This window comes from Leptopilina heterotoma, unplaced genomic scaffold (assembly GCF_015476425.1).
Source record: "Leptopilina heterotoma isolate Lh14 unplaced genomic scaffold, ASM1547642v1 Lhet_412, whole genome shotgun sequence".
In the NCBI taxonomy this organism is placed as follows: Eukaryota; Metazoa; Arthropoda; class Insecta; order Hymenoptera; family Figitidae; genus Leptopilina; species Leptopilina heterotoma.
The window spans coordinates 55,398-127,486 of record NW_025111073.1 but is presented as its reverse complement, the minus strand read 5'-3'; the positions used below and the strand labels follow the sequence as shown (position 1 = coordinate 127,486).

At 29.9% G+C, this 72,089-nt stretch overlaps 3 protein-coding genes and 1 long non-coding RNA gene across 8 annotated transcripts; 2 read left to right on the top strand and 2 right to left on the bottom strand.

The window, feature by feature from the left end:
- Positions 1-16,339: 16,339 nt before the first annotated feature.
- LOC122506372 lies at positions 16,340-17,138 on the bottom strand. The gene is made up of 2 exons (XR_006301996.1): positions 16,508-17,138; positions 16,340-16,434 (listed from the first exon to the last, which is right to left on the bottom strand). It is a non-coding gene; the product is annotated as an uncharacterized LOC122506372 (long non-coding RNA).
- Positions 17,139-28,062: 10,924 nt separating this feature from the next.
- LOC122506368 lies at positions 28,063-39,263 on the top strand. Of its 4 annotated transcripts, none has more exons than XM_043618498.1 (5): positions 28,063-28,475; positions 28,860-28,971; positions 29,046-29,172; positions 34,784-34,904; positions 36,856-39,263. In XM_043618498.1, the coding sequence occupies exons 3-5, from the start codon at positions 29,055-29,057 to the stop codon at positions 39,185-39,187; spliced, it is 2,571 nt and encodes an 856-aa protein (XP_043474433.1). In that variant the 5' UTR covers positions 28,063-28,475; positions 28,860-28,971; positions 29,046-29,054; the 3' UTR covers positions 39,188-39,263. The 4 variants fall into 4 exon arrangements, with proteins under 4 accessions (XP_043474433.1, XP_043474434.1, XP_043474436.1 ...); XM_043618499.1 differs by having other exon boundaries at positions 28,825-28,971; XM_043618501.1 differs by lacking the exons at positions 28,063-28,475; positions 28,860-28,971 and adding an exon at positions 30,168-30,304 and having other exon boundaries at positions 29,053-29,172.
- A 374-nt stretch (positions 39,264-39,637) lies between these two features.
- LOC122506371 lies at positions 39,638-41,249 on the bottom strand. Its single transcript, XM_043618505.1, has 3 exons — positions 41,041-41,249; positions 40,721-40,938; positions 39,638-39,901 (listed from the first exon to the last, which is right to left on the bottom strand). The coding sequence occupies exons 1-3, from the start codon at positions 41,247-41,249 to the stop codon at positions 39,783-39,785; spliced, it is 546 nt and encodes a 181-aa protein (XP_043474440.1). The 3' UTR covers positions 39,638-39,782.
- Positions 41,250-41,364: 115 nt separating this feature from the next.
- On the top strand, positions 41,365-44,529 carry LOC122506370. 2 transcript variants are annotated; one of them, XR_006301995.1, is made up of 3 exons: positions 41,365-41,438; positions 43,294-43,459; positions 44,263-44,529. XR_006301995.1 is itself a non-coding variant. In XM_043618504.1 (3 exons), exons 1-3 carry the CDS (start codon positions 42,287-42,289, stop codon positions 44,525-44,527), a joined length of 597 nt encoding a protein of 198 aa, XP_043474439.1. In that variant the 3' UTR covers positions 44,528-44,529. The 2 variants fall into 2 exon arrangements, 1 of the variants encoding a protein (XP_043474439.1); XM_043618504.1 differs by lacking the exon at positions 41,365-41,438 and adding an exon at positions 42,287-42,452.
- Positions 44,530-72,089: the final 27,560 nt, after the last annotated feature.

The window sequence follows — 72,089 nt, the reverse complement described above, 5'->3', positions numbered from 1 at the left end:
GATGGGCGTTTTTTGCAAATTTTCATTTCCGATGCCAATAGAGCTGTCAAAAGTCAAAAGGTCCAAAAATCTCAAAATACTTTTATGAATTAAAAGCAAAAAAATCGGACAAGTGCGAGTTGCACTCGCACTAAGATGGAGGGTTCCGTACACCAAAGTTAGAGGGGGGGACAGGGTCATTTTTTACAATTTTTTCGAAAAAATTTAATTTCTTTCCCTTCTAGTTCGCAAATATGTCCGTCAATCAGGTTAGCTATATTTTTCCTGTAATCTGCACCTAAAAATTTAGATCCCTACCGAATTTTAGCTCACCAGGTTAAGATTTGTAGAAGTTAAGGGGGGGTGACAGGGTCATTTATTGCACTTTTCTCGAAAAAATTCAATTTCTTTCCCTCCTAGTTCGCAAATATGTCCGTCAATCGGGTTCGCTATATTTTTCCTGTAATCTGCACTTAAAAGTGTAAATCCCTACTGAATTTCAACTCACCAGGTTGAGATTTGTAAAAGTTAAGGGGGGGACAGCCCATTTTGCGTGGCTAAGACGGACACACGAGTGATTTCATAAGGGTTCTGTCAGTACACCTACGGTGTACGGAACCCTAAAAACGGGGTAAATTATTTTGTAACTCATTCTTTAACAGTTTTTAGGGTCCCCGAATATAAATCTAAAGTTTTTTTTAAATTCAAAATGGCGGATCCAATATGGCGAAAAAAATTCAAATTTGAACAGATTCGATTAAAACTTGTTACTCGGAGGTTTTTAGGGTCGCTGATTAGGAATCTGAAGTCACTTTTTAAAAATTCAAAATAGCGGAAAAAATTTTCAAACTTGATCCGATTCCTTTAAACCGTGTTATTCGGAAGCTTATGGGGCCACAGATTACAAATATGAAATCACTTTTCAGAAATAAAAATGGCGGATCCAATATAGTGGACAAATTTTTAAATTTGATCAGATATAATTAAAACGTGTTACTCAGGGGTTTTTAAAGGTATCTGATTACGAATCTGAAATCACAATTTAAAAATGTGAGTAACACGTGAGTAACACGTTTTAAGGAAATAGGATCAAATTTGAAAATTTTTTTCGCCATACTGGATCCGCCATTTAAAATTTTTAAAAAGTGACTTTACACTACCGGTCAAATTTGAGAGACCACCTATTTTCAGTCGAATGAAAATCGTTTTAAAACATAAAATTTATTGAAACTAAAATTTTTTTCTGCTCATTTTTTTAACCCCTTGACTGTGGATGACGTGTATACACGTCATGACCGCCAAAAATTTTAAAAAATTTCAAAAGTGGATAAATTCTCTTAAAAATTCTTACTCGGGGGTTTTTGGGGTCGCTGATCACGATTCTAAAGTCAGATTTTTAAAATATATGATTTTTTATCCAAAATGTCCGCCAAAAATTTTTCAGAATTTTAAAAGTGGATAAATGTTTCTAAAAATTCTTACTCGGGAGTTTTTGAGGTCGCTGATCACGATTCTGAAATCAGATTTTCAAAATGCATGATTTTTTATCTAAAATGTCCGCCAAAATTTTTTTAAAATATTAATAGTGGATAAATTTTTCTAAAAATTCTTACTCAGGGATTCTTCAGCTCGCTGATCACGATTCTGAAGTCAGATTTTCGAAGTACATCATTTTTAATAATCCTCTGCCTTATTGGATCCTCTTTGTTGAATTTTGAAAACCTAACATTGGATTATAGCAATCAGCGACCTCGAAAATTCCAGATTAACAATTTTCAGACCAATCTAATGAATTTTTAAAAATGAGTTGCTATATTGGATCTGCCATTTAAAATTTTTAAAAATTAATAACTGTTTCGTAATCAGCGACCACAGAAACCCTCGAGTAACAAATTTTAAACGAATCCAATGAATTTTTCAAAACCATGACCGCCGTATTAGATCCGCCATTTTGAATTTTTAAAAACTAACACCGGCATCGTAATCAGCGACCCCAAAAAACCCCTTAGTACCTAGTGTCAGGAAAATTTATTCACAAGAAGGTCTTACACACTTCGGGACCATTTTGTTATATTTTAGCTACACACTGAAGGGGTTAAAGATGATAAAATTTTGAACAGAAGAAGATATTTCAGAAGTCGTTTGGCCAATAATTCATTTAGATATTTTTAAAAAATCGCCATTTTCAATGTTTTACAAAAATTTGAATAACTTCTAAACATTCTTATTTACAGAAAAATAATTTTTAAAATTCAAACGTATTTTTTATTAAATTTTCTTATAAAATCTACACCATATAAAGTTTTATATATTTTCTAAAATAGTTTTTAGTACAGAAAGATTGTTCCAAATTTTTTAAATTTTTTTGGTCCAAGTTTGACGGCCTGTATTTTCTAAGAAAAAAATTACACGTTAATGCCTATAAGTAATTCTTATAGTGTAGCAAATGACCTTTAAAATAAACTTAAGACCATTAAAAAGCGTTCATTATTTTAAAAGTTATTCAAATTTTTGCAAGACATTGAAAATGACGATTTTTTAAAAATATCTAAATAAAATATTGGCTAAATGACTTCTAAAAGATCTTGTTCTTTTCAAAATGTTATCATCTTTCAAAAAATAAAAAGCAAAATATTTTAGTTTCCATACATTTTATGTTTTAAAATGTTTTTCAATCACCTGAAAATGGATGATCTCTCAATTTTGACCGGTAGTGTAGATTCGTAATCAGCGACCCTAAAAACCACCGAGTAACAAGTTTTAATCGAATCTGATAAAATTGGAATTTTGTCCGCCATATTGGATCCGACATTTTAGACTTAAAAAAAAACTTTAGATTTATATTCGGAGACCTTAAAAAACTGTTAAAGAATGAGTTACAGAATAATTTACCTCGTTTTTTGCTTTTAATTCATAAAAGTATTTTGAAATTTTTGGACCTTTTGACTTTTGACGCTCTATTGGCATCGGAAATGAAAATTTGCAAAAAACGCCCATCGGCATCTTAAGGTAGTACGCTCGCGACAGTCACTCTCAAAAGTAAATTTTAATAAAATGCTATAGTATGGTGCAGTTACTGTAGCATATTTTTGCTTGGACTGTACTGAATGCATAGTCAGCCCTATGTACAGACACACTCACACACAAGTATACTAGTCAAGTTAGAATATTATATTATATCTTTTAAATGAAACGGTTAATATTGTTAAATCTTTTTGTTATAAATTTCTCAAACATTCATTTATAATATATTAGTTTTTTAAAACAATCTATAGAAAATTTTAGAAGTTATTAGAAGAAATGTGCCGTTTACATGCACTTTTCATAGGTTAACCATGTTAAATAACAAACTTTGAACTTAAATATCTTGTTTTAGAAACGGTCAATTTTTTTAATATTTTGCAAATACATAGATCTCGTTATTAACTATTCAGATTTCAAATTTCATGAAATTCTATAGAAAATTGGGTTCACGAGCGTACTACCTTAAAGTACATGAATGTAGAAATCTTTTAAGCCCTAGAACGTTTAAATCCATCAAAGCAATTTTTTTAGAGCTCTGTCCGTGTTGACGTGCGGAGTGTCCCATAAATATTTAGTTATTTTAAAAAAATTATTTTATTGATGCAAATAAATATTTATTTGAATTAAAATCCATGCATTACTGAATCAAGTAATTTTCCTAATTGATTTAAAGCAATATTTATTAGATCCAATTATTCCATTCATTTGACTTAAATAATTCTAATTTGCTACAAATAACTATTTATTTAATATACTACAAATTAAAATTTTTATATCAAGGGCAGTTCCATACGAAAAGTAAATGGTGGATCACCGATTTTTCTTAAAGTTTGTAATTTTGTAGTATTTGGGGTAGGGTGATGTGGGGTGATTGGAAACATGGGGGGATGTGCAACACCGCCGATTTCTGATCTACAGTTCGATATTGAACAGAGCCAAGTATTGCCATTTGTTTGTGTCCTCAGTAGCTTGTTTTTGATATAAAACTCACGAGACAGCTCGCAGGTAGGTTTACTGTACGTAAGTTGACTTAAATTTCTCGAGAAGGAAATATTTCTCGCGCTTTACATTTCTAGTCATTTCGTGAAGGGTTTTAATTTATTTTATAGATAAGAATGTGTTTATTGTTGGTTTTTTAAGTGTTTTTAAATATCTGTTTATATGTTGTGTTTCCATTGCATTGTATTGCGTACAAATCATTTTTCGCAAAATATCATATTTGGGGTGATGTGCAACACTTTTCTTGGGGTGGATGTAACTACTTTTTACGTGCCATAACTTCGATTCACATGATGAATAAAAAATTCTTAGTTATTGTCCTTTAATTATATTCCTTATTCAGTTATTAATAAATAAGAAATTGAACAAAAACAATTTTTTTTTCTTTGGTGAAATCTCCACTTTTTAGAGGTCAACTATACTTTAGTAAATTTTTTTTTGGCAGATTTCGATTAGTTTGCATTGAAAAAGTCTAAAATTAATAATTAAAGAGATTTTCATTGATATTTATGCATTACATACATGAATTTTACTGGTGTTGCACATCACCCAAACTTTTTTGGAAAATGCAAAAACAGACGTTTTTGAAAAAGCGAAAAATTTGTAGGAAAAATTTTAAATTCTGAAAATATAATAATGCAGAAATATTCTATTGTAATGCCTCTAAGTTATTCAATTTTGAAATATTAAAAAATTTAATTATTTGACATGTTTTTCGTCCAACGAAAAAAAATGTTGCACATCACCCCACATCACCCTACTAAATAACTGTGCCAAACAGTTTTGAAAAAAAAAATTTTTGCAAGATATTTAGATTTGAAAAATCAGAAACTGAAAATAAATAAATAAATGTCAATTTTTTATAATAATAAAAAAAAGTTAAGAAAAATTAAATTTTCAATAATTTCTTTAAACAATAATTTTTTATATTACGATGTTATTTTGTTTGGATTTGTAATTTTAGTGAGATCTTATTTTGTTTTTTTGAAAAAATCCATTCATATAATTTTATAATTATTTATTAGCTTTCGCCCGTCGACGACAGGCATCCTCAGATAATTTTAAACTGAAATTACATACAATTATTAATGAAAGAAATATATTAAAAAATATCTAGAAGAACATAACCTATAACATAACCTATAACTTACCAAGAAGGTTTCTTCCCGGAAATTTACTAAAAATATAATTCAAAAAAACACATCTTAATTTGTCAACAAGGACAAATTTAAAATAAAACATGTTGTTAATAATAAAAAAAAAAAAATTTACAAACGGAAAAAGAAGAGGAAAGAAAAAACATGTGTTCGCATGCTTGATCCCTCTAGAAATGATAGTAGAAAAACAGCTTGTTGACAAATTAAGATGTGTTTTTTTGAATTATATTTTTAGTAAATTTCCGGGAAGAAACCTTCTTGGTAAGTTATAGGTTATGTTATAGGTTATGTTCTTCTAGATATTTTTTAATATATTTCTTTCATTAATAATTGTATGTAATTTCAGTTTAAAATTATCTGAGGATGCCTGTCGTCGACGGGCGAAAGCTAATAAATAATTATAAAATTATATGAATGGATTTTTTCAAAAAAACAAAATAAGATCTCACTAATAATTTTTTATTTTTAAAAAAAAATATGCTAAGGACATCATGGAGTTTCCTAAAAAAATTATTTTCTCAAAATTTAAACCTTCCTTAATAAGTGTTTAAATTTTTAAAGAAGTGCTTTTTGATGTTTTTGAGAAAAAAATTTTTGAAGTTTGCGCTACGAGTTTTTGTGCGTTGCGCTAACTAAGTAGCATAGCGCCTATATCAGTGTATTTTAAAAGATGATATGACCTTTACTGCTCGCCTCTAATACATTTATTAATTATATACGTATATATTATTATTATTATAAAGAGTTTAACTATATATTTTAAACTTTTTTATAAAAATTATTTTCTTTTTTTATTGTAAAAAATCTTTTCCTCCACACTTTATCCAGGCTTATATTTCTAATTTATTGGCGCAAATAAGGTTATCATGGTGAAAACCATAAAAAACACCATAAAAATGTGGTTTTTGCATTTAACTCCTAAAAAACACGGAATTTGAAAAAATATTCTTAACAAAAGATGTAGGTCTTAACAAAACACATCTTTTTTGTAGAATACATTTTTGTCCAATTGTGATTAGTTCACGAGAAAAACGTTAAAAACCATAAAATACCATAAAATTGTCTATAACTTATTAATGTTTTTTTATGTACCTTTACTCCGTTAGTTTCAGTTTTAAAAAACTTACTTGCACACTTTACCACGAGAAGGTCGGAGTTTGGATTTTAAAGTGCAATTTTTTTTTAGTTTTTTCTATTTTAAAATTTTTTTTGTTTTTATATTTTTACTTTTTTTTTTACTTTTTTTCTACTTTTTTGTAATTCTAAATTTTACAAATAAATCTATTTTTACATTGATGTAATTGTTAATGGCCAGGATAGACAAATTTAATATCATTAACTAGTTGGTTGAACACATCCATATTTAATTTTTTTACTCTGCGGCGCCAGAGGAATTCAGCGAGATGATCGGCTAAATTTTCTTTTTTTACACCCCCACGACACAAAAAACGCCTCATCCACCGCCAGAAGGACTCAATACTTTGAGTATGAGCCCCTGTTTCGCAGTTAACGAATTCAATCGAGTGATTGACTGTATCGTGATCATAACCATGATTCTTGAGTTCAGTATAACCCTTCCAACAGTCAGTATGGATAGTTGTCCCAATAACAACATGCTTTTTTATTAATTGCAGTAATGTTGCACTGTCACGCTTGTTATCGGGACAAATTTCCAATCTGTACTTGGAAGGATTATCACGTTGAATGAACCCAAGAATCCAAGATCCTTCAACAACTCGTCCACGTTGATACTTACGCCGACCAATTTTGCACTCGTCGATTTCGACGACTGTTCCAACTCCACCAATTTTTCCTTCCGTCTCAAAATCGACGTCTAGTGCTATGAAGCACACTTCGCGGCAGAATGAAAACCTGTCAGCAATCGTTTCTGACGAAACCGTTTGATTTTCAATTATACTGCTTTCCCGTATGGTTTGTTCAAAGGACATGTTTACGGCAAAGCAGTATGTTATAAAAATACATGTTGCCGCAGAAACATGGCACCTTTTAAACCATGTATTTTTAGCGACAGTCTCATTATGATTGTATCGATCTTTTTTTTGGCTAACAAATTGTCCACAACACAATCGATATTCGTAAAGTGTCATCTCTTTCTTATGTTTGGAACAAAATTTTGTTGCAGGAATGAGCTCAATATCGCGCAACCATTGCAATGCTTTTTCTCGTGTTGAAAGCAATAAGCTTAGACGAAACAAATTAAAAGTACCATCCATACTGTACTCTAGACAAAAAATATCAATAAAAAGCGTGATAAAGCCAATGTGATCTGATTAACTGTTTCAGTCGATAGTAGCCAACATTAAACAACCTTCAAAGGAGTAATGATTTTTGCCTTGTTGCAGATCAAAGAAAAAGAAACAAAATTTGTGCAGAAGAAAATGATATCAACATGGTTTTGTCATAAAAATAATTGGATAACGATCCTTGGATCTTAACATTACAATAGTTAATCAAAAACTTTTGGAAACGCGTAGGTACCTCCGAGCTGCCAGAAGTGCGATGCAGATGAGACGAAGACGAGCCGCAGGCGAGTTTGCCAATGATATGAAAAAGTGAACCTCTCAATCATTCTATCATTTTATCTTTCAATCTTTTAATCAATCCTTCAATCTTTCAATCTTTTAATCAATCTTTCAATCTTTTAATCAATCGTTCAATCTTTTAATCATTTAATAATTCAATCATTTCATCTTTTAATCACTCAATCATACAACTTTTTTTGGAACACGTTGAAGGGGGGTCGGGTCTGGGTTGGTCACCTTCTAGTACCAACTAGAAAGTCAATTTGACCCCCATTCTATTACAGAACAGCGAGGGAACACGGGGGGAGGCGGGCTTCGCCCGCCTCTGTGGTTTCCGCTCCACAAGGCACTTTAAAAAAAAGCTTTTTTTAAAAATGTTGGAGGGGGCTCGGGTCTGGGTTGGTCACCTTCTAGTACCAACTAGAAAGTCAATTTGACCCCCGTTCTATTACAGAACAGCGAGGGAACACGGGGGGAGGCGGGATCGCCCGCCTCTGTGGTTTCCGCTCCACAAAGCACTTTAAAAAAAGCTTTTTTTAAAAATGTTGGAGGGGGCTCGGGTCTGGGTTGGTCACCTTCTAGTACCAACTAGAAAGTCAATTTGACCCCCGTTCTATTACAGAACAGCGAAAGAACACGGGGGGAGGCGGGCTTCGCCCGCCTCTGTGGTTTCCGCTCCGCAAGGCACTTTAAAAAAAAGCCTTTTTAAAAAAATGTTGGAGGGGGCTCGGGTCTGGGTTGGTCACCTTCTAGTACCAACTAGAAAGTCAATTTGACCCCCGTTCTATTACAGAACAGCGAGGGAACACGGGGGTAGGCGGGCTTCGACCGCCTCTGTGGTTTCCGCTCCGCAAGGCACTTTAAAAAAAAGCTTTTTTAAAAAAAATGTTCGAGGGGGCTCGGGTCTGGGTTGGTCACCTTCTAGTACCAACTAGAAAGTCAATTTGACCCCCGTTCTATTACAGAAAAGCGAGGGAACACGGGGGTAGGCGGGCTTCGACCGCCTCTGTGGTTTCCGCTCCGCAAGCACTTTAAAAAAAAGCTTTTTTAAAAAAAATGTTTAAGGGGGCTCGGGTCTGGGTTGGTCACCTTCTAGTACCAACTAGAAAGTCGAATTGACCCCCGTTCTATTACAGAACAGGTAAAGAACACGGGGGGAGTCGGTCTTCGCCCGCCTCTGTGGTTTCCTCTACACTAGGCACTTTAAAAAAAAGCTTTTTTTTAAAAATGTTGGAGGGGGCTCGGGTCTGGGTTGGTCACCTTCTTGTACCAACTAAAAAGTCAATTTGACCCCCGTTCTATTACAAAACAGCGAGAGTTCTGTATTTTTTAGGAATTAAATGCAAAAAAATCAATTTTATTATGTTTTTTATGGTTTTTACCATAAAATTTTTATTTTCGAAAATTTTCAATGCGATTTTCTGGATCAGCGCCCTGAATTACATAAATGATACTGTTTTTCTTTAAGAATAATTCTGTTTTATCACAATTTGTATTCTAGACAATTTTATGGTATTTTATGGTTTTTAACGTTTTTCTCGTGAACTAATCACAATTGGACAAAAATGTATTCTACAAAAAAGATGTGTTTTGTTGAGACCTACATCTTTTGTTAAGAATATTTTTTGAAATTCCGTGTTTTTTAGGAGTTAAATGCAAAAAACCACATTTTTATGGTGTTTTTTATGGTTTTCACCATGATAACCTTATTTGCGCCAATTTTCACTATGATTTTCGTAATCAGGGCACAAAATTACGTAAGTATACCAACTTTCATTAAAATCCGAGGTATGCGCTTTTCGGAAGTACACCCAAAAATTTTTTTTCCTTTTTTAAAAAAATTCAGAATTTTTTACAAAATTATTATTTAAAAATAGAAATGATGCAAATAATTTTCTTTTTTTGCTGAAATTTGCATAATTTTCTATATTTCTTTAGAAATAAAGAGTAAAAAATATGCATAATTTTCATTTGTCGCAATCATTTTAACTTTTTAACAAAATTTTAGTTTTTTATTGAAAAGAAATGAAACAATTTGTATATTAAAATTAACCTTCTATTTTCACATGAAATAATAGAAATAAATTTTACTGCAGATAAAATAAGCTAATTTATTATAAGTATACTTATAAAATACCAAATCAGGTTGTGATCAGGGTTGTGATCATCAGGGCCTTATAAGGCCCTAATGTGGTTTTTTTTTAAACACCACTTCAGGACCTGATCAGAAAAAGTGTTTCATTTCCAAATCAGGGCCCTATTTAACCTGATCAGGGCCGGATCATTACCACGTTTCAATTTCTACACGGGTAAACGAGAAACGAACAAAACCGAAAAAGATCAAAATTCTAGAGTACGATCTGATAATAGAAATGTAAAAAATGGTCCGCAAACAAAATAATTGTACTCGAACCATCATCGTCAGGTGCGGAAATGCAACACCTCCGCACCGAGGGGGAGAATGTTGCGGACGAATTAACATTAAGGAAGAAGGAGAAAAATTACTATAAATATTTTTTGTGAGATTCATGGTTTAACGTTGTTCGTTAATATTATAATAGAAAATTTTTAAAACTGTTCTGCTGCGTATTTGGAATTATATTATTCGTTTTGTTTACTCTGGTTAATTGTTTGCGTTTCGAAAATAAGGGTCAAACAAGAAGGAGAAAGAATCTATTGTTCACCTTGGAGACAACAGGTCGTAAAAGAAGAAAATTTTGGAAGAGAAAAGGAAGAGAGGGGACAAACGGCAGAAGAAAGGGAAAAGAGAAAAATTGAAGGGCTAGTAGTTAATTGACCACCGGAGAAGTTGGAAAGGGCAATTTTGGAAATTATATTGTGATCACAAAAAAGAAGAATCGAAGGTGAACAAAAGAGTAAAGTGTATGCATCATCAGACCTCCACATTGGCAAGTACACATATATCTGAACTAGCTGTCGTACCCGTCTTCGACGGGTTTTAGTTTCTACTAATATATTTGAAGAGGTGTCTACCAATCGGGAATTTAATTTGATTGGTAAAAACTAATAATTAGTTACATTAACTACTTCATTAGAACAATATTTCTGTTTGAATCAGTAAATGACTTTTCCTATGAAATACTATTTTCAACTAATTCAGATTTACAGACCAGTATTTGTCAGTTTGTAGTACATTATGCGTTTGTAGTATTTCAATTCATGTATTAAAAATTAATCCTAATTTTCCACCAGCTTTTGGAGTTATGTAGAGTCTAATTCGAACTAATTGTATCGCAAGTAGACCTTACGTTACGACTGCTAAAATCGAAAATAAGACCTATATTGTAGTCTGAATGTAGGGCTTAAATTTTGACAAATTAAAATATTACATCAATAAAAATTAAAGCAAAAAGCAATTTTTTAAAAACGAATTAATATAATAAAACATTTTTTAATTAGATAAGAAAATTCCCGATTTGGCAAAAAATTTCCGATTTTTCCTGGTCGAATTAAAATTCCGGCTATTTTTCGGTTTTCTTTCACGGTTGATAGACACTCTGTTAAATGTATTGGTAGAAACTATAACGTTTTCGATTCCTACATGGGATTTACTTTCATAAAGGAAACCATTTGGATTCCCATGTAAAACCGTATGGTAAATTGCGACACGATTTTGAGTGATAACTATATTTAAATAAACCCAAAAAGCCTATATTTATTTAATAAAAAATCCCATGTAAAATCTATTTTTATTTTTCAAGTAGGTATAATTTTTCCATATCCCTATTGAAAATTTCCACATGGGATTTTACAATTTACCCGTTTTTGCTTAGTGCCCAGATAGAATTTTGGAAAGCAACAACATACCCCAAACATTTCTAAAATTGAAGAAATAACATTTTAATTCATGAATAGGAATTTGTTATTTATTTTTATAGTCATTTTTAAAACATTTCTAGAATTCAAAAATAAGAAAATTTTGATTCATAAATCCCAATTTGCCCTAATGGCGTTTTAAGGACTTTATATGTTACCGTACCCGCTGAAGTTAAATTTCAGTTTTATTGATGCTCTTACTGTACCCTTTATATTGAACATATACATATATTTTATTTTCTACGTTAAATGAAATATGAAAATACGTGCTATAAAGTTTTCAAACTTAAAATCTGAAAATATCAATATAGAAATTTTTTGCAAACTCACGTTCATTGATTTTAGAAAATTTGTAATCGACATCAAATTCATGACTCTAAACTTTTTAATAAAATAAATGTAACGAATGTAATTAAAAATTTAAAAACATTAACCGATATCACTACCAACTTAATAAAAAATTAAACAATATTAAAAAAAAATTAATTAAAAATTTTGTCGAAAATCAAAAATATGATTTTGTCTTAAAAACTCGAACATATTATTTATTTTTCATTTTTACAGTGAAAATTAGTTGTATTTATATTAAAAAGTAACTACAGAAAGTGTCACATCAATTTGACAAAAAATTTAAAAATTTGCATTTTTTTGATTTTTTGAATTTTGTGAAAAAAGCTATAACTTTCGTTCAGCTTAATATTTTTCAATCGGATATGGCTATAAATTTAAGTTAGACTAATACCTAAGAGACTATAAAGTTTCGCTTTAATCGGTCAAGTAGTCTTTGTGTTTATCCCGGACAAAATATCGCGACAGACATACATACATACACACAGACATACATACATACATACATACTAGCCTGGCCGCGATTTGTTAAGATATTTTTTAATCTGGTGATATCATTGAGCGCCGGGCAGAAAAAGTTTCCTTTTTACCTCAAGAAACAAATACAAAAATACTTAAGTTGATCTATAAATAATTAATAGACCCAAAAACTTAATAATATTATAGAAAAAGAGATTTTATTGACATTTTGAATTTTAATATTAATTTCATAAAGTTTTGAATATCTCGGACTATTGTTTATGGATTTTTATGAAGTGTACACATTTTTCAGGTAAAAATGTGTACTTTTAAATAAAAATAATGTAAATAAAAAAATTAAAAAAAATTTTTTTTGATTATTTACTCCTCTCTGAGAAAAATGTTATTAACATATTTGGAATCCTTATGAATTCACCTTTAATTTAATAAAACAAAATTGATGAAGACTCATCTGGTTCCGGTGATATTGAAGTTTTTGTAAAAAAAGACTAGCTGCAGCAACAAGGTGAGCTTCGAATAAAAAGCCAAAAGTTCTTGCCCATCCAATTTTTTTAGTATCGTTTCGGTAAAGCCATACAATAATTTTAAGACAAAAAAGAAAAAATCGGTACATGAAATTTTGAATAAAAGTTTTTCGATTTTTTTCATTTCGGATATTTAAAAAATCTTCATTTGTTAGTGAGTTGGGCAAATTTTACAAAAATTGAGGAGAAATAGACAAAACTTCGATAATATAGAAGAATTTAACTACAAGCATCTAAATTTCAATTGGTTATGCAGATTTTCGGTATAACTGGATACAAATTCTATGTCAGATTTCTAAAATTCAAAATAGCGGATCGTATATGGCAGACGATTTGGTAAATCTGATATCGTATTCGCATTTAGTTGTACCGAAAATACGCAGAAGTATTTGAAATTTATATTCTGGTTTGTAGTAATATTCTTCTTCATTATCGAAGTTTTGTATGTTTTTACTCAGTTTTCAAAGAATTTGCCAAACTCAGTAAACAGAATGAACGATTACTCAGAGGAAAATAGAAATATTTTAAATTTTCAAAATGTATTTTAAAGAAGAAAAGTAGCGTCTTCAGACGCCATATTAAACTTTTGTCAAAACAATTATCTTTGGATGTTAAAAAACTGGTCTTTTGCACTTTTAAGTTAAAATACCTCGAAAACCTGACGTGCAGGGTCTATTATGACGCTGGATTTGGAATTATCACGTTGAAAACCTTCGGAAAAATATTGTTTGATTCTTGTTTCGTAAATACTGTCGGCCTGTGGTACAAACGGTTCCTAAATTTTTAAAAATTGATGATAAACGACAATTTCTTCATCAATTTTGGAAATTTTTAATGCTCTACAGAAATTTTCGGTGCTTTTTACCATAGAAAATCTTTGTCGATGCTAAAAAATATTCGAATCCTCCGGCTGCTACTCTTGAAAAAATTGTTTTTTCATAGAATTTCTTTAAATTTTAAGAAAATATCTCTTCGGTTGCCCTTTAAATGTGGTAAAAATTTCAAAACCCTTTTGCGATGCTAAATTTTGAGATATACAAGTTCAAACTTTAACTTTTACATGCGATTATGTTAAAAATAAAAAATGTCAACCACAATATCTCGTTTTTTGACATTGCAAAGAGTTTTGAAATATTTAAATATTTACAAAGAAACATTTTCTCAAAATTTAAAGAAAATCTATTGAAAATCAATTTTATCAAGAGTAGCAGCCGGAGATATACCTAAAATTTTTTATTTAAAAATTAATTTTTTTGTATTAACTTTATTTTTATTTTAAATTACAAAATTTTTACCTGAAAAATGTGTAAATTTCATAAGAATCCACAAACCATATTCCGAGATATTCAAAATTTTATAAAATTAATATTAAAATTTAAAATGGCGTATCTTCAACAATTTCAAAAATTTTAGGGAAAGAAGTCTCTTATATATATATATGTTACGTACCAAGCCGGAAATTGTACAAAGCCCGATCTGTACAACGATTTTTGTACTGATCGCGGTTGGTACAAGCTGCTTTGTACAGAGCTGTAATTTCCGGGCTCTGTACAGAAATATGTGTACTAAGCTAGCTCGGTACAGAGATGTTTGTACAAAGCCAGCTGAGTACGATTTCTCCTGTACAATATTGTCCATAGCAGTCGATTAAGGATTGTCACGGCGGTGGTGATGGTCAAGGGGATTGTTCCCATTGCTCCCATGTAAAATCTTGCATGTTTGCAACCTCAAAAAAAAATTTCAGTTTCATAATTTTAATCAAAAAACCTATATATTTATTTTATTGAAAGAAAAAAAAACATTAAAAAAAGATGTAAAAATTAATGATAAAATTTTTTCAAGATTTAAATATTATAAAAAGTATTTAATTAATTTTTTTAAGAAAAAACTACGTGGTAAAAAATTCTGAAAAAATTCATATGTTTCTAAAATAATATACAAAACAAACTGTCAAATTTTTATAAGTTTCTCTCATTTCCTTATATTGCCGGTGACAATCCTTAAAGAAATGAATGTTTTAGTATGAGCAGATTTTAGTATATTAAAAATTTTATTATTATGAACGAAATATTTCACACTTTCGCTGGCATTATTATGTAAAGAAACTATTAATTTTTTTTCATCTTCAATTATTAATACGTCATATCTTCTCAAACGCCGATAATCACTTGAACTTTTTTAAATTCATTTTTTGAATCGATCACTTTTTGTATTATATAATTATACAATTTATTTTAAAAATAATTTTTCATGTCAAAAGTATTCATGATTATATTTACGTGTACATTGAAAAATACTGCAAAAATTCAATAAAATCTCTTTTTTCCCATTCAATCAGTTTTTGGGTCCATTAATTATTCATACATTCACTTTATTATTTTTGTATTTGTTTTTTTAGATGAAAAGGAAACTTTTTCAGCCCGGCACTCATTGATATTAAATAATTTTACAAAAATGGCCAGGCTAATACATACATACATAATTTTTTTTATTGGCATTTTTGGAATTCTTACTACTTGAATAGAAAAACTAAATAGGAATTTTCAATTTCTATGCAGTGTACAGACAAAAGTCTGATCTTATTTATAAAGATAATCCAAAAGTGGATTGACAATTGTTTTCTTGAAATTATTATTTTGAATAATATTTTTATAGTAAAAAATTTCCAGTAAAGCATTTCTGGTAATTTTTACTACTTTTGGAGTATATTTTCCTACGTTGGAAGTACATATTTGTAAAAATTAGTAAAATTCACTTCGAACGTAGCAAATTTTACTCCAAAAGTAGTAAAAATTACCAGAAATGCTTTAACGGGAATTTTTTACTATAAAAGTAGTAAAAGTGACTTTATATTTTTCTCCGTGTAGTAATTAATTGAATAATCTAGAAGTGGATTGACATTTTTTCTTTTGAAATAATTAATCTGAATAATCCAGAAGTGGATTGACAATTGTTTTCTTGAAATTATTATTTTGAATAATCCAGTAATGGATTAACATATGTTTATAATATTTATTGAATAATCCAGTAGTGGATTGACAATATTTTCAGGGTTTTATTTGTTAATAAATGAATTGACAAATAAATTTATGAATAATCCCGAAACGGATTGACAAATTATATATAAGAGTTCTGTCAAATATGGCGATAGTGGATTGAAGATTTATCTAAAATTCACAAATAATTTAGTGACCCCATTGCTCAAACAGATTGTGTATTTAAAATAAGTAAAACCATTTTGTAATATTGATAAGAAAATAATATAATAAAATAATTGTAAACAATTTATTTCTCCCATCTTATCAGTCCTCTCCAGAAATTAAAAATCCCAATTGTTACGTGAAAAGTAACTCACCTCTTAACATTTGTAATCCTCGTTTTAAATAAGAAATTCCGAAGAAATCTTATTTGGGAATGAGGAAAAAGAATCAATGAAAAAGTCTAAGAGTTAGTTAAATAAAATTTATTATATAAATTTATATAATGATTTCTTGAAGTTCGTTATTTTTATCTTGCCGAGAGAAGACCTTTTCCAATAAACACCTTTAACAAATAGGCGTTTATTAGATATAGAAATTGTATTGAAAAGATATGATGAAAAGATTTAGTTAATTACCTTTATTGCTTCTATTCGAAGCTGGAAACCCGTTCTCCGCTCGTGCGTCCACAGTCAGCTGAGATGCACCGCCTTTCCAACTCACGAGATGGGTATTACTTGAACTGGGATTTTCGTAGGTTACGAGTATAGATTCGCACTGACTACTGGTACAGAGATGATGTCGATCGCTTTGATTTAAATTAGATACTGATTTTTGGATCCAAATTTAGGGCCTTATATACCCAGATCACATCCGTGTATCGACGTAATAGGGTTGTAAAAAGATTGCTCATCGATGGGTGTTTGTCAAGTTTGCTTGTTAACAGGTCTGGTCTAAGGTTACTTAAAGGTCACACACGTGGCATGTGACACCTCCCCTCTTAATTCAATCACACAATTGAAAATTTGCGATTGAAGCTTCGGCAGAAGATTTGTCTAAAATTCTCGATATCGTAATACATAAGGTTAACTTTCTTTTAAATCGTAGAAAAAGAATTACAAGAAAACATTATTCTAGTGTTTATTGTGAAGAACAAAATATTTTAGTAAATCGTAGTACAATATGTTTGTTTAACATTATTGAGTAAAATCGTTTTAACATTATTTGTTAATTGAAAAAGTTTTGAGTAAGTCATAGAAAAATTTTGCATAAATCGTAGAACATTGTAATTGTTTAATATTTGTTAACTTGAATTGAAAAAGTAATTGTTTAATAATATATGTAAAATTTTTAATCGTAGAAAAAGAAAAATTTTGTTTAAATCGTAGAAAATTTTTTTTTTTTGGAAAAAAAATTTTTTGTATAAATTGTAGAATAAGAAAAATTTAGTTTAAATCGTAGAACAATTTTTGAAAAAAAATTTTTTTTTATAAAATATAGTTGTTTAGTAATTGTTAATTAAAAATAATTTGTTTAATAATATTTTTTAATATTTTTAAATTATTCGTAGAACATTATTTGTTGTACATTATTCATTTTTTTTAATTATTCAAAGTACATGATTATTTGTTAATATTTTGCAAAAAGTTTTAAAATAATTCGCAGTCTATTATTTGTCATTGAGTCGTACAATAATATAATTGTTCAATGTAGATAGTTTACATTAAATGATTGAACATAATTTTTTTTTATATTTTATACATTATTTTTATTATTAGTCGTAGGGAACTAAGTATTGAAATCAAATCGTTAAATATTATCTGTTAATAACTCATAGAGCATAATTGCTTCACAATGATTGAGTAAGATTTATTTAATATTAATTGTTCATATTACTTGTAAAAATACTTATAAAATTGTAGAAAAGATTTAAAAAAATAGAAGGTTTATATATAATTTTTCCTTTTTTTATTTCATAAAGTCAGTATTATAAGATTATTCGTAAAGAATAGTGAGTTAATTTAATTAATTATCCTTTATGTATATATATATATATTTTGTTTTGTTATTTATTTAATATGTACTTATTATTATTTTTGTCTATCTAATGTTAAATTAAGAATAAATTGTTTTCTTCCCAAACTATATCTTGTAGTATTGCCCTTAATTCGATGTAACATTGTCTACAAAATAATGATCTTCTTACTACTTTGTATAATACTTCTTTGCATCTAAAGAAATCTAGGCTTATATTTGCACATGCTATTAAATGACCATCTTGTCTCATCTCTAATTTATTGTCGAATAGCGGATAACAATCTTCGCAATATATTAACCCTTGTTGTTTAATAAATCTGTTTTTGGTTGTGATTTTTCTACAACATATATGTCGTATTAGTTTGTTATATAGTCTGTCTTGAAAAGCTGATCTAATAGGAGCTAATGTTTCGCTTTCATCGAAAGTTTGGTTTTCTAGAACCATTTTTTTTATAATCAATGCTTTTCGAAGAATAGTGTAAAAGGAAAAAAAATATTTATATATAAGCAAAAGAAATTTTTTTTTGTTTTTATGATTTGATAACTTTCTTTAAAATATATATACATATATTATTGATAGTTTTATTAAATTTTGAATAGCGCTATAATTCTTACTGTTAAAAATGTTATTAACATTATATATGTTATTTCTTATTTTTTTATATTATGGAAAAATTTTTTTTTTATATTGTTTAATTATTGTATTTGAAATTTTTGGAAATTCTGGTATATAATTAATTATTAAAGATTTTGTTAGGTTATTTGGAAAGTTAAAAGAATTTAATAAAAGTGGCTTTTTTTCTAATTTATTACTTTGAATATTTCATTGTCTTTTATATGTTATTTTATATATAAGGGATTTATTTTTAAGAATCTTCTTCTTGTAAGATATAAAGAATAATTTGACATAATAAATGGACTTGTTTTTACTAAAGAAATTTACTAAATCCATGTATTATGTTTTTCTTTATAAAATCGTTTTATCAAGTTCAAAATTTATTTAATAATTGCATCTCTTGCTACTTGTAGATAGGAACATCAACAAATTAAAAACATTTATTCTTGTTATTAAATTTTAGTTTTGCAGCATTATTTTTAAAAAAATTTTGTAATTATTTTTATTTATTTTTTTTACTTTGTTTTACTATAGAAATTGTAAATTTAAAAAAAAAATTAGTTTGATTAAAATTTTTAATCATTTATTTATAGAATGTCCGTGGAAATCTGGAGGAAGGTATTTTAATACAGAAAATGACTTTGTAAATAATTTTTAAAGAATATTGGATCCCATAATCATTTGGAAATATGAATTAGTTTTAGATATGAGTTTGTATTTCATGTGAATCTCAGAAAAGATAAATTTATCGGTAATTATCACTTTCAAAATACATTTCTCCGAGGCGAGGAAAATGGGTGTTGCTAAATAAGGATTGGGAAAAATAAAAAAAATATATGATGAGTACTCCTGTTGAAAATATATGTTCTGCTTCTCAGATCTGAAACGAGAAAAAATTATATTAGATAATTGTTTTATATTTGTTAAGTTAAGAATTAATTTTTGATTTCTTTAATATATTAATATGGACTATTAATGGTTTTCCCTTAAAGTTAATTTTTACATTACCTTTTCCTAATATTTCTAAAATTTTATAAGGGGCCATCCATAAACCACGTAGCCTCTTGAGGGGGAGGGGGGGGTCAAGCAATTGACTACGACAAGAGGAAAAAATGGCGCTAATACATGTAATAGCGTACTACATGAGGGGAGAGGGGGGGTCAAAATTCCCAAAAAATGGGGCTACGTGGTTTATGGACGGCCCCTAAGGACCTGAGTATTGGTTTTCTAGTTTTTTAATTTTTCCTCCGTTTAATAAAAATACAAAGTCGCCATGTTTATTTCTAGGGGATTAATTTTTCTATCATGATAAAATTTCGATTTTTCCATAGCCGAAATTAAATTTTCCCTTGCTTGTGCTCTCATTTCGTGTAATTGTGTAACAAAGGTAGTTAAATATTCATCGTATGTTTGTAATTTTTCGTTTTGAGAAGGAGGTTCGCTAGAGGGTTCACGAGCTAATTTTCCAAAGAGAAGTTCGTATGGTGTACATTTTGTTCCTTCGTGTATGCTAGTATTGTAGGAAAACATTGCTAATACTTACCAATCGTTCCATTTTGAATTTTTCTCAATAAATTGTTTTAAATATTCTGCTAAAACATGATGCGAACGTTCGAGTGACCCGTTAGATTGGGAGTGAAAAGCTGTTGTACGAAATTGTTTAATTCTAAAACGTTTTGCTAATCTTTTTAATAAATTGCTCAAAAAGTCTCTTCCCTGGTCTGTTAGTACGCCTTTAGGTGAACCGAATATGCAAATGAATTTTTTCACAAATGCGTCTGCTATTGTAGCAGCTTGATGATTAGGTAAAGGGATTGCTAAAGAGTATTTTGTGAAGTTATCTTGAATTGTTAAAATGTACGTATTACCAGATTTAGTTGGAGGGTTAAAAGGTCCTACAATATCCATAGACATTTTTTCAAAAGCAGTTGTAGGTGTGTCTGTGATAATCATTGGATTTTTAGTTTTCACGCGAACTAATTTCTTTAATTGACATTGTAAACATCCGTTTATATATTTTTGAATATCTAATTTTAAATTTTCCCAATAATATTTTTGACGAATTCTAGCTAAAGTTTTTGAACTTTTTTCTAGTTTTAAAGTTTTTTTTTCGGAGGCCTTATGGCCTCCGATTGCCGATGAATGATTTTCTTCTAATATCTGTTGTCTAATTTCTTTATTAGGGTATTGCGTAATCCCATTACAAATTATAAATTTTGTTTTAGAGTTTGAAAAAATATCTTGAATTAAAATTTTAATATCATCCCAAAGAATGTGATTAATTTGAGATGTTTTTGCTATACTAATACTCCGAATGTTTAGTTTATCACTAATTGAAAGTAAAGAGTTGAAATATGATTTGATTGTATTTAGAGTATCAGTTAAGTTTTCTTTGACATTTTCTTGAATTGGAAGTGCAAAATGATAATATTTTTCCTTTTTCAATTATTTTACTAAACCCTTTTGTAAATTATTAAATTTAGGTAGAATTTATTTTTTTGTTAAACTTTTAGATCCATTGTCGAGAGGGGTACCGTTAGTACTAACAAAATATAAATAATTTTCTTCTCGCATTGTTAATTGGTCACGACATTCTATCAAAATTTTTTTTACTCGTAGATTGTTTTTCTTGAACAGGAGGTGCTTGAGTAATTTCTTCTTTTCTTCTTAGATTACGCCCGTTATTTTCGTTATTTTTTTCAATTTCACTTTCTTGTATTTTATCTTCTTCAAAAATTTCTTCGTTATCCATGGCGTCTTGAAAGATTATATTTTCTTCTTCATAAAATTCTTCATCGAGGGATTCTTCGAATATGTCGTCATTTTCTTCTGAACTATCATCTTCTGTGGATGAAAAGTAATTTTCATTGTCTTCATTTTCTTTTTCTTGAATTACGATTTTGTTTTTCTTCTTCCTTTTTGTATTTTTAAGTCGTTTATTTCTTCTTAATTCATCGAAGTATTCTGGATCAGTTTCTTCTTCAGCTTCTGATATTGGCTTCTTGTCTTTCCTCGGCCTTCCTCTTCTTTTGGTACCAACCTTGTCTTCTTGTATGGGAAATTTATTTTTTAATTTTTTAGGACGACCTCTTGACCTCTTGATAATGGGCTGCAATGTTTCTTCTACGTTTTCCGTAAGTTTTTCTTGAATTCCCGTTTCTTCTAATTTTCGTTGTGCCTTAGTGAGAATGGTTTTCCATTGTGTGTTTGTAATGTAATCACTAAGTATTGGGTTAAGAAGAGTAGTTAATAAGAGTAATAATTTAGATGTATTATTACTATCGCGAATATTTTCACTTGATTTTTTATTATCCCCAAATTTTAAAAATGTGTCATCGTCAAGCACCTTTTGATTCCTAAATAATTCTTCTTCGTTAGGAATTGGATTTCTTGAAAGAGCGTCTGCATTCACGTTCATTTTACCTGCCTTGTACACTACATCATAGTTATATTCTGCTAATTTTAATCTCCAACGCGAAACACGTGAACAAGGATCCTTCGAATTTTGAAACCATACTAATGGTTTATGATCAGTTACTAAAGTAAATTTTCTACGGTATAAATATGGTCGAAAATGAGATACGCAAAAAATAGTAGCTAATGCTTCCTTTTCGTATGTGTCGTATTTTTTTTCCGTATCGCTTAAGCTTCGAGAAGCATATGCAATAGGCTTGTCTTTCCCTATTTTCCCTTGCGAAAGTATTCCTCCAATCGCGTAACCTGATGCGTCTGTTGTAAGCACAAAGGGTTGGGAAAAATCTGGTCTTTGTAAAAGAGGTTCTTCGCATAAATGTTGTTTTAATATGTCGAAAGCTAATTGCTGTTTGTCTGACCAAATAAAAGGTGTATACTTTTTTAAAAGTTGGTTTAGTGGATGTGCAATTTTAGAAAAATTTTCAATAAATCTTCTATAATATCCTGACTAAACCTAAGAATTGTTTAATGTTCTTTGTTGTTTTCGGTATAGGAAAATTTTTAACCGCAATAATTTTCCTTGGATCGGGTCGAACACCGTTTTTATCGATAATTTGTCCTAAATATCCTACTTCCGGTCGTAAAAATTCGCATTTGTCTGGTTGTAAATGAAGATTTGCGTTTCTAAGTCGTTCAGCTAAATTATTAAATTTTCTTTCATGTTCTTCGAGTGTGTCTGCGTAAATAACAATGACATCAAGGTAAACAAAAAGTTATGTTCCAATTAGTCCAGTTAATGTTAAGTCCATAAGTCTTTGGAATGTCGCGGGTGCTGTTTTTAAACCAAATGGCATTCTATCAAATTCATAATGACCATGAGGTGTTGAAAAAGCTGTCTTGTGTGAGTCATCGGGATTCATTCTTATGTGATGAAATCCGATTGCTAGGTCGAAGACAGAAAAGTATTTTGCGGAAGAAATTAAGTCAAGTTTATCATTTATATGAGGTAATGGATATGAGTCAAGAAAAACTGTAGCTGTTATCGTTCAGGCTGGTATTGTTAAAATTTCTGTAGAAACAAAAGGATAAAGATTATTATCTATCTCTAAACATTTTGAAGTGTAATTAATATTTACGTTATTGTCTCGAAAAAATTCTATCCCTAAAACACCGTCTTCGTCTACTGGGACTGCATCTGGGATAATATTAAATATTGTTTAATGACCAAAAAAATTTAATTTTATTTGCCCTAAAGTGTAAAGAGGTAAATCATTTATTCCGATTAATTTTAAAATATTTTCTGTGTCAATTGGAATTTTTAAACCAATTGCTTTTAATTTTAATAAATTTCTTCCGGCTCCTGTATCTATCATCATTCGAGCTGGAAATTTTAAACCGTCAGCAGAAATAATAATTTAAGGAATTGTATTTGTTTGTGAATTGTTTGAAGTAATTTGTTCTTTTGAAACGGGTGTTTTTAAATTTATTCTACCCTCAGTCCACCCTTGCTGGGGGTTGAATTCAAGTTTCCCGAAAATTGAGGTTGTTGTTCTTGTGATTTTTGAATATGTTGTGGTTGAGATTGTTGTTTAAAATATTGTTGTTTATTGGATGATTCTTCTCTTCTAGGATGTCTAATTCTACATTCATAAATATAGTGACCTGACTTCTTACAATAAGTACAAGTAATATCTTTTTTAGGAAATCTCTGATTATTGTTATTGTAAGAATAATTATTCTATCGTTGATTTGGAAAATTTCTTGAACGATTGTTCATAAAATTATTAGAGTTATTATTATTTCTATAAAAATTGTTACCATTAGGGATTTCTATTTTCTGAAAAATTTTGATTATTAAAATAGGGTTTTGAAAATCCTTGTGTTTGTCTTGGTGGGCTGTATGTTTTATTTTGTGGTAAATAAAAACAATTTTCTGTTTTATGATTTCGTCTCTTACAAATCGAACAAGGTGAATAAGAGTCTTGTAAGGAGTGTATTTTTATAGCTTTATGATCCTCATTAATTTTGTGTTTTCGAAGATCTGAACTAGCAGTCAAATTCCTTTCTATTTCAATCGCATCATTTACTATTCCTCGGAATGTGGGTTTTTCTTTCATGCGCTATCTCGGGTCTTAATCCGCGCACAAAGCATTGAATCACATCTTTTTCTAAATTTTCTTTAAAAACATCGTCAACTGCATCGTCATTACCTAACCTGTGAACATCTTCAATTTTATCGGCAATTTCTTTTATTCGCGCAGCATAAGATGTAATATTTACTTTTTCCCACATATATATATATTTCCTAATTCTCCCTGTAATTGGTATACTGTTTTAACTGGCAAATATACCCGTTTTAATTTATTTATTAATTCGCCTACATTTGCTATTTGAGTTCCGTAAATACATTTTCGCGCATCCCCACTTAATTTTGCCCTTAATAATTTTGCTAAATTATTTCGAGCTACTCCTTCTGGAAGCATTTGCTCTGCTTCTAAACACCCTTCAATAAAATGTGAGATTGGAATGTTAGTCCCGTCAAACAAAGGAACTATTTCTAAAGCGTCACGTAAAGATACTTGTTGGTTTGTTGGTAGAGCCATTTCGTTATTTTCTGTTAAATTTTCACTATCACTGTTCTCGTCGTCACTGTTTTCGTCGTCACTGTCGTGTGTACTAATTATGGAATTTTCGAGTCTTTGTTTAAAATAGTTTAAATAAAATAAATAATTGTGAAATAAATAATTAAATAAATAATTAATAAATAATTAATAAATAAATAATTGCGAAATAATTTTTATTTCGTAAGGTAGAATTTAAAGAATTGTTATTTTCTAAAATTGTATTATTACTTTCTTCGTCAGTATTAAAAGAATTGTTATCAAATAATGAATGACAAATTCCTGAATCTAATTCGGATTTGCAAAAAGGGTCTGGATTTTCGTTAAGAGTATCTAGGTGTACCAGTAGCTAAAGGTTTAAAATAGGGAATTCCGGGGTTAAGTTTTAAAGTAGAATTTTCTTTGATTTTTGATCGAGTTGTATGTTTATCTTGTGTAATATTTTCTTTAGAAGTAGACATTAATTTTTAAAAGAAATTATTTAATCATTGGAATTGATTCTCTCTCGGTTTGTGTTTCAATTTTTTATTAAATTTTAGATTTTTTAAAAATAAGAGTTAAAAATTAATTTTAAATGTTTCAAATTTCAGTAGAAAATTTTTAGAATTCTTAAAAATATGTAAAAATAGATTTTTAGAAAAAATAAGAATTAGAAAGAATAATATCATTAATTCTTTATGGGTTTCCCGGCCGATGCACCAAGAAAAGAGGGTATGTTATGTAAAAAGTAACTCACCTCTTAACATTTGTAATCATCGTTTTAAATAAGAAATTCCGAAGAAATCTTATTTGGGAATGAAAAAAAGAATCAATGAAAAAGTCTAAGAGTTAGTTAAATAAAATTTATTATAAAAATTTATATAATGATTTCTTGAAGTTCGTTATTTGTATCTTGCCGAGAGAAGACCAGTTCCTTTTCCAATAAACACCTTTAACAAATAGGCGTTTATTAGATATAGAAATTGTATTGAAAAGATATGATGAAAAGATTTAGTTAATTACCTTTATTGCTTCTATTCGAACCTGGAAACCCGTTCTCCGCTCGTGCGTCCACAGTCAGCTCAGATGCACCGCCTTTCCAATTTTACTGCTTTGGAGATTGACAAGAGGTTGCTCACTCACGAGATGGGTATTACTTGAACTGGGATTTTCGTAGGTTACGAGTATAGATTCGCACTGACTACTGGTACAGAGATCATGTCGATCGCTTTGATTTAAATTAGATACTGATTTTTGGATCCAAATTTAGGGCCTTATATACCCAGATCACATCCGTGTATCGATGTAATAGGGTTGTAAAAAGATTGCTCATCGATGGATGTTTGTCAAGTTTGCTTGGTAACAAGTCTGGTCTAAGGTTACTTAAAGGTCACATACGTGGCATGTGACACAATCGTTAATTCAGGACAAGCCCGGTATTAAAAAAAATAGAATGAAAATAAATATTTATAATATAGGTATAAAATCGTGAAATTTAATGAGTTTCTGTAATTTTTTTGAATATTTGAATGATAAATTAAGTGTGAAAGTGTGAATCAAGTAAAATTGAATGTTGTTTCATGTTTTTAAAGAAGTGTTAAAAGCAGAAAGTCTTATGATAAAACTTTATTTACGAGCTGTACTTAATTATATACCTTTAATTAATCAGTTTAAAATCTTGAAGCTTATTCCGTAATTAGCCAATCCTGTTTCAGCTATGTGTGCATTTACCGATCCGCGATTCAAGATGTTACTTAAAGTCCGTTAAGTAAAGTCCTTTCCCTTCTTTTTTGCATTCTATTTTTTTATATGTTACGTACTCCTTTTCTCTGATCAACGATAACGCGATGGGAGGACATTGCGAATCGCAAGATCTTACATTAGCGTTTTTTGTCGAAAGTACCGAGAAAAAAATTTCATCCTCTCAAACCAATTTTTTTTTGCAACGAAATTGAGTTTAAGGCTAAATTTCAATAATAATTCAATTCATTACACGGAAAAAATTCTTTCTTAATGATTACAATAATCTATATTACAGTTCGGATATGTGACCACTTTTTGTAATGATTACGAAAACTATGTAATGTATTAAGAATTGAGTAGGAGCGATTGCTATAGTTACTTTAATAAATCCCAACACTGTATTGCTCGTGTTGAAATTTATTTTTTAGAATCATTAATAGGTTAGATGTGCAGGTTCAGAAAGAAAACTGTGAGCATTCACGCAGAGACTTGTTATAATTATAATAGTCTACATCTTGGATTCTAATCACATTAGCAACAGTCTAAGGGAATCAGTGATACAGACAGTCGTATAGCCTTTACAACAGGACTATTGTAAAATAAGGTGACCGGCTGGTGTTTGCCTTTTTATTTTACTATAGTCCTTCGTAAAAAATAATATCGCTACATTTCTGATTACAAATGACTGTTGTAAAGTAAAAAAAGATAATTTTCAAGTGATTTTACATTTATACTAAATTTAATAAAAAAATTTTACAATAGAAACGCAATAAAAAATAGACCTTACAATATTAAAGACTACAGATGAACAATAATTTATATTGATTACACAGGCACACAAAAAAATAAAAAAGTCAAAACCCAGAGGTTACACCCCCTTTCCCCATGTTTTTGGGGTCGCTGAAACCGAATATGACCATGAAAATTTTTTTTCATCGGCCATTTTCCCGCTACCACCCCCTTCCACCTGCTCCCGGGGGTTGGAATTTCAGTTTTAAAAAAAGTGGAGTAGGGTGTCTATTCCTATGTTTTTTGGGTCGCTAAAACCAAAAAAGACTACCAAAAACAAATTCTTCCCTCCATTAACCCCCTACAACCCCCTTAACACCCGAAAGGTGGGTGGTCGAAATTCGAATTTTCACGAAAAGTCGATTACGATGTCTAAACCTACGTTTTTTGGGTCGCTGAAACCAAAAAAGATTCCCTAAATCAAATCCTTTCCACCCCGATCCCCTACAACCCCCTGTAATAATTTTTTTCAAATAAAACGAACCGATTTTCGGGAGATTGAAAATTAAATATTAATTATCAAAAATTATTGCAGGGGGTTGTAGGATGTTGAGGGTGGAAAGGATTTGATTTTGGTAGTCTTTTTTGGTTTCGGCGACCCAAAAAACGTAGGTTTAGACACCGTAATCGACTTTTCGTGAAAATTCGAATTTCAACCCCCCACCTTTCGGGTGTTAAGGGGGTTGTAGGGGATTAAGGGAGGGAAGAATTTGTTTTTGGTAGTCTTTTTTGGTTTTAGCGTCCCAAAAAATATAGGAATAGACACCCTACTCCACTTTTTTTTAAACTGAAATTCCAACCCCCGGGAGCAGGTGTAAGGGGGTGGTAGCGGGAAAATGGCCTATGAAAAAAATTTTTCATGGTCTTATTCGGTTTCAGCGACCCCAAAAACATGGGGATAGGGGGGTGTGACCTCTGGGTTTTGACTTTTTTATTTTTTTGTGTGCCTGTGTTATTGAGAACAAAGTAATTTTTTACATTTAGGCTGCGTCTACAACAGAAAAAATAATGTGTTGAACTATGTGTAATGTGTAGTATAGTGTGTAGTGTTTTTGGTATTGCCAACTGTCAGGGGAAATAAAAATGATCTTTATCAGTAGCGTAAACGTAGGGTGCAATTTTGGGCATAACTGAAAATTTAAAGATTTAAAGCGACATTTTTATCAAATTTGCGAATTTGCATATGATTTTAAAAAGATGAAAACGATTGTTGCTATATTATAAAGTGTTAAAAAAAATGTGCTCTGAAGAAAATTAAGTAAGTTTAAATCTTAATACATCGTCATTAGATTTTCAGGAGAATATGACTTGTATTGATTTCAAGTTAGTGAGGTTAGATACGTTTGTTTACAAAGTCCCAGGACACATTGAAATATAATTCAAACATTTGATTATTAATTTAAAAAGGTAAGCTATTAATTTAAACAATTTGAAGTTTCTTTCTTAATTTTCTTGCTTTTGCTATGTTTTTTTTTTGCTTATAGCTCTTGTGAATGTTGATGTTGGAAAATTTTCCACTTGAAACAATGTTATTACTATTTCGATATTAGTAAACTAGTAATCGTTAAATTAATAAAAGAGGAGTCAATAGAAAACTAATTTTCAAAGTAATAATTTATTTTCTTATTAATTTACAAAAATTTTTTTGCAATTTGAATTCAAATTTAATGTCAGTTTTTTGTTTATAAAAAAAGGTACCTATATCTTAAGTATGGTAATTAAAATTTTTTTTTGAATTAATATTTGAATACTTAAGAAAATTCATCTTTCCGGTGGCGCAAATTTTCTAAGGCGGGCCGACAAGAAATTAAAGAAAAATGTACAAATTAGCGGGAAAATCCGTAGGTGACGTACAGTGAAAATCAGTTGAAATGCTGCATTAAAAGAAACAAGACCTAAAAAGGTCAGTGATAAATTTGTTACGTAATTAAAAAAATTTTTTTTTTTTTAAAATATAATGTAATTGAATATTTGCAGGTAGGATGAATGACAGATTGGTCTCCTTATAATGGTTGTGACCAAAAGAAACGGGATGGGACCAATAATAGTTGTGGTGTTTACGATATTCTTCGTAACGGACCTCTCGCCTATGTGAATCTTCAAGGTAATTTTTCAAATTTGAACTTCTTTCTTTCTATTTAACCCCGGATATTCCTTCTGAATTTCTATACCCTTGAATTTTGACAGAATATGCAAAAGGTTAATTTCTCTCTATTCCAAATGCCACTTGTATTCCATAAGTAGAATAAATTACGTACGTAAATTTTTAATTTAGCATTTCTACGATATCCATGCGTCACTATTATTAAATAGACTATATCTGTTTTTCTAATTATTATAAAAGTAAATTTTATTTCTAAATGATACATTAAGCAATATAAAAAAATGTCCAGCTTAGATTTTAATTTTATAGCATAATATATTAAAAAAAACCTTATTTTAATGTGGCGAAGCACAGACACAAATTAAATTTTTCTTGTGGAAATGTCGAATTTAAAAATTTTTTTCAATCGATATATAAAAATAGATGATTCTGTTAAGGAGATTTATAATTGTTTTAATTCCAAACAATACCTTTTACAAGAAATAATGTTGAATATTTTCTATTCCAAAACTGAAATAGATTTAAGGTTTTTTAATATCTTTCAATGCTGAAATGAAGAAATTTCCGTAAACATTTTACCTTAAGCGAATTAAAGTGATTAAAAATTTACAAATTTCTATTTTATGTGTAGAATTAAAAAAGAGAGAATTTTAGGAGTGAATTGAATTAACTTCTTTAATTCTATTCTATTCCAGTCTTCTTACCGGATCCATAAAAATTTAATTATAATTCATTAATTCATCAAATAAATTAGATTGCTTATAAAAGTCTCTAAGCCTAAAGAGTACAACATATAGTTGGCTCATACGTTGAAGTACAATTGGAACAAGAAACAAACTCAAAATTTTTTCACGTTAGAATGTTTATATTTAACGCAAAATAATATTACTATATGTCACTTTCCTCCTTTTTAATAATTCGGCAAGATAATCTGTAAATACCACTATTAAAGGAAAAAGAAGCAACAAGACACTAAATATTTTATATGTCAACAGATATTTTTTTATTCTTTTTTTTCCAAATATACTTGAGGAGGATTTTTTAGCAGAGCAATAAGAGTCTCCCACATCAGTTTACTCCTAGTCATTCCACGTCAGAAATATCACAATCTGCCTTCTGGAGCACATACAGGGTTTGTGTGGCAATGTGTCTACTAACCGGGAAATAGTGGGGGGAATTTAATGTGACTGGAAATAAGCCAGGAATTTTAAGCCAAACCGGAAATTTTTAACCAAATTAAAAAAAGTTTTATTATTTAATTTGTTTCTAAAAAATGGTTTTTTATTTTGATTTTTATATATATTTATACTGTTATGATAATATTATTTTGAAAGTATTTTAAATTAATAATTGATAAATAATTGAATTTTATAAAGTCAAATTCAAATGTATTCATGTTTTTTAGTGCGAAGATTAATATTTAAAACTTTTATTAGTCAATTTAAAAAAAGATACATACTGAAAATTGTTTCAAGATAATTTAATTTTTATAAACAAATAATTGAAATTTCTTCACATTCTATTAAAAATAATTAAATTCTTTTAAACAATGTTATCAGGATGGCCACATGTCAGTAAAGTCACGAAAATGTTAGTGAAACAAAATTTTTGTCAGTTAAGTCAAGGAAATGTCAGAGAAACAAATTTTTTGTCAGTAAAGTCAGGGAATGTCAGGTACTTCTTCGACTTTTTTTTAAAAAAAGTGCAACTTATTTTAATTTTTATAATGCAAAAAATAACTATAAACAAATCTTTCAAAATTTGTTTGTGAATCATGTTTTCATATAATTAAATTTTTCAAATATTTCTGCAATAAAAACCTTTTCGAGCCGTTGAACTTTTGTAAAATTTAATTGCAAATATTTAATTCATTTCAAGTGTTTATTTACAATTTTTGAAGAATTTTAATTGCAAATTTTGAAAATAATTAAAATATCAAAAATTTTTAATGAGAAATCTTTAAAGGTAAATTAAAAAATTGAAATGAATGAAAATACATACAAAAATAATAACATTTTGGAATTCTTTTAAAATTTTAGAGAAAACAATCAGGTTCAAAATTTGTAATTAAAATTAAAAAAATTAGTTTTTTTAAATCATACAAAAATTTTTTTTAAGAAATTCAATTATTTTTATAAAAATTTACTTTATGGAGTTATTGAATTTTTAAGAAATCATGATTCTGTTTTTTAATTAAAATTCTTAAAAAATTTGATCATTTTTATTTATATTTTTCAAAAATTCAATTATTTTAAAAAGATTTTATGAAATTTTAAAATTAAAAAAGTATTATATTCATATGTATCATTACAATTATTATAAAAAATTGACTTTTTGCATTTAAATAATTGAATTCTAGAAGAACTTTTGGGAAATTATTTAAATTAATTGATTCAGAGATGATGTTTAGTTGAAAATTGTAAAAAATAATTGAATTCAGTAAATCATCAGTAATTGTCAGGGAAATGTCAAAGAAATTGACAAACTAAAATTGGTGGCCACCTTGGTTATTTAAATTTTTCGATAAATAATCAAGGGAAATTAGTCACGGTATTTATAATTTTATATTTAAAAATTTCTTTGCAACATATTTAATTTTTTTATTTAAAATAGTAAAACTTATCGCAGAATTTCAATTATTTTTAATTTTATTAAAATTCGTCGAAAGAAGTCAATTATTTCTAGAAACTGTAAAAAAATTTTAATTAAGAATTTATTCAGTTATTTCAATAAAAAGCAAAATTCTTCATATGTACTAAATTCATTTGAATATTATTTAAAAAAAAATTCTTTACAATAATTCAATATTATTTTCATAAAATTCTAAAAAAAAAAATTAAATTATTTTCAAAAGTAATAAAATTCTATGCAGCGAAATTCAATTAGTATCAATAAATTTTAATAAAATTGAATTAATTATGTTTTCAATTATAATTATGGACAGACAAGATTATTTTGAAAAATTGAAATAATTCTTTGTTTAATTTAATTATTTTTTAAATTTTTAATTAAAATTATTAAAAGAACATTTTTTTTCAAAAAATTTAAAGAAACTTGTTAAAAGAATTTAATTATTCATAAAAACTCTAATAAAAATTTTTGAAGCCATTGGTTGATTTATTTATGTTTGAAATCAAATAAATTTAAATTTCCTGAGAAAAAAACGGGGAAAATTAGGACAAAACCTGCAATTTTGTTGGACGAAAATAGTAGACACCCTGCACGTTTCAATGTTCCCCGAGTGTAATACTCTAGTCAGTTGTCTCCTGAATGTTGTCAAAAAATAAAAATCATCCCCATCAATTTGCAAAAAATGCTTTTTTTAGAAACAACAGTATAAAATTTATTTGTATTGTATTGTACCACTATTCAAGAATACAAATGTTAAATATTAGTTAAAAATATTGAAAATTACAAAAACTAGAATTTTTTAAAAAAGTGTAATTTTTTTCGTTTTTCTAAATAATTGTCTACTTTTAGCATTTTTTTTCTACAATAAAATATTTATAATGAAAATTTTGAAGTATAGAAACTTATTCTTTAATGTTTAAAGAAAAAATGTACTGTGATGCCTGTATTTTTTTGTACTGGGAAGCCATAATCTACAGAAGAAAGAAAGAAGAACCTCTAAATATATATCTTATTTTCTTGACAGTAATTAATTCGCATTTTCTCATTTCTCAATTCGCACTTCTAAAGAAGGAAAAAAGAAGAACCTTTAAATATATCTTATTTTCTTAACAGTAATTAATTCGCATTTTCTCTGGGGTAGTATTTTACTTCAGTTATACTGTCCAGGTTTAAAAATCATTTATTAAATTTTACTTAAATCATTGTTTTATTTAACATGAATATTATACATATATATATATATATATATATATATACATATATATATATATATATATATATATATATATATATATATATATATATATATATATATATATATATATATATATATATATATATATATATATATATATGTTTAAATAAACCGAAACATCATACAATAAATTATTGTCCTTCAATTTTTACTAATTTTCGCGCTGTTTCTTTTTATTTTGAATTAATTCTTTCATTGATTTAAAGCACAAAACTTTGTTTTCTGGTAGTACTCTGTCCCATATATCTAAAATTATGTAAAAAAGATTGTTTTTCTCTTCAATTCTTCGAAGACTTTCCATTTGTGTTTCATCAATAGGGTTATTGCGAATCCTGTGAATAATTAAGAATAATTATTCATTAAATAACCGATTTTGCTCAATTTTTTTTGTTGAATAAAGATTGATAAATAGAAGAATTATGTTAAGTTTATTCAATATTTTTGATACTTTTATAGAATTCAAGCAAAGAAAACCGAAAAACAGCGAATTTTTGACATTTAAACAAACGCATAACCTAAATTACTGAATGGATTTGCAAGATACTCTGGAATATTATTAAAAGAGTTGAAATCTGGATATATATTTCAGAAAATTTGAATATATTAAGCATTTTTTTAAATATTTGAATTTTTTCTTTAAAAAATTGAAAATTTTGACATTTGGACAAACGTTGAGACTAAACTACATAACTGACTTGAAAATATTTATAATTAAAGAAAGTATTGACGCCAAAATTAAGTATTAAAAGACGAATAATTAGATTTCACTAGCTGCTTGTGTTAAACATTAAATTAAAGTTTATATTTGTTTCAAATTTACAATTCAATATTAAAACTTTAGTTATAAATTTTATTTGGTAAACTGATATTTAACTAATTGTCGGAACGTTTTGCATGAAAGATTTTTTTGTTGGAATATAAAATAAAAGAAAAAAAAAACAAAATAAGTTTTATATTTTATTACTGTATCGTACTTGAATTGCTGTTGGCAATCTTCTGAAAACTCCATAGCTTCAAAAAACGGAAATTTCAAGTTTTTCTCTGGAACTGCTTAACCGCAGGAACTCGAATAATTAAAGAAATCGATAATTTAATTTTTTGCTGGATATTTTTAATTTCTGCTACTACAGAGATAACGTTTTTCTAGTAATTAATAACGTTATTTTATGTAAAGTTACGCAAAGTTACGCATTTTTTTGTTTTTAAAACAAAAGAATAATTAAAAGCACTTCCTAACATTACCTGATTTGAAAAAATTTGTTTTTTCTAAAAGTGAGGAAGCATTCAATTTGCGTTTGTGCTCATTTTAAAAAGTTATTGAAACGAAGATGGATACTTATAAAACTAATATTTTAATTGAAATTGTTTCTCAAAACTCTTGGATTTATGATCCTAATTATCGATCGAAATTTAGTGTTCAAGAGAAAAAGGAAATGTGGTTTAATATCAAACAATTTTTACAAGAGAGCGGAGTATCAATTGAAGGTGAACAAATTTTAATTTAAACATTATAAAATTATTAAAATTTTTATTCAATATCCTCCCCCTACCCCTTCTCTTAACTTCTAAACTAAAACTAAAAACTAATATTAACTTCATTTTGTATAGAAAAATAAATGTTAAAGTCTAACAATATTGTATACAATTAAATTTTAATAAAATTAAGTTTAGATTAAAAGAAAACCAAGACTGCGGTTATTTTATTAAACTTTTACGCTTTTTCAGATCCAAAAAAAGTTTGGGAAAATTTGCGTCGTAATTTCAGTAATTGTGACAAAAATGGAAATACGACTTGGATTCATTACAAGAAGTTAATGTTCCTGCAGCCATTTATTCAACACAAAAGGTTTGCTTTATTTCTGTAATATTATAACCAAAGTTTTTTTTTGTTTTTTTATCAAATCGATCTAATTCTAATACGAATTGCCAGAGTTGCTAACGACCGTCCTCAAACGTAATTGGGCTTGCGCTACAAAACTATTCTTATTGGTAGACTTAAAGTTTTAAATAGACGCGCTTTTTCTTCCCCACTCGCACCTCTATGGGGCGAGTAAGAGTACGTTTACACGACTTTAGAAAAAATCGTCTTGTCTTTCATCTCTCTCCTATGGCAGAGGCATAAGTTTGTCTCACTCTACATTTTCTTACTTTTTCAAAAAAAGGTGCCTTCTATGACATAGGCGACAAAACCTCAATTTTTTTTAGTCTATAACTTTACGATACTGTGACTTGCAAAACCGTCTTTTTTCCTATGACACAAATTCCTCGCTTACCTAATTCAATTTGTAACTTTTCATTATGACACAAAAAATATTTATTTACTTAGCCCATTTTTTTGTAAACCAAATGTGATTTTTCGCGAAATCAAAAATTAAGCGCTATTGCTATAGTGCTGCTATCTGAGATGGTGGAAATTTGCGCTCTTATTTAAAATGCCTTATATACTAAAAAATTTATAAGGCATTTTAAATAAGAGCGCAAACAGGGTGGCCACTAGGGTGGTCCAAAAATACATTAAGAAAAAAAAGTCAGAATATTTTTGCTCTCACCCCCCGGAATTGAAGTTTGTAGGAAAAAAATACCCCTGTTTTTTTTCATAATAAATTAATATTAACCCGTGCCTCAAAGCCCCTCAAATTTCTTATGTATTTTAAATGAGAAAAAAACCATTTTTCGTAAATTTAATATAAAATCTTGAGAACATTTTTTTTTCACTCGGTTAAGGATGTTTTTCTTCTAGAGTGTTTAAGGAATAAAATCCTTTTACATATTTAACAAATTTTTTATTTTTTATATTTTTTTTTTAGTTTTGAAAAATTCTAAAAAAACGGTAATATATTATTTTTTATTACTTATTATTAATTTTTCTCATCTATTGTAATTCAATTGGCTTTTATGAATCTATTAACGAATAAAAAATAATAAATTACCGTTTTTTGCTTTTTGAAAATTTTTCAAAAATAAAAAAAAATATAGAAAATAAAAAATTTGTTAAATATGTAAAAGGATTTTATTCTTTAAATACTCTAGAAGAAAAACATTCTTAACCGAGTGAAAAAAAAATTTTCTCTAGATTTTATATTAAATTTACGAAAAATGGTTTTTTCTCATTTAAAATACATAAGAAATTTGAGGGGCTTTGAGGCACGGGTTAATATTATTTTATTATGAAAAAAAACAGGGGTATTTTTTTTTCCTACAAACTTCAATTCCGGGGGGTGAGAGCAAAAAAATTCTGACTTTTTTTTCTTAATGTATTTTTGGACCACCCTAGTGGCCACATGTCAGTAAAGTCAGGGAAATGTCACGGAAAAAAATATTTTGTCAGTAAAGTCAGGGAAATGTCAGGAAAAAAATTTTTTGTCAGTAAAATCAAGGAAATGTCTGGAAAAATTTTTTTGTCAGGGAAATTAAAGAAGAAGGGTAATGTCAAGAAAAAAAATTTTTGTCAGTAAAGTCAGGGAAATGTCAGGAAAAATTTTTTGTCAGGGCAATTAAAGAAATTAAGGCGGTCATGCAATACATTTTTTGCTCTAAACAAAAAAATTTTGTCAGGGAAATTCGTTGTTATGTCAGTAAAATGTCAGGGAAATTGATAAAGTCAATCTTGCGGTCACCCTGGCAAATCTCCACCCACTACAATAAAGGCACGAGGCATGAGCACTTGCGTTTGGTACGGGTTCCTGGCAACTATGAAAAATTCAAACTAATTTTTTATTAAAAGAAATTTTCATTATCTATTATTTTAATCAAACCAAATACAAAAATAAATAAAACAATAACTTTTCTACTACTAGCATCAACAAAACATCGAAAAATTTCGATGAGGATACAATCAGGGAAGAAACAAGTAATCAGGATTTGCAGTCTTCTTTACCCGACGAATCAACAACTTCGCTACATATCGAGTCATCAACACAGTCTTCATCAGCAAATTCCTGTCCTTCGATAGATGTTAATCCAGCAATACCGAGTCCTGTGTCTTCCGCCGGATCATCTACGTCACAATATTTACATTTCCGTTCTTCTTTACCCGACGAATCAACAACTTCGCTACATATCGAGTCATCAACACAATCTTCATCAGCAAATTCCTGTCCTTCGATAGATGTTAATCCAGCAATACCGAGTCCTGTGTCTTCCGCCGGATCATCTACGTCACAATATTTACATTTCCGTTCTTCTTTACCCGACGAATCAACAACTTCGCTACATATCGAGTCATCAACACAGTCTTCATCAGCAAATTCCTGTCCTTCGAAAGATGTTAATCCAGCAATACCGAGTCCTTTGCCTTCCGCCGGATCATCTACGTCGCAATATACTTATTTTCGTGAATCGACATCAAAATTTCCATCAGTTTTTGTAGAAGCGCCATCAGAACGCCGATTTTCTCGAATACCCAACCAGTCTTCATTCACTTTTCTAGCAACTCCTACAAAATTAACCTCTTTAAGTTTAAAACCATTTAAGAATCAATCTGAAGTTAAACCAACAACAATTTCTCAATCTAGAGCTCCAAAATCACTTGAAATCGAGAAACCTCATGCTTTTCATTCTTCTATTACCCATGTCCCATCACAAATTGGCGATACCATTGATAACCCATCGCCGGTATCAATTTCTCCACCTAAAGGGCAAATATTGCGTTATCTCGCAGAACCTCATGTTTTTCACAGAGGTATTATCGAAAACCCATCCCAGGATAACGACACTTTTGGAAACCTATTACATGAACAGAACTTTCAATCTTCAGACATTTCATCTCCTCAATCCAGAGCTTCAAAATTACGTAAAATCGAGAAACCTCGTGTTTTTCATTCTTCTATTACCCATGTCCCATCACAAATTGGCGATACCATTGATAACCCACCGCGGGTATCAATTTCTCCACCTGAACGTCCAATATTGCGTTATCTCGCAGAACCTCATGTTTTTCACAGAGGTATTATCGAAAACCCATCTCAGGATAACGACACTATTGGAAACCAATTGCATGAACAGAACTTTCAATCTTCAGACATTTCATTTCCTCAATCCAGAGCTTCAAAATTACGTAAAATCGAGAAACCTCGTGTTTTTCATTCTTCTATTACCCATGTCCCATCACAAATTGGCGATACCATTGATAACCCACCGCGGGTATCAATTTCTCCACCTGAACGTCCAATATTGCGTTATCTCGCAGAACCTCATGTTTTTCACAGAGGTATTATCGAAAACCCATCTCAGGATAACGACACTATTGGAAACCAATTGCATGAACAGAACTTTCAATCTTCAGACATTTCATTTCCTCAATCCAGAGCTTCAAAATTACGTAAAATCGAGAAACCTCGTGTTTTTCATTCTTCTATTACCCATGTCCCATCACAAATTGGCGATACCATTGATAACCCACCGCGGGTATCAATTTCTCCACCTGAACGTCCAATATTGCGTTATCTCGCAGAACCTCATGTTTTTCACAGAGGTATTATCGAAAACCCATCTCAGGATAACGACACTATTGGAAACCAATTGCATGAACAGAACTTTCAATCTTCAGACATTTCATTTTCTCAATCCAGAACTTCAAAATCACGTAATATCGCGGAACCACTTGTTTATCGTCAACCTCTTGATAATGTCTTATCACAGATTGACAATATTAACGATATATCATTACATGATATAAACCCCCGAATTATAACCGAATCATCTCGACAGAAAAAAAATCCTATTCCACCTCCAAAAAAACGACCTGAAAAACAATTTAATAAAAATTCACGGAAAATGGGAACTACTGTTCCGAGTTTTGACAAGTTCGCGGAAAAAAAGAGGGAGAGAATTGATAAATTTGATAAGGTTCAAGAAGAAGTTATATCTTTCTGTCAAGATGCAAGAAAAATGAATGAACACGTTACAACTCTTACAAAACTGAAAATTTTAGAATCAGAACAACGTTTGAAGCAAAGTTGCGGTCACATTAATTCAAATTTTACAAGGATTGTAAAACCAATTCAAATTCGAGATAGATTTCTAGAAAATATTAAGTTAGAATGGGACAATTTGACATCAGAAGAACAGGATGATATATACCCCGAACTTCTTCTAATTTTGGAAAAATATTGTCATCAAGTAATCTAATGTTAAAAAATTACATTAATCTAAACTTTTACTAACTTTAAAATTCTGTTGAAAACAATTATAAGAAATGTTTACTACTACCTACTTGTTATTACATTTACAATTCTTGTTTGAAATGTTTGATTATTAAATAATAAAAATTCGATTCGTCATAAATGACTTTTATTTATAAAAATAAATTAAAATTATTGTGCTAATAATATATTATTATGAAAAAGTTTAATTAAAAAAAAGTATTACAATTATTGGTGAAATTAATCGAATTTCTAAATACATTATATTTAATTGAAAAAAATTCGAATAATTAAAATATCGCTAGAAGTGGATTTTATAATTTTTTATCAAAATTATTGAAAATTGTTGATTTAGAAAAAATTTCAGTTATTAAAAATCTAGAAAATAATGAAATTAAAATCACTTAAATAATTTTGTAGAAGTTACATAGTAGCATTTCTGATAAATTCAAAATTTCTAGAACTAGAAGATTACAGACCTTGAAATAGTCATTTTTAAGTGTTTTGTTAAAATCTTTGAAAATTAAGTTTTGAAACATTTTGCTTTATAAAAGAACATTAAAATATCTTTCTTTAAATTATTAATTTGCACCAGCTTCTGACATAAAATAGTTCATCAAAACTTCTCGTTGGTGAATTGCGCCATCACCAAATTGATCTTCTTCAACTTCTTCTTCTTCTTGTGTTTCTTCTCTGTCACCTATAAAAAAGAAATATTTAATTATTGTTATTATAAATTGACAGATTTATGTAATTAAAATTATTCTAATAAATATTCTTAGTTTACTATTTTAGAAATTTAATTTATTTTATTTGCTAGTTTGGAAAAAAATTGTTTTCTTAAAACTTGAAGAATCTAAAAAAAAATTTTTAACTGTTTTTTAATTTTTCTCGAAAATATAGTTTTATTTTAAAAAATATTAACTAATTGTTTGTTAATCTTTTATAGTATATGGGACATTCTATTTCAAAACGATTTTTTTTATAAACAATTGACATGGGAAGGCAATTTTTAAATAATTATTTCTACTATTTATTGAAGCCAAACTTTATTTCCCTGTAAACATTGAAATGGGTAATTCTTAAAAATTTCAGAAATTAATTAAATTTTACAACTGTTTTTTTAAACTTTTACACAGTTTAACTTCTGACATTTTTGTAAAATTTAATTAATTTCAAAAAATTTCCCTGAATTGACCATTATAATGTTTATAGGGAATTAAATTAGAATATTCAAGCTTTACTTTGACATAAATTTAAAATAAATCGGAGGCGACATATTTTGAGATATTTAATAAGTTTTCCAATTTTAATTTTTTCGATAAATTATATTATTTAAAAAAAATGATACCATCGGAAAGTTCATAAGGACAATTATTTAAGAGGTGAGTCACTTTGAAATAAAATGAAATAGAATTTAAAATAAAATACATAAAATTTTCAGAAAAAATTGACCTCCCATAATCATCAGAAATTTGGATGTGTTGAAATTTCACTGGTCCCTCAACTAAAGTCTTACCAAAAACGAGGACTTCTGGTCTTTCCTCTTGTGTTGAGAAATCAATATTTTCACCACGTTCCATTCGCCTGGTAATTAAAAAATTATGCAAACAAACTGCTGCTAGGACAATCTTAATTGAAGTTTCCAATTTAAACCGTAAGGTTTGTTTTAAAAGCTGAAAAGTGGAAACCAAAAATCCAAAACTCGCCTCTATGGTATTTCTCGCTCTTGATAATCTAAAAATAATAATTTTATGGTTACTTTACAATGAAATTGTCACTTGAACAAAACAATTTTTTTTACGTATTTACTGTATTTAAAAAATTTTCTCATTATACCTTCGATTGAAATTTTCCTTAGCAGCATTTAAAATATTCCGACGAGCAAATGGAACCATGAGAAATTCTGTAAATGGAAATATCTCATCCCCAATAAGAAAAAATGTAGATTTTTCTTCGCTCCTTGGTAAAGTGCAAGGGGGTGGTACTACCACTATGAGGTGGCGGTTGAATTCTAAATTCCTTTCCATCCATGGCTCCGATAACATTTGGAAAGTCCCACTTCGCTCTGAAACCTGAAGCAATTACTTTCCACTCCCGCTGAGTCCTTGGTCGCAGATACCATGGCGATAACTCTTCCCAAATTGCAGTTGCAACTTCTTCCACAATTTTATAAGCTGTAGATCGACCAACACGAAAAAAATATTGAGTTGTCCTCACGCTATCTCCATTTGCAAGTAAACTATAATATAAATAAAAAAATAATTAATTGTAAATAACAATAAATAAAATATAAACTCTAAATGAAATGTAAATAATAAATAAATAATAATAATAAACTGTAAATAAGGATCATAAGAATTTTTAAAATAGAAAATAAAGATTGCGTTAGAAAAATTTGTTAAATTTCCACTCAAAAAGGCTTTAGATAATAATGTGCATTAAATAATCTTCTAAAAATTTTAAAAAAAGTCGTTATTAAAATAACATTAAAGCAGAATTTAACATAAGTTTATATAATTTGAAATTTTTAAAAATTAACAATTGAATATTTAATTTAATTACATTAAAATTACATACTTCAAGGTAAGCGCCAAGCGAAGTCTCGTTGGCAGTGGTTTTCGAATGCTATGCTTTTGAAGCCTGTGTTTAATAAGTTGATGCAATTCTTCAAAATCGTTTGGTGTCATCCTTGTCAGATTATAGAATTCTTCATGATCCTCTTTCATGAAAACTAAAAATAGCGAATTGTATGCACCAAATATATTTCTCATTTCCTCCATTAAATGAGATTTCACCCACCAACGTCTAAACCTCAAAGCGCCCTTACATTTGCATAAATATAAAATTTTATGCAATAAACTTATCCACTGTACCATTAAAGAAATTAAAATTACGAAAAAACTCATTTTAATTGTCGACTTTTTTAAAATATGAAATGCAAATTGTACGCGTTCATAATAATTTTTGTTTACGAATAAATAAAACAACTGATAGTTAAAATATAAGGTTAGTAATTTTGATATTCTTTTGTTATTTTATAGTATGTTGTTGTTGAAAAAGCAGTTGAATTAATTTTTTGAAAATGTCTGATAATTTGGAATTAAATGAATTATTAATTCAAAATGTTAGTAAATGCCCTTTGATTCATACAAAAAAATCAAAATCATTTAAAAATAATAATAGAAAAAGAAAAGCTTGGGAGGATATAAGACAATCGATTTACGCAAAGTTAGGAATTAATATGACTGGTATGTACTTTTTAAATATCAACAATTATACAATGTTGATAATAAAAATTATGTTACAAATTAATATGTTCTTTTAAAATATAACTGGCTTCACACTCAATAGTTAAATTTGATGACTAAAAAACTCGTTTTAATCGATTCACAAAAATCAAAAAAATTTTCATTCTGTATTTTATCACCCAGACAAAATTTAAAAATTAAATTACATTCAAAACATGAATAATTCTTTGTTAAATAAATATTAAAATACTTATTTCTGTTTTTTTAATTAAAATTATTTACTGTAATTAATAATAATTCAATTCTAGCGAAGAATTTTATAGAAATTTTCGAAAATAATTGATTTTCTAAGAAAATGACATTAAAATTTTTGAAAATAATTTTAATCACGCGAAAAATTTTAATAAAATTTTTTTAAATAATTGATTTCTTTCAGAAAAATTTAATGAAAATTGTATTTCAAATAATTGAATATCTGTGAAAATTTTATTATTTATGAAAATAATTGAATTTTATTGAGAAATTTTATTAAAACTGTAGATATTGAAAATAACCGTTTCCAAGAATGTTATTAAAATTTATAGAATAATTTTTTTGTTTCAACTTTTAGCTCATTTAAAGTAGTGCAAATCTCAAAAAAGTAACATTTAGTATCACAAATCTTAAAAAAAGTATCCAAATAGTAGCAAGTCATAAGAAAGTAGTAAATAATAGGTTTTAGGAGATGAGAGTGTGGAGTCTGACATGAAAACTTAATAAATTGTATTTTAAAACTTTAGAAAGTTTAATTTATCTATCATTCTTAAAAGAAAATTTCTAATTTAAATTATTTTAAATTTAGTTACAGAAGTAAAAAATACTTGGAAAAAACTTAGAGATCAATACCAAGCTGAACGTGCAAAAAAAAATTTGTATATTGCTTCTGGGTCTGGGGCTCCAGAGGAAGACTTTGAATTTCCCTATTTCAAAACTATGAATTTCTTGGAGGACACCCCACGTCATTCTAAGTACGTATATAGTCCTTCAAAATTTTAAATGCAATTTTGGACATAAATTTTTTTTAGTAATAACAGGCCTCGGATCGACTTCAAGACGCAAAAAAGTGACTGATCTCTAAATTTTAATTAGAAACTTTCAGAAAAATAATTTCTAAAAATTACAACTATAACCTTTACAAAATTAAATTATTTTCTACAATTTTTAACTAAATTTTTTTTTTTTTGCAATATTTGGAAGAAAAATAGAAAAAATCACAATGTTTGAAAATTATTCGAAAAAAGTCTCACTTTTTGAAAACAGTCGAAAAAGTCATAATATCCGAGGCCTGTAATAACAAAAAATTATTCTCATTTCTTATGAATCTTAAGTTACTAATGTTTATTCAAGAAAAAATTTTATTTTTGCCAACTGATTATTTTAATATTTACAAGTAATTTTGAAAAAATTGCGAAATGATCCAAGCCGGGGAAAGCAGTAATTTTTATTTTTACAGAATTTTCGAAAATCCTGGAATTTTAAATAAATAATTTTTGAAAAAAGTAGAAATTACTGCTTTCTTCGCCTTAGATCCTCTTGCATTTTTTTAAATGGTTTCTACCATTAAAACAAACAATTAGTAACATTTAAAAAATTGCTCCTGAAATTAGGAAACAATAATTTAGTTGCAATTCCCGGAATGTTGGAAAATCCTCTACTTGGATCCTTTCGCAATTTTTTTGAAATTGCTTCGAACATTAGAATAATCAGTTAGCAAAAATAACAATTTTCTTTGAATAAACGTTAGTAATTTCAGTTTCATTTTTTTTCCTAGAACAATATCTAGCTATACCATCAAAGAAATTGTTTGTTTGGAAAGTTCTACTGAAGATGAAGAAGTTGAAGAAGTTAATGAAAACGTTGGTGAAGCAGTCGATGAAGAAAGTGAGATTGTTACTGTAGATTCTCCTCGAATGAATCGGAGAAGAAGCACTTCTTCTTTTGAAACGATTGAAGATATGTGGGAAAGAGTTTTAATGGAAAATAAAGCTATATGTTTCACTGAAATTAAAAATTTAATAATAAATAAAAAAAAATGAAAAAAAAAAATTACTATTTTAATAATGTAATTCATTTTCTATTAAAGTTTTTGTGCTTAATTACTTCCCTTAATTGTGATGATTTTCCATTTTTTTTAATTTTTGGCATTTTTCGAACCATCGTAGATAGTAATTGACGTCATCTACGGATAATAAAAATGAGCTATTAAAAAAAATAGTTAAAGAGAAAAATTATAATGGAAATAAATAATATTTAAGACTCACTTTGCAGATTTACCTTATTTAGTCAAGTAATGGTTTGCTAGTGCTGCAATATGTAAACTTATTCTTTCTTATTATTAATTATTTAACTAATAAGAGCTATAAGCAAAAAAAACATAGCAAAAGCAAGAAAATTAATAAAGAAACTTCAAATTGTTTAAATTAATAGCTTACCTTTTTAAATTAATAATCAAATGTTTGAATTATATTTCAATGTGTCCTGGGACTTTGTAAACAAACGTATCTAACCTCACTAACTTGAAATCAATACAAGTCATATTCTCCTGAAAATCTAATGACGATGTATTAAGATTTAAACCTACTTAATTTTCTTCAGAGCACATTTTTTTTAACACTTTATAATATAGCAACAATCGTTTTCATCTTTTTAAAATCATATGCAAATTCGCAAATTTGATAAAAATGTCGCTTTAAATCTTTAAATTTTCAGTTATGCCCAAAATTGCACCCTACGTTTACGCTACTGATAAAGATCATTTTTATTTCCCCTGACAGTTGGCAATACCAAAAACACTACACACTATACTACACATTACACATAGTTCAACACATTATTTTTTCTGTTGTAGACGCAGCCTTAAAATGTAATAGTCTTTCTCGAAAGCGATGGATTTTTATAGCAGTTAATATTATAATATATAAGAAGGTTTAAGTCATGTATAAATATGTGTAAATAGCGATCGTTATTAGGTTATGCGTTTTAATATTTAAGTTAGATTTATGTACTGAGGGTTTAAAAAATTGTCTAGTTTAAGAATATAATTAATCTTGAAGTTAAGAGTCTCGGAAAAGTGAAATTAATGTGAAATATATGATTAAAAGTCACTAATTAAAAAGAGTTTCATTTTAGTTAAAAAATATCTTTTTTTACTTTACAACAGTCATTTGTAATCAGAAATGTAGCAATATTAGTTTTTACGAAGGACTATAGTAAAATAAGAAGGCAAACACCAGCCGGTCACCTTATTTTACAATAGTAAAAATGTTGTAAAGGCTATATGACTGTCTGTATCACTGATTCCCTTAGTCTGTTGCTAATGTGATTAGAATCCAAGATTTCCTTTTAATGTAGACTATTGTAATCAGTCACAGAGACTTTGTGCTCACTTATATTTATTAGTTTGTATTTATTTCAAATAAATTTTTAATGAGTACATTTGACTTACAGAACAGTTAATAACGAAGCTACTTTACACGGAAAGAAAAGATATTGTTGTCACAACCATAAAAATATTGCTGGTCACAATATTGCTGAGGAATCCATACATATATGGCTAGAGCAGCTTTTAGTACGGAAGCATTTACAAAACAGAACGATTGTGGCAACCATATAATATTGGTACGTTTGATATTGTTGTAACAACCACAGCTTTAGTTGAGGTGACAATATTTGTTTGGATTTCAACACTTTGGTTCTCCTAACCATTTTTGAATTGCTAAGGCTTCTAAAGACGCCTGCGCAATGTCTCTGCGCGTCGCGCGATGACGCAATAGATTACACAGCTTAACAAAAAAACGAAAAATTTTTGCGCCTGGATTTATATAATGATTTCACTAAAATAAAGGAAAAACGTACATATTCTTTTTAAAGTTTGCTTTTATAGTAGTTGCAGACACGTTAAGGGGGGACATCACGAAAATCAGGCGTATTTTAGGAATTTTTTTTTATCAATGAAATGGTCAATTAAAAATCTGTAAATTACGTTTTATTCCATGAGTATTGATATGCAAACTATATTTTTTCAAAAAAATTTAATTACAAAATGGCTGCTGGGCACCATTTTATTGGAAGGCGTCTGTTTTTCAGGGTATTATCGAGGGTACCATGGCCGGACAACTAACGTCCTGAATTTTTGATTTGGAAAAAACCAAAATTTTGTCATTTTCTATACATCAACAGCTATCGGCACATGTAGAATTTTTTCCATATTTTGATTTTTTGCGAAATGGTGCGTAATTGAACAAAAAAGTGACAATTTTCAAAAAAAAAATTCACAAAATTGTTGATAAAACTAAAAGTAGGAGAGAGTTGTTAGAGTTAGCCATAGTTTTGACTTTTCTTCCCCTGTAAAACGAATTTCGCGATTTCGCGCATATTTTTGGAAAGATCAACTCAAATGCAATGTTTTTGCTGAACATTGTAAAAAAATTGACCAAAAGATTCAAAGTTATAAGCAATTTAAAGAAAAATATTGCCAGAGTTGGGCCACTGTAGAAAATCAATAAAATATTCAGGTAATTGATTAAAAATGACCTTCAAATGATAGAATGACACTTGAAAATGAGGAAAGGAACCATGAAATTAAAATAAAATCCCATATTATGCATTTTCATATAACTTTAGATAATTTATTCCTCATGAACGAAATCCAAAAATGAAAAAAGGTTATTAAAAAATTTTTTTCTCTCTCTTTCCAATGGAAATGAAGTTTTTAACACCTCTTTAAGGCGGTGTCAAAGTCGATACGATTTTCCCATTAAAGCTCAATGCAAAAATCCAATCTACTTTGACACCGCTTTAAGTGAAAAAATGAATTTCTGTTGCAAGTACGCTTTGTAATTGCAAAATTTCCCTCATGGCCCAACTCTGACTCACGCGTCGTTTTGTGTCATAGGCGCACAGAACACAAACGCGTGACACAAACACCAAATTACTTTACACATTTTCACATATCATTTTAATGAACAATTTCTGTAAACTTATTTTGTCTTTGGCACATTTCTTCTACATTTAGTTCCTTTTTTCGACACCACAAAAAAGTTTTTGCTGAGCCTATATCACAAAGTGGTACGTTGGTGATGGCTGAAACTTAGTAGCAAGAATTTACGTACAAATATAGATGGCGCTAGTGTGATAAAATGAAATAAACGCGGTGGCCCAACCCTAAACCCTGCCCAACTCTGACAACTCTCCCCTAAGTAATATAAAAAATCCTACGTGTGTGCCATGGAATCCTAAAACGAGACGCTTTCCAATGAAATGCTGCACAGCCACCATTTTTTAATAAAATTTAAAAAATATATTTATTTTGCACATCCATACTCATGCAATACTCATGAAATGGTCAATTAAAAATCTGTAAAGTATGTTTTATTACGTACTTTACAGATTTTTGATTGACCATTTCATTTAGAAAATCATAAATTTTCAAAAATATGGTAAAAACGTTTTTCTATCTACAAAAGCAAACTTTTTGATAAAATATAATTTTTTCCTTATATCTGTCGATAAATCTATCATAAAAAATTTCTTAAATGTCAGGCGCGAATTTCATGTTGACTAGTGTTATTCGCATCAATTCCAAGCGTCTAAACACGTCCAGGCGCGTATGGTATGTTCAGTAGTAAACATTTTCACAAATTATTTAAAAATTATTGATCCCGGTAAATTGATTACTTCGGTTGTAAACAAGAATTCAAGAAATAATAAGATAACCTTATGTTACAGCAGTAAATTTTTGTGAATATTTAGTTAAACAGTGCTAAACACACGGAGAAAAGTGGATCTTAAAAATCTTAAGATATTAAGAAAAGATGCTAATGCATATCATCTAGATGTTATGGTTTAATATCTCAGATGTTAAAAAGTATAATCTGTAAATGTGAGGTTATGTTTGATCAAGTCTTTTCCAATATCTGCAGATATTAAATTTAAACATCTAAAATGTTTATATATTTTACTATCACAGATATTTACTGTTTATATCTAGATAATAAAGGTTAATATTCATTTTTCTCAGCCCTATTGAAAATCCGTTAAGAACAAGCAGAGATATATATTTTCCAAAAAAAAATACAAAAAAATTAAAAATCCAATATGTCCGCCAATTTTTAAAATTTTTTTAAATCGCTAGGGGATTTTATTTATTACCACCAGAGGATATAATCTACCCATTTTCAACCGAATCCCAAAACCTAATAAAATTTTTTGTGTTGAACTGACGTGGAATACACCAGAGGCTAAACTCGAAAATAAGTAAATATATTTATTAATTACTTTTAAAAAACGATGCATAAATATTGGGTCAAAATATATTTTAATGTTTTTGGGGTCGCTGATTACGAATCTGAAGTCAGATTTTAAAAATTCAAAATGGCGGATCCAATATGGCGGACGAATTTTAAAAAATTTATTGAATTTGCTTAAAACTTTTTACTCGGGGGTTTTCGGGGTCGCTGATTACGAATCTGAAGTCAGATTTTCAAAATTAAATATGGAAGATCCAATATGGCGGACGAATTTTAAAAGATTTATTGAATTTGCTTCAAACTTTTTACTAGGGGGTTTTCGGGGTCGCTGATTACGAATCTGAAGTCAGATTTTAAAAATTCAAAATAGCGGATCCAATATGGCAAACGAATTTTAAAAAATTCATTTAATTTGCTTAAAACTTTTTACTCGGGGGTTTCGGGGTCGCCGGTTACGAATCTGAAGTCAGATTTTTAAAATTCAAAATAGCGGATCCAATATGGCGGACGAATTTGAACAATCTTATTGAATTCGCTTGAAATTTTTGTTCAAATAACGCAATCATAAAAATGGCGTTATTTGTCTCTCAGTAGGCCAACGTAAAGTGATTCTTTTTAGTACGTTGTTACGAAAATACTGCGAATGACAGTTCAGTTCAAAAAAGAACTTTGTTTGTGCTTGTTCGAGTATTTTTGTAACGCTCGAGTAGTTGCAATTCCGTCCAGTAGAGGCGTGATTATGTTTTTGTTCAGTTACCTACTTTTACCGTGTCTTTAAGCTGCAACACAGCATCTGTCAAATACTGAGTTTCTAACCTCCTTTTCGCGATCACTCGTGTGCAAATTCCGTTTTTATTCATTAATGATATTATTTTTATTAATACGTCGAAGTACATGACTAGGTTTCAGGGGGCTTCGCCCCCAACGTGTCCGGTGACTTGGGGTATTATAAAATGCGATTAATCGAAATGTCGAAAATTGTTATTATTCTTTTGAGTTGGTTTTTTGTAGTCCGGGGACTTTTCCCCCTCCAACTCCCTGATCGGTGCTCCGCCCCTGGACCTCATCTGGGGGAGACCCCCCGAACACCCCCGCGCGATTAACTAGTAGCGTACGCTTGACAGTGGATCTGTGTTCCGAATCTTATGTACCCGTTTCTCAACATTCTCTATAATTAAATAAGTTTTTCAGTGTCAACGCCTTTTTATGATTTTGTTATGAAAAGTATCGTGAGCAACACGTGTAGCGGCATTTTGGAACTCGCGCTACTTTTGCGTAACAAGTCATGTACTTCGACGTATTAATGAAAATAATATCATTAATGTATAAAAACGGAACTTTCACACGAGCGATCACGAAAAGAAGGTTAGAAACTCTTAGTATTTGTATTTATTTATTAATTATTATTAATAATAATAATGAAACTCGTTACGAAAACTTAGCGTTCGTTCCAAAAAAGCCGCTAGTTCACACTTGTTACGCAATGTACTAACTCGGGGGTTTTGGACACCTGAAATAACAATTTTTAAATGAATTGCATATGATTTTCAAAAAGCCGTCTGCCATAATAAGACCTCAAATTAAAATTTTAAAAATTTGACAAAATATTCGTATTCAACAACACCGAAAACCCATAAGAAATTTTTTTTATGAAAATTCATCAATCTTTTAAAAAATTTTTTCCGAGGGGCTGATCACTCATAATCCAATTCAACAATAATTGGAAAATTTATTATTATTTGCATGGATTCATATGGAATCGACTGGAATCGTAGGTGACGAATTCTCTGAATCTTGGATTCATATGAAATCGCTTGGATTCGTAAAAGGCGAATCCTTATGATTTCTTAAAATTCGGGCGGATTCTCCACAGATTTCTTTGTATTCGTAAATAATCGTTCCCTTACGAATCTTGGATTCGAGAGTGAACAGCCCCTCGATTTTTTCAAAAATAACGAATTTTCACAACATTCGTTCGCCATATTGAATCCGACATTTTTAATTTTGCAAATTGGACTTCAGATTCGTAATCAGCGACCCCGAAAACCCCCGAGTAAAAAGTTTCAAGCAAATTCAATAAATTTTTTAAAATTCGTCTGCCATATTGGATCCGCCATATTTAATTTTGAAAATCTGACTTCAGATTCGTAATCAGCGACCCCGAAAACCCCCGAGTAAAAAGTTTTAAGCAAATTCAATAAATGTTTTTAAATTCGTCCGCCATATTGGATCCGCCATTTTGAATTTTTAAAATCTGACTTCAGATTCGTAATCAGCGACCTTGAAAACCCCCAAGTAAAAAGTTTCAAGCGAAGTCAAGAAATTTTTTTTAATTCGTCCGCCATATTGGATCCGCCATTTTGAATTTTTAAAATCTGACTTCAGATTCGTAATCAGCGACCCCAAAAACATTAAAATATATTTTGACCCAATATTTATGCATCGTTTTTTAAAAGTAATTAATAAATATATTTACTTATTTTCGAGTTTAGCCTCTTCTAATTGACGTAGCAAGGACGCCATTTTTAATTTTCAATTATGCCACTTTGCAATTGAAAGGGGATGTCATGACGAGTATTTTCATGTGCATAACTTGTATTTTCATTGCATACGTTTGACGTGAAACGTCCCATATTCAATTCTTATGTCCTGGCAATCCAAATTTTTTTTTGTATGCCGGTGTAATTAGTGTTTATGTGTAGTCGAGTTTGTTTTCGACATTAGTTGGAAAAATTGAAGGGACAGCTCCTACTTTCAAATTTGCATTTTCTTTTTTTATTTCATGTTCTTTGCCGTTTATTACATTCTTAAAAGTTTTTTCAATTTCACTTTCTTTAAAATGTAACTCGCAAATAACATATGTCTTCTCAGCAATTCTTTGTTGTTTTTTGTAGGAACAATTTGCTTTCAATATTCATAAGTATTTTCCTAATAAATGATAGTAACAAAGATTATACAATTTAAATTTATTAGTCAAATATTTAAAAGAACAAACCACTTTTATAACGTAAACTTCACAAAACACTGCACTCCCTATTGAAAATCCCCATATGGGAAACCACATGGGAAACCACATAGGATCCTATGTCAAAAACCATGTAAAACCCTACTTTCATGAAGGAAACCACGTGGTTTACCATGTGGTTTCCCATGTCAAACCATATGGGAAATTGAGACAGGATTTTAGTTAGGAATAGACATGGGGAATTTCAACAGTTCATCTATGCATAAAACCATATCAAATCCCACATGTTTTTCCCAGTCAAATCCTAAACCGAATCCCATGTGAAAAACAGTATCATTTATTTATAATTATTTTCCCAAGTCAATCCCCAAGTGAAAAACAGTATCATTTATTTATAATGATTTTCCCATGTCAAATCCTAAACCAAATTCCATGTGAAAAACATTATCCGCCTTATTGAATATCCCTACATGGAAATCCACTTGGGATTTTACAAGGGATTTCACATAGGATTTTATATAGGAATTGACATAGCATTTCATGCAAGATTTCACCTAGGATTTAATGAGATATCACATAGTATTTTATTAAAGATCCAATGAAGAAATTTTCAAAGGATTAAAAATTATTTAATAAAAAATTAAATAATAAATAGTATTAGTGTTACAAGTCATCAAAAAAGTAAAAAAACGATCATTTGAAACACGTCCTCTCTGCTACAGGTTCTCAGCTTTTATATACTTCCAGAATCGTCTCAACAGCGAGAGAAGTCACTTTCGCCACCTAGCGGTGAAAGTATAGGAGCGACAGTAATCTTTAACATTACTAAGGAAACCATGTGGAATACCACGTAGGATTCCATGTGGTTTCCTACGTGGGGATTTACATGGGATTTTACTTAGGAATTTAAGTAGAAATAAATTCCCAAATGAATTCCTAAGTAAAATCCCATGTAAATCCCCACGTAGGAAACCACATGGAATCCTACGTGGTATTCCACATGGTTTCCTTAGTAATGTTAAAGATTACTGTCGCTCCTATACTTTCACCGCTAGGTGGCGAAAGTGACTTTTCTCGCTGTTGAGACGATTCTGGAAGTATATAAAAGCTGAGAACCTGTAGCAGAGAGGACGTGTTTCAAATGATCGTTTTTTTTACTTTTTTGATGACTTGTAACACTAATACTATTTATTATTTAATTTTTTATTAAATAATTTTTAATCCTTTGAAAATTTCTTCATTGGATCTTTAATAAAATACTATGTGATATCTCATTAAATCCTAGGTGAAATCTTGCATGAAATGCTATGTCAATTCCCATATAAAATCCTATGTGAAATCCCTTGTAAAATCCCAAGTGGATTCCCATGTAGGGATATTCAATAAGGCGGATAATGTTTTTCACATGGGATTTGGTTTAGGATTTGACATGGGAAAATCATTATAAATAAATGATACTGTTTTTCACTTGGGGATTGACTTGGGAAAATAATTATAAATAAATGATACTGTTTTTCACATGGGATTCGGTTTAGGATTTGACTGGGAAAAACATGTGGGATTTGATATGGTTTTATGCATAGATGAACTGTTGAAATTCCCCATGTCTATTCCTAACTAAAATCCTGTCTCAATTTCCCATATGGTTTGACATGGGAAACCACATGGTAAACCACGTGGTTTCCTTCATGAAAGTAGGGTTTTACATGGTTTTTGACATAGGATCCCATGTGGTTTCCCATGTGGTTTCCCATATGGGGATTTTCAATAGGGAGTGCAGTGTTTTGTGAAGTTTACGTTATAAAAGTGGTTTGTTCTTTTAAATATTTGACTAATAAATTTAAATTGTATAATCTTTGTTACTATCATTTATTAGGAAAATACTTATGAATATTGAAAGCAAATTGTTCCTACAAAAAAAAACAAAGAATTGCTAAGAAGACATATGTTATTTGCGAGTTACATTTTAAAGAAAGTGAAATTGAAAAAACTTTTAAGAATGTAATAAACGGCAAAGAACATGAAATAAAAAAAGAAAATGCAAATTTGAAAGTAGGAGCTGTCCCTTCAATTTTTCCAACTAATGTCGAAAACAAACTCGACTACACATAAACACTAATTACACCGGCATACAAAAAAAAATTTGGATTGCCAGGACATAAGAATTGAATATGGGACGTTTCACGTCAAACGGCCCAAAGCTGTGCCCAAAATTGTATGCAATGAAAATACAAGTTATGCACATGAAAATACTCGTCATGACATCCCCTTTCAATTGCAAAGTGGCATAATTGAAAATTAAAAATGGCGTCCTTGCTACGTCAATTAGAAGAGGCTAAACTCGAAAATAAGTAAATATATTTATTAATTACTTTTAAAAAACGATGCATAAATATTGGGTCAAAATATATTTTAATGTTTTTGGGGTCGCTGATTACGAATCTGAAGTCAGATTTTAAAAATTCAAAATGGCGGATCCAATATGGCGGACGAATTAAAAAAAATTTCTTGACTTCGCTTGAAACTTTTTACTTGGGGGTTTTCAAGGTCGCTGATTACGAATCTGAAGTCAGATTTTAAAAATTCAAAATGGCGGATCCAATATGGCGGACGAATTTAAAAACATTTATTGAATTTGCTTAAAACTTTTTACTCGGGGGTTTTCGGGGTCGCTGATTACGAATCTGAAGTCAGATTTTCAAAATTAAATATGGCGGATCCAATATGGCAGACGAATTTTAAAAAATTTATTGAATTTGCTTGAAACTTTTTACTCGGGGGTTTTCGGGGTCGCTGATTACGAATCTGAAGTCCAATTTGCAAAATTAAAAATGTCGGATTCAATATGGCGAACGAATGTTGTGAAAATTCGTTATTTTTGAAAAAATCGAGGGGCTGTTCACTCTCGAATCCAAGATTCGTAAGGGAACGATTATTTACGAATACAAAGAAATCTGTGGAGAATCCGCCCGAATTTTAAGAAATCATAAGGATTCGCCTTTTACGAATCCAAGCGATTTCATATGAATCCAAGATTCAGAGAATTCGTCACCTACGATTCCAGTCGATTCCATATGAATCCATGCAAATAATAATAAATTTTCCAATTATTGTTGAATTGGATTATGAGTGATCAGCCCCTCGGAAAAAATTTTTTAAAAGATTGATGAATTTTCATAAAAAAAATTTCTTATGGGTTTTCGGTGTTGTTGAATACGAATATTTTGTCAAATTTTTAAAATTTTAATTTGAGGTCTTATTATGGCAGACGGCTTTTTGAAAATCATATGCAATTCATTTAAAAATTGTTATTTCAGGTGTCCAAAACCCCCGAGTTAGTACATTGCGTAACAAGTGTGAACTAGCGGCTTTTTTGGAACGAACGCTAAGTTTTCGTAACGAGTTTCATTATTATTATTAATAATAATTAATAAATAAATACAAATACTAAGAGTTTCTAACCTTCTTTTCGTGATCGCTCGTGTGAAAGTTCCGTTTTTATACATTAATGATATTATTTTCATTAATACGTCGAAGTACATGACTTGTTACGCAAAAGTAGCGCGAGTTCCAAAATGCCGCTACACGTGTTGCTCACGATACTTTTCATAACAAAATCATAAAAAGGCGTTGACACTGAAAAACTTATTTAATTATAGAGAATGTTGAGAAACGGGTACATAAGATTCGGAACACAGATCCACTGTCAAGCGTACGCTACTAGTTAATCGCGCGGGGGTGTTCGGGGGGTCTCCCCCAGATGAGGTCCAGGGGCGGAGCACCGATCAGGGAGTTGGAGGGGGAAAAGTCCCCGGACTACAAAAAACCAACTCAAAAGAATAATAACAATTTTCGACATTTCGATTAATCGCATTTTATAATACCCCAAGTCACCGGACACGTTGGGGGCGAAGCCCCCTGAAACCTAGTCATGTACTTCGACGTATTAATAAAAATAATATCATTAATGAATAAAAACGGAATTTGCACACGAGTGATCGCGAAAAGGAGGTTAGAAACTCAGTATTTGACAGATGCTGTGTTGCAGCTTAAAGACACGGTAAAAGTAGGTAACTGAACAAAAACATAATCACGCCTCTACTGGACGGAATTGCAACTACTCGAGCGTTACAAAAATACTCGAACAAGCACAAACAAAGTTCTTTTTTGAACTGAACTGTCATTCGCAGTATTTTCGTAACAACGTACTAAAAAGAATCACTTTACGTTGGCCTACTGAGAGACAAATAACGCCATTTTTATGATTGCGTTATTTGAACAAAAATTTCAAGCGAATTCAATAAGATTGTTCAAATTCGTCCGCCATATTGGATCCGCTATTTTGAATTTTAAAAATCTGACTTCAGATTCGTAACCGGCGACCCCGAAACCCCCGAGTAAAAAGTTTTAAGCAAATTAAATGAATTTTTTAAAATTCGTTTGCCATATTGGATCCGCTATTTTGAATTTTTAAAATCTGACTTCAGATTCGTAATCAGCGACCCCGAAAACCCCCTAGTAAAAAGTTTGAAGCAAATTCAATAAATCTTTTAAAATTCGTCCGCCATATTGGATCTTCCATATTTAATTTTGAAAATCTGACTTCAGATTCGTAATCAGCGACCCCGAAAACCCCCGAGTAAAAAGTTTTAAGCAAATTCAATAAATTTTTTAAAATTCGTCCGCCATATTGGATCCGCCATTTTGAATTTTTAAAATCTGACTTCAGATTCGTAATCAGCGACCCCAAAAACATTAAAATATATTTTGACCCAATATTTATGCATCGTTTTTTAAAAGTAATTAATAAATATATTTACTTATTTTCGAGTTTAGCCTCTGGTGTTTTCCACGTCAGTTCAACACAAAAAATTTTATTAGGTTTTGGGATTCGGTTGAAAATGGGTAGATTATATCCTCTGGTGGTAATAAATAAAATCCCCTAGCGATTTAAAAAAATTTTAAAAATTGGCGGACATATTGGATTTTTAATTTTTTTGTATTTTTTTTGGAAAATATATATCTCTGCTTGTTCTTAACGGATTTTAGTTTATGACCTCTTAAATTGTTCGTATTGAATTATACTTTTATTTAAAAAATTAAAATTGAAAAAATTATTAAAATTTTTTGTTTAAAAAATTAATTTAATTTTTTGAAAAGCCATAGAAAAAATATGCTACCTTCAATTTTGATCATTTTTTACCATTTGTAGCCATAAATGTGTTGAACTTGTCCTAAAATTTTCATCATGGGACAGCCTGTAGTTTTTGAGAAAAAAATAAAACGTAAATCCTCGCATAGCGCTGTAGCGCTCAGTTTTAATGCCGCACGATTGTAAATGGAAATTTAATGACAGTACGAGTTCTTATTAACCCTAAAACTAAAATATGATTTTTTTATAGACTAACGAAAAACTGGGGTGGTTTGGTACCCCAGATTTGAAACAATTGTAAAAGGTTACCTTTTTTGTAATTTTTTTAATTTGTCAACAATGTGGCTAATTTGAAAAAATTAAACGGATTTTAAAAGGTAAATAGAGACAATTTTATTTTGATTAAGGCAACATGAAAATTTAAATATTATTTACAATATATACAAATGTTAAATGATTTTAAAATAGTATAAAAATCATTTATTACAAAGGAGGTTTCTATTTTTTACGGGGGAGTTTCCGAGGTCTTACAGTTTTTCTCTATTTACCTTTTAAAATCCGTTTAATTTTTTCAAATTTGCCACATTGTTGACAAATTAAAAAAATTACAAAAAAGGTAACCTTTTACAATTGTTTCAAATCTGGGGTACCAAACCACCCCAGTTTTTCGTTAGTCTATAAAAAAATCATATTTTAGTTCTAGGGTTAATAAAAACTCGTACTTTCATTAATATTCCACTTACAATCGTGCGGCATTAAAACTGAGCGCTACAGCGCTATGCGAGGATTTACGTTTTATTTTTTTTCTCAAAAACTACTGGCTGTCCCACGATGATAATTTCAGGACAAGTTTAACACATTTATGGCTACAAATGGTAAAAAAATGATCAAAATTGAAGGTAGCATATTTTTTCTATGGCTTTTCAAAAAATTAAATTAATTTTTTAAACAAAAAATTTAAATAATTTTTTTAATTTTAATTTTTTAAATAAAAGTATATTTCAATACGAACAATTTAAGAGGTCATAAAACTTAAATCTGTTAAGAACAAGCAGAGATATATATTTTTAAAAAAAAAAGTACAAAAAAATTAAAAATCCAATATGTCCGCCAATTTTTGAAATTTTTTTAAATCGCTTGGGGATTTTATTTATTACCACCAGAGGATATAATCTACCCAATTTCAACCGAATCCCAAAACCTAATAAAATTTTTTGTGTTGAACTGACGTGGAATACACCATATATAAAAAAAAATAAAAATGGCGGATCTAAAATGGTGTATTTGAAAAAAAATTGTACAGATTTCCTTGAAACTTGTTACTCGGGAGTTTTTGGGGTCGCTGATTACGAATCTGACATCAGATTTTCAAAATTCAAAATAGCGGATCCAATATGGCGGACAAAATTTTTAAAAAATCCTCGCATTTACTTGAATCTCGTTACACGGGGGGTTTTCGGGGTCGCTGATTACGAATATGATGTTAGTTTATAAAAATTCAATATGGCGGATCCCATATTGCAGACAAAATATATTTAACCCTTAAACCGCACACTGCCGAATCCATTCTTGAACCGCACACTGGGTGTGCGACACCCGGGGACTTTTAAGTGTGTTCTCCAAGCTGGAATAGGATATTATCTTTTAGAAAAATTATCTTATGGGTTAAAATCAAAAAATCGTTGAAATCTTGTCCTGGATAAATAATAATTTGGTTGTTAAAAATTAATATTTTAAATACAAACATCTTGCAGAGTATAATTTTATCTTCAATACCTGGTTATTTAATTTAATTTTTTATTAATACAACAGGTACAAAATAGTAAAAATATGTCCAAATTGTCATCGTGTCCCGTGTCCCTATATACATTTAACGATATAAAAAAAATTTTAATTCATTTTTTTATTATATAAAATAAAATTTCTCTTCGTGTACGTGTTCTCCAATGTATAAAGTGTAATATAGGAAATTGGTGAGAATTTTTATAACACTAAATGCGAAATTTAAAGAATTTTTAACGTTTCCCCAGGTTTGAAATTTTTTAATATCATCGTGTCCTCACACAAATATTTACCGGTTTTCAAATTGGTATCGCAATTAAAAGTTGAAAAACTATGAAATAAATCAAGTACGATATAAATTTGATAATACGTGAGCATAGAGAAATGGCAAAATCAATTCAAAAATCAGTAAAATGATATTTTGATAATATTAAGAAAAGAGTACATCTTTTTTTGTCATCGTGTCCACAAGTTTTTTTTTAAACGTGAACATTTTTAAATGGTAATTAATGTGTAAAAAAATTTTCTAGTATATGTATAGTATTTGTGTAAATGTACAATTAAAACTAAATTCAAGTTTTCGAATAATAACAAAAATAAAAATTCATGTTTATTATTTTTTGTCATCGTGTCCCGTCCGACATATCTTTTTTTAGGAGTGAAGTCAGACGTTACATAGACAGAAAGAAAATTTCTAAAACTTATTTGGTTAGTTAACAAAAAATATTTTCAGAAATTCATATTAAAACGATTAACACGCTAAATAATATGTTATTATTATTTAACAGGTAAATTCAGTAATTAAATAATTAAACTAACTAAAAATAAAAAATTAATTATTACTATAAACTTTTTTTTGTAATTTCATCATATTGAAATAGGTTAAATATGTGATTACTAAAAAAAATATTATTAAGCTAATAAGTATTCCTTGATCTTGCATTTTATGATTTTTGACATATTTTAGAACATAACTAACAAAACAGACAATTTTTTCAACAATTCAAAGATTTTATTTTCTTTTAAAAAGTTAGGCACATATTGTCGATTGTTTTATTTTAACCCTTATATAGCTCAGTACATCTATTTTAAAGGAAAATAGGTTTCATAATGATTTATTTAATTTTAATAATTAAAAAAGAGTTTTTAAAAACTACTGAAATTTCCTTAAACCAAAAACTGGGTGTCAGACAAGCAGAAATTTTTCGCTGACAACTTTTTAAAGTTATCAAATACACAAAGACACTTGGCAGACTAATGTCACTCACGAAACATAAATTTGAGTACAAAATGTACCGTCCAATATCAACACATGTTCAATTTTTACGTATTTAACCAAAATATTAGAGTAAAAAGCTTGAATATGGGTGTCGCACACCTAGGGTGCGGTTTAAGGGTTGAATGAATGAAATCGATTGAAACTTGATACTCCGTGGGGATTTTCGAGGAAGCCGAATACGAATCTGATGCTGAATTTTAAAAATTCAAAATGATGTATCCAATACGACTTACGATGAAATTGTTCTCAGATTTTCTTGGTTCTTGGAACTAAGGTGTTTCCTCTAGTCGCTAATTTTAAATCTGAATTTTTCATAATCTAGAAATGGTTAACTGTAAATGTTTTACTAAATTTTAATCGCATTTCTGTGATACTACAATCTCAAAAAGTTTTTGACCTATGTAAAATTAGTTTTCGTGTTTATTTATTTTCTTTTTTTCTATTTTTGCGACTAGGACACCTCCTCGTGCTGAAGGCGGGCAACGAATTATCGGCCAAGTTTCTAGGTTAAAATTATGCCTTCATGGCAAAAGTAGGAAAGAAGTTTACGATGCAGAGGAAGGATACCTCAGTATCGGCGGTTGGTCAGGTTGAGAAAGCCTTGGACAAAAATGGTAAATGTTTTGAGTATTTGGCGGAGAAGTTTCCGAAACTATCTGACGCTAAAATCAAAGAAGGCGTGTTCGATGGGCCTCAGATACGTAAGTTGTTATATGACGAAAAATTTGTACAAACGATTAAGCTTAAAGAAAAAGCCTGGACAAGTTTTAAAAAAGTTTGCTTGGAATTTCTAGGAAATAAAGAAAGCCTCAGATATAGAGAAATTGTAGGAAAAATGGTAGAGAATTTTAAAAAGCTGGTATGTTTGATGAGTTATAAAATTCATTTTTTGGATTCACATTTAGATGAATTTCCTGAAAATCTTGGTGATTTCAACGTGGAACAAGGCGAGAGATTTCACCAAGATTTAAAGGATATGGAGAAACGCTAATAAGGGAAATGGAGTAAGAATATGTTGGCGGACTATTGTTGGATGCTAAAAAGAGATATACCAGAGACTAAAACTTCAAAGAAGAGAAAATCTGTTCTCTTTGTCCGCCATATTGGAACCGCCATATTGAATTTTTATCAACTGACATCATATTCGTAATCAGCGGCCCCGAAAACCCCCGAGTAACGAGTTTTAAGTAAATGCGAGGAATGTTTGAAAAATTCGTCCGCCATATTGAATCCGCCATTTTGAATTTTTCAAAACTAACATCAGATTCGTAATCAGCGACTCCATAAACCCCCGAGTAATAAATTTCAAGCGAATTTAAACAAATTTAGAAAAAAATGTGTATGTGTAATAAAAAAAATTAGCGTTTGGGCGCCATTTTTTAATGAAAAATGAAAAAAAGGAAAAAAAACTTCTGTATATTTTTAAAGTACAGCTATCGGGAATACGATTTTTATACCTTAGAGGATATGTAGATATCGAAATATCAATGAAAATTGCAATAAAAAAAAATTTCATCTAAAAATCTTGCATTTTTTGGAAAATTTCATTAAAAGAGGGGGTTAACTTTATTTTTTAGAAATTTTGACAACGCTATTCGAAAGAGCGACCCCGAAAATAGTAGGAAATGGTACTTTTGAAATTTTTTTAGCTTTCTTTTAATAGTTGTACGAAGTTAAAATTCAAGTCGGAAAACAGCACATTTGGGCGTTAAAGGGTTAACAAAGCTGGAGGAATAAAAATTTCCAAAATTAAGTGAACTTTCGTGTCAGATATGGCAGTGGTGTGAGAGAAAAAAAATTTGGTTAACTGCTGCATATATAGCGTCTAAAGAAAATGTGGACGCAGATGCAGCATCTAGAGTAAATTATATTGACACAGAATGGGAGCTTTCTCACGTAGCTTTTGTTACGTATGACTTCGTAACTATTTTTAATTTTTTTTTATTAATTAAAAATTATATTTAAATTATATAGATTTATTTATAATTAGGAATTCTGTAATTAGAATTAAGAATATTGTATAAAATACTAACAGGTCGATACACCTATGACACATCAAATTGATTATGTAGTTTTTTAAATAGATAGCTACCTATTTTTTTTGTTGATTTTCCTTTTGCTAACAATAAATAAATTTATATTTTGAAATTGTTTCCAAAGTATTGGACAACACACATGTTGCAAATTAAGGTTCTTTTATTTCAAAATAATCAATTTAATAAAAGACTTTTGAATGTATGTTACAATTATTAAGAAACAACACACACCAACATATGGAATAGTGAGGAAAAAGATCATTGAACTCATATCACGCCACCTCAGGAATTTGCAAGCTTGCGAAAAGCTTGCCTCGCAACAAGAAGTTCAATGAGCTATGTGTAATAGTATCCCCACTATTAATAATTTAACGAAATTCAGGGTGTGATCCAAGACTTGAACCGATTAACGATTGAGTTTGACTTGGTTCCTCCCGCAACAAGGTTGTGTATATTTACTTTGTTGCTCTCGGGAATTGACAATTTTTATTGACGTCTCCTGTGAGACAGTCAAATTAATTTTGGGATAATTTTGTATTAAACTCCAAAGGTGGAGTTTCTCTTATTTTGAGTAGTGTCCAACTTTCAAATAATTTTAGTATAAATTTTATAATTAATAATCATTTTTGTTATTATATTTTAAAACAAAAGTAAATATAAAGTAGTGAATTATAAAACAGTGTTCGGAAGAATTTTCTGATTGATTAAAATATATATATTTTGTGTTTATTAAACTTAATTCAGATTTAAGTTCGGTGACCCCGAAAATTAAGTTTTGAGTTAAGGCTTTTAAAAAATTAAACTAAAGAACATAATATCATCAATGAATTTCATGTGAAAAAATTATAATTCATTGAGAAATAATTTCCGCATATAATCAAGGAAAAGGAATTTACAAGACAAAAAGGGTTTCTATCTTTATAACAGGTGTGAATCATATAACACCTGACTCAACATTTTCTTATTATCAAACTAAAATAAATATAGACTTGGTGAGTCGAGTTATTACTATTTATACTTATATATATATATATATTAAATAAATACACAAATACACTATTATTATACACTTTTAATTAAAGAGACACTTTGTAATGAACGTTAATTTATTAATTGATAAACAAGTTGTTTTATTAGTATTATTAGTATTGTTAAATTCATTAAACAATTTATTAATATGGAATAAACTTAATGTTATTATACTTGCATATATGTGTTTTATTTTCTGAGTGTATTTTTGTTATCCTTTACATTTCATTCTTCATAAATACCGTCTATCCGGAGACACTGAATAATAGTGTGTAACAATAGTTAATTTCGAATCAAGTTATTTTGTAAATTTGAAAACTTTGGGTACGCGAATTAATAGTTACGACCCTGTGAATTGCGCGCGCATCGACCCACCAGACGGCGACGACTAGTCCTGTGTTCCCGACGGCCTATAAAAGCTGGAGCGCAGCACAAAAATGGGGAGACGAAGCGGTTTCTACCGCAGTAAAGGGTTATACCCTAAGTGGTCCTACCACGAGCCGAAGGAGTTCTACTCCAAAATGGTTTTACCATAGGCACTGGGAGGCGATAGTCTCAAAGCGGTTTCCACCGCTAACGAATAAAAGTGACGTTTGTCACGAAACGGTTCTACCGTAATCTCCCGATTTACTAAGCGGTTCCACCGCAAGGTAAAAATGCCGTCCCCGCGTTAAATTTCACGAAGTCGCGAATTAAATAATTCGCGCACCGACCGATAATTACGTTTCCGCTGTTACCGACGTTTCCTCGTTTAATTAGATTCCGTTACGTTTTTCACGCGATTTGACGATTTTTATACGTTTGATTAGTTTCTTTAATATTTGTAAATACTTGTAAATACACGTTTTCTATGTTTCTGTAATTGTACTTGTTAATTTCCAATATTTTAACGAACCCTGACCGACGAGCTAATCCCTCACAATTAACAATCATTACAGATTTGGCGCCCCGAACAGGGACTGAAAAGTAATTTCGTCTTTTTGAATTTTTAATTCACCCTGCGTTCATGTTAAAGTCAATTTTATTTTTCGGTCATTTTGTCTTATTATACTTACGAAAAGAAAAACGCTGAACTAATGTTCAGCGTTTTTCTTTTCGTCAATTATCTCACGAATGATTTTAAGAAAACGCATACTCGATTTGATTTAAACAGACACGGATATTTTGAAATACGGTTTACTGTTTTTCGTTCTTTTCGTTTTGTACTCGTTTGAAAATCAACACGTTTTAAAAATTGTGCGACATAATAAATGGTCTATATCCGAGATTTTGATTTTTATGTCCGTTTTTACAGTTTCATTAACGAATAACTGTCCGAAACGTTTTTGCATACCGCATGTTTATACTTTTTTACGAGCACGTTTACAGACCACGTAATGCACAGCTGATTTACCTTTTTTTAAATATTATTTCGTTATTACAAAAAAAATTTTAGTTCTGTCCATGTTAACGTTTTCTTTAAGTCGCATGTTTGGAAATCGATTTAATTGAAACCCGTACCCGTTATTACGATGAAAATCAACGCTTACCAGAATTTTCGTTTCGTTATCCCTCGAAACCCGTATCACGTCTTCTTTGTTAATGTACCGAGAACAAGCGAACCGCCGCGATTAATTTTCGAGAAGATTTTCGCACATCCAGGCTTTCGTTTGTTCTATCCGCATGATTATTTTACGTACCGATAAATCCGAATTATAAATCGTTAATTGTTATAGTGTTCGATCGAATAATAGCAAAACCGTCGGTCCTAGTTCTGTCCGCACCGGATTTAAACGCGATTATTATTTCGACTTGATCACTTATACGATTACGAACGTCACGAATACGCCGTTAGTCGTTGCAATACATACACTCATCGTCAGCTGTTTACACGCCGCTTAAATAACTGACACGCGATTAAACCGATTAGAATCAAAAACCTCAGCATTAGTTTTAGCTGTACGTTGTAACCGTTCTTTGGAGATACGATTACTTTTAAATAAATTAAATGAATGAAATAACAAAAATAATCACGAAATTAAAAATAAGAAATCTAGATAGTAAATTTTGAATTAATTCGTATATTTATAATAAATTATCAAGATTCAGAAAAGGGGGCTGCAGTCCCAAAAATTTAAAATAATATATAATTTGTTTTTATAAAGATATCAATGGCAACATCTTCGTCCAAATCACACAATACACATACACATACGACACACACATAAAATAAATACATATAAATATAAATTATATTGTCAAATTTGATGACTGCAATTTGATATAAATAGATTAAATAAACAATTAAATTTCAATATTATAAAATTAAATAAAATAATGCCTTTGTCATCGATTGCTCTTAAAAACAAAATACTTATCGAAGCTGGCGGGTGATGTATAAAGCAGCGTTCTGATCTCCTTCACGGAATCGAAATAAAACTTGCAATTTAATGGACCAATTCCACCGATTAATTGAATTCTCCTTTCCAATATTCTTATGATCAGGAAGGCAGGTGAGCTGGTGAAATTCGGTTATCCGGAGCAAGGGAACGCTTTTTTTTTATCCGCCCACGTTAAAATCGCCACACTAAATAAAATAAATTAACAAAAAAAACTATATATATACCGATATATATAAAAAAAATATAATAACTGAAAATTATAAACACTCAATTTCAGCAAAATGGTAAAACAGACGCGACTCACCTTTCAGTGTCCGCGGCCGGCACGTGAAAATATGGCGCGGATTTCGCCGTCCAGTTCGAGGCACGATGACAAAGTGAAAAATCACCAAACCATCATTCCTCGAACCGCCGACGCTTTCCTCGGGTTTAATCCCTTCTTTCCAAATTTCACACTCAACCGCATGACACTGATAGGCCCAAAATTATACGTCATCTAAATGTTTGCGCGTTTTCTCCAGCTCACACCACCAGCCTGCAAACTAGCAACCAAAAATACAAATTAACATAGAGAGAAATCAAAACACCGCTTCATTTTCCCCCTATTGTTCATAATACAAAGAAATTTATAGGATGGACAATAAAATTTTCGCCGTAAACATCCAACAATATTAATATAAATTAAATACACTCAAATACATGCACTACGACATTGCTTCATAATTCGTCGATAATAATATATACAAAAAAAAAACTTTACACAATATACATTGCAATCAATTAACTCAATGACAGAGTCTCATCTGACTTATGATATTTTTTTAAACTCGCTCGATTATAAATTCCAATGACTTTATTATTTTCAACGACATCCACCAACTGATAAGAATTATTTCCGAAGTCTTTACCGATCATATATGGACCGTAATAGAGATGGAAAAACTTACGCGTCACCTTTTTTAGAGCATCAGACTGCTTCGGGACTAACAACAATACTAAATCATTTTCTTTTAGAATGACTTTGGATGATGATTTCTGAGTGCGAAGTCGTTTATTGAAATTTCGATTTATACGTTCGCGTGCTAATATAATTTTTGACTCATTGCTTGAATTCTTCTCCTCCGGAAATTGAATTATATCCCGAATTTGATCATACGATCTCTTATTAAAATGAAGCTCTGCGGGTGGAAAACTGGTGCTATGATGCGTAGTTACATTCAAGAAAAATTCAATATCTTTAATATGCTTTGCCCATCTCGTGTGTTTATCCGAGCAAAGTGTTCGAAACAATCTTCCTAACTCCCTCATAACCCTTTCTACAGGATTACTTTTCGGATGTCGAATTGAGGAATGAACAACTTGGATTCCCGCTTTACGCAGTTCTATACTCCACCTTGGAGAGGTAAACTGAGTCCCATGGTCTGCCAATATCCTCTTTGGGGTTCCCATTTCCGGGATATATGATTGAAACATTTTTCGCAATATGGTATCGCAATTCTCCTTTTTAATAGGGTAAAGCTTCACATATTTCGAAAACATGTCCATCACCACAAAGACATATTCCAAACCACCAACGGACTTCGGCAAAGGCCCATAAAAATCTACACACACCAAATCCCCTGGTTCATCGGATTTCACCATATTATATGCACCCTCCATCTTTACATTGTTACTCTTAACCCTTTGGCACATATCACATTCAATGACAAATTTCTTAATATCGCGGTTCATTTTTTTCCAATAATAATTTTGACGTAAATACATAGTGGTCTTATACACCCCTGGATGTCCCAATTTCGAGTGAACGCAATCAATTAATCTAATAGCAATCTCAGTAGGGATAACTACCTGCCACAGATCTAATATTGCGTCTCTACGAAATAGAACATCCTCCCGCATTACGTAAAATTCTAATTGTTTACCCGCTTTTATTTGATCAATGATACTTTTTATCAAAATATCTTGATTTTGCAAAAGATGTAAATTTTTCAATTGTTCCTTAAAGTCCTTTCCCAAGTCAATTTTTGTACAATTCAAATATTCAGTATCATTATCAGAATCTTTAATCTCAATAACATCTATAGATAAATCACTAGACTGTACTGACTCGAATTTACCGTCAGGATTACGACTTAAAAAATCTGCGACCGTATTGTCTTTCCCCCTACAATGTGACACGCGAAAATCAAATGCTTGCAGAAAAATACTCCATCTGACCAGGCGAGAATTTAAATATGGGGTTGTATTCAAAAAGGTGAGACTCTTGTGATCCGTGATGATTTCAAACTGTTGACCAATCAGATGCATCCGAAGCTTGGTGATCGAATACACAATCGCGAGGAGCTCCTTTTCTGTCGTTGTGTAATTCGTCTCCGAGACATTCAGACACCTACTGACCATTGCCACGACTCGTTTGTTTCCATCACTATCACATTGAAATAATATCCCACTCACACCAATATCAGATGCGTCTGTTTGTAAATAATAGGGTGATCCCGGAATATAGTGACTAAGTTTTATACATTCAACAAAGGCTTTTTTCATTACAGAAAAAGCTTGTTCATGTATACTTGTCCATTTCCAAGATACTTTCCCTTTTAAAAGATCCCGAAACGGGTGAATTAAATCACAATGACGTTCTGTAAATTGACGATAATAATTACAAACACCTAAAAATTGTTGCAATTGTTTCTGATTCTTAGGTGGTTCAAAATTTGCAATTGCATCCAATTTATCCTGAACTGGCTTTATTCCTGTGGTAGATAATTCATAACCGAGAAAATGCACTTTATCTTTACAAAACAGTGATTTACTTAAACTTAAAGTAAAGGTCTTATCCTGCAGGACTGTAAAAACTGACTCAATTTTATCTAAATGATCCTGAAACGACCCCCGCGAAGCCAACAAAAAATCGTCTACATAAACAGTTAAAAAATCCTTAAATTGATCTCCCAAGGCCATGCTAATTGCTCTCATAAAAGCCGATCCCGCCGTTTTCAATCCAAAAGGAATACGACAAAATTGATATACGCGTGAATCATAAACAAAAGCAGTATACTTTCTACAATCAGGATGAAGGGGGATTTGCCAGTATCCTGACGCAAGATCTGAAATTGACATATAATTCACCCCGTGGAATTTTTGCATTAGTTCATCTATCAAAGGCGGTGACTCATTATCGGATTCAATTATTTCATTGATAAAACGAGCATCTAAACATACGCGAACGGTTCCATCTTTTTTAACCACGATTCTCAACGGGCTACAATACGAAGCGTCCGCTCTTTCGATAATACCCGCCCCTTCCATAAAATCCATCGTTACATCTGTGGGCCCTCGGAATTTAAGCGGTATCGGATAAGTTTTTCGTACAAATTGTGTATGCGGTTTAACCCTGATTCGATACGGTTCTGTATTCGCACTTGTCGTTTTCGCGGTAAAAAGTTTTTCAAATTTTAATAACATTTTTGCAAAATTTTCCCTCTGATCTTTATTGAAATTCGTTAGTGAATTAGCAATTTCATAGACATTTTTTATAAAATCCTCCGAATTCGTCATAATTTTTTCATTCTCTGAATATGCCATGTCTAATTGATTAATAAAATTATCATTCATTAAATCGTTCAAATTAATATTTTTTTCATAAATGACATTATTAGAAAATAAATCATTCGAAGGAATTTCATAACTCTCATCTTCGCGAATAAAATCTTTCTTTTCTCCGGGATTATTATTACTGATTAGTTTTTCCGCTTTCTCACTAGTCTGTGTTTGTATATATTTATCATATGATGAGTCACAAGTGATTCCCTCTGTCGGATTCCTATCTCTACTATTTACACCGGTACTGTTCACATTATTAACGCGATTATTTTGAATAAAATCACTTTCGAAAAACTGATCATTTTTGTTAATATTTTCTACGGCTTGCACATATATAATATCATTATTATCAGAATTAGACATGTTTCCCATATTTTTATCAAATATGACAACGGGTTTACAAAATATTTGATCTTGGATCGTGATAGTTAAATTTTGATAATCTATATTAACATCATTTTTTATAAACCAGTCGTTTCCCAAAATTACTGCGTTAGACAAATTAGGGACAACCAAAAAACATGAAGCATATTGATTATTACCTATTTTAATGTCGCATAAAACTTGCTTTTTTACCGTTGTCTGCTTTCTACCAATTGCCGTAAACAAACTAACATTTGAAACAGGAAACTCCGATAATTTTCCGTGCAAAGTCATATAATTATAAAAAGATTCCGAAATCGCTGTTATTTGGCTACCAGTGTCTACGAGAGCTTGTATTGGTACGGATGAAAAACATATTGTCAAGCGAGGACACAATGGAATTTTATATGACCCCTTTTCTATCTTTTTATCCTTGTCACAATCCATATCACTAGTTAAATCATCAAAATCATATACCGGCTGGCGCGATGATTGTAAAGAAAACATCGCGCCCTTTACCAGTTTAAAGAATTAATATTGTTTTCATTGACTGTATTTATATTAGAACCTGGATAAAAAGGTGGTGGAATTCTCATGTCTGGCAAATTTATCTGATTATTTACACGATAAAAATCACTCATATCCCTTGAATTAGAATTTGACGAGGAGAATCTATTGACTTGAGAAACAGAATTGACAGGCAAAATATTTCCCTGCTCACAACAACACACTTTCTGCAACGAATTTGAATGTACCTTCACAGATTGAACCCTGGGTTTACAAGCTTTATTTTCGATATTGTTTTTATAATTATTACTATTTCCTTCCTCACTAGTATTACTTTGACCACCACTTTTCTTTTGTATACTCATTCTTTCATTATAAGTTAAATCTAACTGTGATAATGCTTGTGATACTTTATCAAAGCTACTAAAATCAACAGTCGCCAATGACTCTCTCACACGCATGGGCATTTGTTGCATTATTGTGTAATGCAACTCATAGGCTTCCATTTTTGGAGAGAAGAATTGTGCTTCATTATATTGACTCAAAAAATAACCCTGCAAACTATCTTTATTCGGAGTGAAACGTTTAGCCAACCATGCCGATTTAATTTTTACCCTTATCGGTATAGAAAAAAATTCAAGCAAAAATTTTTCTTTAAAATCTGGATAATTTAAAAAACTTTCTCTCTGCGCATCAAACCACGATTTCGCTCTTCCTTCAAAAGCACCATCCAAAAAGTTTAAACGACTTCCGCTTATGTGTTTCAATGAACAAAATTTTTCAAATTTATTTAAAAAATAATTAGGATTCATATTTTCTTCAAATTTAGGGGATTTTACATCTATATTAAGCGTTCGAAAACTATCAGTTAGTGTTTGTATTAATTGATTATTTGTCTGACTTTCACTTAACGTTTTAATTTCACCATGCAATTGAGTCAATTGACTGCTTTGAAATTTACTTAATTCACGCAAACGTAAAACTTCTGACTTCAATTGATCAATATTCATTGCATTTAACATTCTTTCCTCTTCCGTCATTATATTAGCTAAATTACTTTCAGATATAATATTATTTTCAATTAAATTTGTCGAATTCTCGCGTCTTTTCTCGCTATTTACACTTTATTTTCTTTCCTCTAAACCCGTAAACAAAATTCCCGTTTGCGACCTTGTTTTCATATACGAATTCGAGGGCATCAAACAAATTTAATTAAATTTCACTCTTGCATAATTTCACAAATAATCACAATTTAAAAAAAGAAAAGGCAACAGTTTTCGTGCCTGCCACGTTGAGCGCCAAAATGTAACCGTTCTTTGGAGATACGATTACTTTTAAATAAATTAAATGAATGAAATAACAAAAATAATCACGAAATTAAAAATAAGAAATCTAGATAGTAAATTTTGAATTAATTCGTATATTTATAATAAATTATCAAGATTCAGAAAAGGGGGCTGCAGTCCCAAAAATTTAAAATAATATATAATTTGTTTTTATAAAGATATCAATGGCAACATCTCCGTCCAAATCACACAATACACATACACATACGACACACACATAAAATAAATACATATAAATATAAATTATATTGTCAAATTTGATGACTGCAATTTGATATAAATAGATTAAATAAACAATTAAATTTCAATATTATAAAATTAAATAAAATAATGCCTTTGTCATCGATTGCTCTTAAAAACAAAATACTTATCGAAGCTGGCGGGTGATGTATAAAGCAGCGTTCTGATCTCCTTCACGGAATCGAAATAAAACTTGCAATTTAATGGACCAATTCCACCGATTAATTGAATTCTCCTTTCCAATATTCTTATGATCAGGAAGGCAGGTGAGCTGGTGAAATTCGGTTATCCGGAGCAAGGGAACGCTTTTTTTTTATCCGCCCACGTTAAAATCGCCACACTAAATAAAATAAATTAACAAAAAAAACTATATATATACCGATATATATAAAAAAAATATAATAACTGAAAATTATAAACACTCAATTTCAGCAAAATGGTAAAACAGACGCGACTCACCTTTCAGTGTCCGCGGCCGGCACGTGAAAATATGGCGCGGATTTCGCCGTCCAGTTCGAGGCACGATGACAAAGTGAAAAATCACCAAACCATCATTCCTCGAACCGCCGACGCTTTCCTCGGGTTTAATCCCTTCTTTCCAAATTTCACACTCAACCGCATGACACTGATAGGCCCAAAATTATACGTCATCTAAATGTTTGCGCGT

Bases quoted from the DNA above. Each gene is read 5' to 3' on its own strand.
- LOC122506371 (XM_043618505.1), bottom strand. From the start codon at position 41,249: ATGTTATCGGAGCCATGGATGGAAAGGAATTTAGAATTCAACCGCCAC. The intron at 40,939-41,040 runs GTATAATGAGAA...TATTATTTTTAG, and splicing joins AAGGAAAATTTCAATCGAAG to ATTATCAAGAGCGAGAAATA. The intron at 39,902-40,720 runs GTAAGACTTTAG...TCTTTTTTATAG, and splicing joins ACCAGAAGTCCTCGTTTTTG to GTGACAGAGAAGAAACACAA.
- LOC122506370 (XM_043618504.1), top strand. From the start codon at position 42,287: ATGTCTGATAATTTGGAATTAAATGAATTATTAATTCAAAATGTTAGT. The intron at 42,453-43,293 runs GTATGTACTTTT...TTTTAAATTTAG, and splicing joins GTTAGGAATTAATATGACTG to TTACAGAAGTAAAAAATACT. The intron at 43,460-44,262 runs GTACGTATATAG...TTTTTTTCCTAG, and splicing joins GACACCCCACGTCATTCTAA to AACAATATCTAGCTATACCA.
- LOC122506368 (XM_043618498.1), top strand. From the start codon at position 29,055: ATGACAGATTGGTCTCCTTATAATGGTTGTGACCAAAAGAAACGGGAT. The intron at 29,173-34,783 runs GTAATTTTTCAA...ACGCTTTTTCAG, and splicing joins CGCCTATGTGAATCTTCAAG to ATCCAAAAAAAGTTTGGGAA. The intron at 34,905-36,855 runs GTTTGCTTTATT...TTCTACTACTAG, and splicing joins CCATTTATTCAACACAAAAG to CATCAACAAAACATCGAAAA.